The following is a 60,948-nucleotide window of genomic DNA, read 5'->3' on the forward strand; positions in this document are numbered from 1 at the left end:
AGCTTCCCCCTGCCTGAACCTCTTTGGACAGATCTGTGGTCCCCAAAGCCCACACATTCTGCATTTATAAATCCCCTGTGCACTCCCGCATAAATCTTTGGATAAGTATTTGGATATCTTTGGAGAATCTCCTTCTGTTTGTTATTTAGGTTGACACCTTCATCCTCCCTTAACTGGATTTTAGCTGCTGCTCCACCTGCCTCCAGTCTCTTACCTTGGGTCCATCCTCCCTCTGGGGAGATCTTTTTTTTTTCTTTTTTCAAAATATATAATCAATTTTTAACTTATTTACTTTGCTTCAATCTTTCTGGGGCAGGACAGGGAAATCTTCAAGAACACAAATCTCCTATTTCTTCCCTGCTGCAATCTGTCAATGTTTTGCCAATGCTGACAGGTTAAAGCACAAATCCTCAATTTAAGTCTTTAAAAGCCTAGACTCTACCTATTTTTTCAGCTTTATTTTATACTTCTTTCCTCCACACCCATCACCCACAAAATACATATGCATACCTGCTTCCCTCACACCCACATTATCCTACCACCATACTGAATTCCTTGATAATCCGCAAAGACACCTTTCTTTGTCATGTCTCTCCTCCATCCCCCAAACATTCATTTCTGTTAAGAAACATATTTCTCTCAGTTCTAGAGGCTGGGAAGTCAAAGACCAAAGTGCACATCTTGTGTCTGGTGACAGCCCTCTTTCTGCAAAGCAGACAGTCATCTTCTTGTTTTTTACCAGTGTGCTGGGGAGCAGAGAGAGAGGAAGCAAGCTATACATGTCTCTTCTTTTTTTTTTTTTTTTTTTTTTTGAGACAGAGTTTCACTCTTGTTACCCAGGCTGGAGTGCAATGGCGCGATCTCAGCTCACTGCAACCTCTGCCTCCTGGGTTCAGACAATTCTCCTGCCTCAGCCTCCTGAGTAGCTGGGATTACAGGCACGCGCCACCATGCCCAGCTAATTTTTTTGTATTTTTAGTAGAGACAGGGTTTCACCATGTTGACCAGGATGGTCTCGATCTCTTGACCTTGTGATCCACCCACCTCGGCCTCCCAAAGTGCTAGGATTACAGGCTTGAGCCACCGCACCCGGCCTCATGTCTCTTCTTATAATGGCATTAATCCCACTCATATGAGGACTCCACCTTCAATACCTAATTACCTCCCAAAGGCCTCACCTCCTAAAACCATTGTGAACCAATTGCGGATGATGGGCTCAGGTTGCTCCCCAAAAGGATGTGCTCTTCCAGGCCCTTGGTCCCTCACTCCCCCAAGAATGGGGGAGAGGACCCCACCAAGCATGGTGAGCTCATTCTAGTAAATATTGGACCCCAAAGAATTTTGCAGAAAGTGATTTATTTAGGCAGAGAGAGAAAAAGAAATAGAGAGAGCGAGTGAGCTCCCACACTGTTGTCATGGGAGGGGATCCAGAGATGGAGTCTGAACAGACAAGAGAGAAGGGGACTTTTAACCTGGGAATTATTCCTACCTTATCCAAGTTTTCTGTCCTGTGAAAGGAGTTCCTTTAAATGTCCGCTGGAGTGATTGATATTTGATTTCTGGGCAGTCTATCTTCCCAAGGGCATGAAAGTGAAACAAAACCTCTAAGCTCCCAGATGGAGACGTGAAAGAAAGCAAGTCAGGCCTGTCGCTAGGAAGTTCTTGCCTTTGAAACCACGCTCCCTTGTGGGCCCAGGAAGAGAAGTTAATTACATTCCCCCACCATCACATTGGAGGTTATGGTTTCAACATTTTAAACTGGGAAGGGACACAAACATTCAGATTATAACAGCAATCAGGTGGCACAGGAGCCTAGAGAAGTGAGCAGGCCAGATCCTTAAGGGGCTTGATTTGGCATGCCAAGGAATTTGGCCTTTATCCTATAAGCAGCAGAGAAAAGATGTATAGCATGGTATCTCTGAACACAGGCAGAGGTTCCGTTCTCCAGGACACAAAGATATAGAAATGCTCAACAGTTTGTAATTGTTGGGTAGAGATGGTATTTTTCGTAGCAAATAACAAAGCTCAGAACCTGCCACGGCAACGGGAAAACTGGATTACCAGAAAGAGGTTTGGAAAGACCAAGTGGGCCTGGAATCACCCCACGTGTTAAATAAATAGATTCAGTTTACCTCTCCTGAGGACATGCAATCTCCTAGGCCACGGAAGAAAACCTGAGGGCAAGGAGTGACCAGACCACACCTCAACTTACTACCTGAAATGAATTTAGTTGTGAGTTCCAACATCCACCCCGTAAATTTGCACAGCAAAGCCAGGGCTATGCCTGTGCAGCACGCAGAGGTCAAGGAGGGACTCAGGTTTATTCATTTACGCCATCAGTCTTATGACATACATTTATTGAATACCTATGATGTGCAAGAAACTGAGACTCAAAAGTAGAGAGAAAAAAAAACACTTCAGATTTGTTCCCTCCTGTCCAGAAGCTTACTGTCCAGGTGTTCAATAAGGAAAAAATGATTTAAGAGTGAAAACTGTCATGATATAATTACCCAGACTGAAAGTCAGGGTTCCGATAGGCAGTGAATTTTAAGCCGAGACCCAGAGGCTAAGAATGGCCTATTGCCTATCCCATTCCATTTTTTTAACTTTGCTAATTGATTTATAAAATTTTAAGAAACATTTTCTGGATATCAATTGTTTGTTATGGTAACTGGAAACATCTCTCAGACAGACACTTTTACCTTTGTTAATGGTGTCTTTTTCTTTTGACAATAAAAGTTGGAAGATTTTGGTGGTGGTGGTGGTGGTGTCTGAAACAAGGTCTGGCTTTCTCCCCCAGGGTGGACTGCAATGGCACAATCCTGTCTCACTGCAACCTCTGGCTCCTGGGCTCAAGCTGTCCTCTCACCTCAGCCTCCTGAGAAGCTGGGACCACTGGTGCACACCACCATGCACAACTAATTTTTGTATTTTTAGTAGAGACAAGGTTTCGCCATGTTGCCCAGGCTACTCTCAAACTCCTGGGCTCAAGTGATCCACCTGCCTCAGCCTCCCAAAGTGCTGGGATTACAGGCATGAGCCACCAAGCCCAGCCAGGTTTTTTGTTTTTTGGGTTTTTTTTTCTTTTCTTTTCTTTCTTTTTTTTTTTTTTTTTTTTTTTTTTCACTCTTACAAGGAATCGAAAGAAAGGCTGTCCTAGTAGTGTTTCTTGGAACATCTACCTAATGTGCTAGAGTCACAGGAGTCTCCCAGGCATATTCGTTCAAGCCTAAACCTGGGGAAGTATCCTCTTCAAAGAGGACCACTAGCTGCTCTTAGGCTCACGAAGTACTGACAGCCTAAGAAGGTAATCACGGCAGTCAGGATCCCGGAAAGTGAATGCATGCTTTTACCTCTAGCTGGAGCCTCTTTCTACTCCTCAGATGCTTCTGCTCTTGCTTCTCCCTTTTCTATCCCTTCCATTCCACATAGTTATACTGAAGCATAACTTATGCTAACACCTCATCCCCTGGATTACTTTAACAGCGAATAAAACATGAGGTAAGGAAATTAAGCTATTGGAGTAAAATTGCAGGTGTGATCCTGGCCACCAATTCACCATTTTAGTGGGTTCAGACCACTAAAATTAAAACTGATCCACATCAATAACCTAAAAGAAGCCTTAGCAGGTTGAGGGAAACCTAAGTGTGGGAGTGTGAAGATACGCCCAAACAATCATGATTTCTGAAGTTCCTCGAAAATGTGAGTCACCTACGTGGCCATACGTGGCCATTTCTCTGTTTGAAGAGCCTCTGAGGGCTGCGTTAGAATAAGGAAGTGAGCATGTTCTTTTTCTAGAAGTGAGAAAAGAATCAAATTCAAATGGCCTTCCAGTTACCTTCTGAGAAGAACATTAAGGTAACATTTATAAGAACATTATGATATTTTCTAAACTTTGTAATCTCTATATGTTTGCCACTTGTGTTACAGTATTACAATCCCCTGAGTAATCGACAGTAAAATCCCAAAAGTTTTAAAAGCCTGTAGGCTTCTTTTGAGGCCAGGGTAGGAGAGCTTCCCAACACAGCCTTAGAAAATGGGCACAGATGAGGAGATATGCACATTCAATTCTTTAGTGTTGTAAGGGGAAAGGTGTACTATGGGAAATCACTGTCTGTATAGAGAGTGATTTAATCTTCAGGAAGCTAAAACTACATAATGTGTTTTCCAAGATAGCTTTTCTACATACAAACGCTCTCCTTTTTTTTTTTTTTTTTGTTTTTTGTTTTTATTTGACACGAAGGCTCACTCTGTCACCCAGGCTGGAGAGCAGAGGCGCGATGTCAACTCACTGCAACCTCTGTCTCCCCGACTCAAGCAATTCTCCTGCCTCAGCCTCCCAAGTAGCTGGGACTACAGGTGTGTGCCACCAAGGCTGGCTAATTTTTTGTATTTTTAGTAGGGAGGGGGTTTCACTGTGTTAGCCAAGATGGTCTCGATCTCCTGACCTCGTGATCTGTCCACCTTTGCCTCCCAAAGGGCTGGGATTACAGGCGTGAGCCACCATGCCCAGCCACAAACTCTCTCCTTTTGATCCTTGCCATTTTTGTTAGCCAGGAGTCTGTGCTTGGGGCAAACGGAAGTGATGATGATGCTATTATACAACGCTGATGCTTACATAATAACTTAGTTGTGCAAGTTACCACAAAACTAGCAGCTTAAAACAACACAGACTTATTACCTCATAATTCTGTGGAGGCAGAAATCCAGTGAGCTCAACTAGTTCCACACTCAGAGTCTTACAAGTACAAAATCAAGTTGTCCATCTGCCTGGACTCTTCCTCAGGAAGCCTTGCGGGGAAAATCCACTTCCAAGCTTCTTCACGCTCCTGTTACCTCACTGACTGCCAGACAGTGTTGCCTTTAGCTCCTAGGGGACTCTCTAGTTCTCCTCCTCACACACAACAAGTAAGGCTTTTGTCACCATTAAAGGTCTGAATATTAAACAGGTTCTTGAACTGGAGGCTCATATCTCTCTGCTCGTTTAACTTCCCCACCTGTCTTATCCCCAGTAGCTCTTCCAGGACTGTGCCCTTCACCATGAAGCTCCCTGAATTTTCTCAATTCAAACTTGGGCTGCTTTTCTTTAGCATGTTTACTTTTTTTTTTTTTTTGAGATGGAGTCTTGCTCCAGGCTGGAGTGCAGTGATGTGATCACTGCAATCTCCACCTCCTGGGTTAAAGTGATTCTCCTGCCTCAGCCTCCCAAATAGCTGCGACTACAGTCATGTGCCACCACACTCAGCTAACTTTTTGTATTTTTAGTAGAGACAGGGTTTCACCATGTTAGCCAGGATGGTCTTGATTACTTGACCTCATGATCTGCTCCCCTTAGCCTCCCAAAGTGCGGAGGTTACAGGCGTGAGCCACCGCGCCTGGTGCATGTTTACTTTTCTAATGAAGACATCATGGACAGGGTAACTAGACAGGCAAGGCTTTCTATGTCTTTCTGGTGCTGTCTAAAATCAATTAATTGATTGCCCCTTTTAAGACATCTGTCTGCACCTCTGGGATCATGATTTCCATCATCTTCCTCCGGATTTGAAAAACCTGTTGGTGCCTAGCACAAGCGTGATGCAAACTGATTGCTGAGTCAAAACAGAACGAATGAAGCAAATAATTCAGGTAGCCTGAATATCAACATGAGCTTCATTCATGAACTACCATGGAACACATTTTGTCGTGGGTAAGATTCATGCCATGAAAGCTGGGCAGGTGGTTTTTGCCCAGAACATTCTTAGTAATTAGTTTGAATTTTCTAAATGCAGTTTCGTCATTCTCCAACTCAGCAAGGCTTACCTCAATATCACAGCCCTTGAAGCCAACAGATGCAATTTTGGTTCCTTGTGTCCCTGGGACTAGAGTTTTACCAATATTTCTTAGGTTGAACATAGCTGGTGTTTCATATTTTACCAATCTTTTCAGAAAATGTTATCAACTGCTTTCTTCTTGGCTTCCTTTTTGCTGCCTTTTGTAAAGCATATTCTTGCCAACCATCATCGTGCTGCTCAGAGAGCCAAAAGGGGCCAGTCCTTGCACGTGGCTTCCTACATCTCAGGGCTGGCAGTGCTGATGCAAATGCTTCTCATGCTTGGAATCTGACTTCTCTTTCTGCTGCATCAGAGGTCTGGCTGGCAGCAAAAGTCTTCTGCTCTTAAGGGATCATGTGATTAGACTGTGCCACCTGGACAACCTAGAGTAATATTTCCTGTCTTAAGGCCTATGACCTTGATTATAACTGCAAAGTCCCTTTTGCTGTGTAACATATATTCACAGACTCTAAGCTTAGGTTGTGGGTGTCTTTGAGGGAACATCCTGTTCTGGCTACTATGCATAGTGTGTCCTGTGTTTGTGCCACGTAGTCCTGGGTACTGTACATAAGGCAACTGATTTAAACCTCACAAAAACCTTGTGACTGGCACTTTTAATATCGTAACCATCTTACAGATAGGGACCAAGGAAAATGCTTAAATAACTTGCCCAAGGTCATGCAATTTTTAACTATCACTGGTGAGCTTCAAATGTAGGGTGAGAGAGGGAGACCCTGTCTCAAAAGTAAATAAACAAATAAATAATTAGCATACAGGCTTTTCCATCTATGTAGAAACAGGACACAGAACTTCAGTCAACTGTAGTACCTGTGCCCTTAAGAATGACGCATAATGGCTGGGTGTGGTGGCTCACACTTGTAATCCTAGCACTTTGGGAGGCTAAGGTGAGCAGATTGCTCAAGCCCAAGACTTTGAGACTAACCTAGGCAACTTGGCAAAACCCTATCTCTACAAAAAATAAAAAAAATTAGCTAGTCATGGTGGTGCTGGCCTGTAGTGCCAGCTACTCAGGAGGCCGAGGTGGGAGGATCACCTGAGCCTGGGGAGGTCAAGGCTTCAGTAGGCCATGATCAGGCCACTGCCCTACAGCCTAGGCAACAGAATGAGGGCCCTGTGTCTAAATGTTTTTATAAATAGAATGATGCATGATTTTTTAGTAGTCCCAAGTTTAAAGACCAGCCTGGGCAACATAGCAAAAAACTTTTAAAAATTAACTGGGCATGGTGGCACACACCTGCAGTCCTAGCTATTCAGGAGGCTGAGGTAGAAGGATTACTTGAGCCCAGGAGGTTGAGGCTGTGGTGACTCATGATCGCATCATTGCACTTCAGCCCAGGTGACAGAGTGAAACCCCATCTCAAAAAAAAGAAAGAAAAAAGAAAAAGAAAAAAAGGAGGAATCTCGGTTCCTGTGACATCACTGAGTCATTGAATCTGACCAACCCTGAAGCCTGCCCTACTGCTTACATAAGACAATAAATGTCCTTAGTCCATTTTCTGCTGCTATAACAGAATACTACTGACTGGGTAATTTATTTAAAAAAGAACTTGGCCAAGCACAGTTGCTCATGCCTGTAATCTCAGTACTTTGGAAGTCTTGAGGTGGGAGGACTGCTTGAGCCCAGGAGTTTGAGACCAACCCGGGCAATGTGGTAAGACCCCAGTTCTACAAAATATTTTGTAAATAGTTGGGCACTGTGGCACATACATGTGGTCCCAGCTACTCAAGAGACTGAGATGGGAGAATCACTTGAGCCCAGAATGTTGAGGCTGCAGAGAGCCGTGTTCACAGCACTGCACTCTAGCCTGGGTGACAGAGCAATACCCTGTCTAAATAAATAAATAAGAAGTTTATTTAGCTCACAATTCTGGAGACTGAGAAGTCCAAAAGCACAGCACCAGCATCTGGTGAGAGCCTTCTTGATGCATCATAAAATGACAGAAGACATCACATGGCAAGAGGGAAAGTACATGCATGTCAAGCCAGATCTCCCTTCCTCTTATAAAGCCGCCAGTCTCATTATGGGAGTCCTAAGCTAACAGCCTTATCTAATTCTACGCTCCTCCCAAAAGGCCTCACTTTCAATCAACCTATGAATTTTGAGATTAAGTTTCTAACACATGAAATTTGGCAGACACATTCAAATCATACAATTAGTTTAGTCCGTTTGAGTTGGGGTTTGTGTTACTTACATCTGAACACATCCTAATACAAAAAGGAAAGGGTATTTATTCTAGTTTAAAAAGAGCAAAGAGAGTAACGAAACAGCATGACCCCTAGAGGAGCTGTGGATGATGATGATTCATTGTCTAGAGCGGGCATCCCCAAACTATGGCCTGTGGGCCACATGCGGCCCCCTGAGGCCATTTATCCGCCCCCCGCCCCCACCGCACTTCAGGAAGGGGCACCTCTTTCATTGGTGGTCAGTGAGAGGAGCACAGTATGTGGCGGCCCTCCAACAGTCTGAGGGACAGTGAACCGGCCCCCTGTGTAAAAAGTTTGGGGACGTCTGGTCTAGAGCATAGACAAGGAAGAAGGCACTGCAAGGAATGAGGCTGGAGATGCAGGCAGAAGTCAGTAGATGGAGCTACACATGCTAAATCACACTTATTTTATTCTACAGGGAGTTGGGGAAGATGGGAATTTAGAAGGTAGAGCTTCAATGCAATGACTTGCTTCAATTTTTATTTTAGACAGGTCACAAAAGTATTAGAATCGGTGAGAAAAGACTGGGAGATGGGTTAGATCAGCAAAGAAATTGTGAAAACCTAAAAGACATTGAGAGTAGGAATAAAGAAAGGGGACAAATAGAAGAGACAGAGATTTCAGGAGGCTAAATCCACATGGCAAAGTCACATACAGAAAGTGAGGAGTGGCGTAGAGGAGGAGTCAGGGCTCATGCCCACCTTCCTAGCTTGGGTTCCTGGCAGTCTGTGGCACCACTTGCTGAAAAAGGGACTACAGATGGAGTTCCATTTTTGACATGTGGAGTTTCAGGGGCTGTGGGATGTGCAAGGGTTGCTTGGCGGGTACAATAATGTCCCACGTGATGCTGTTAAACTTTTAAAATCAATTGCCAACATTTTATGATTAAGTTTTCACAGAAATCTAATTTACCCCTTCTCTTGAAAAATCTGAAGACCAAACCACGTAGGAACACTGTCAAGTAGATTGTTTCCTTTGCTCACCTCATTCAACTTCCACCACCTTTCAATGGGTTATGAAAGGTATAAAAATGTGTCTTCACACTCATCAGACCATATGAGCGATAATAAAAAATCGGTCAGGAAAACCTCATACACTACTATCAAACAGTCTGGCACTATTTAGTAAAGATGAATATATACATAACTTATGACCCAGCAATTCCACTCCTGGGTATGTAATCCAGAGTAGTGGTTTGGAACCTCCAGTACACAGATCCTGAGTGAATCTATGGATAGAATTCAGAGGGTCTGATAAGTTGGATGGATAATAGTTCCATCCTCATTGGCACCAACTTCTAACTAAATTTAACCATTTCCTTTGTTTATGAAGGTAGTCAACAAACCACAATATTAGCAGGGCCTGTAACTTTGTAAATGTCAAATTCCATTTATAGTTGTTGCAAATACATAAAAATTTCTTCCACACTTATCACTGCTTCAAAAATGGGAGAAGGATATGAACAGATACTTTTCAAAATTACATCTCTTACACCCTCCATTAGATATTGTTACTTAGTGCCCTAATAAAGAAGCATGTCTATTTCTTTTTACAAATGCTTTCTTTTATATTTCATTATTCTAGTTCAATTTTTTCTTTCTTTTTTTTTCCCCAAGACACCAACCAGGGATCTAGTTCAATTTTTTCATATTTGTTTTTTGTATTTTGATGATTCTAGTTAAATTTTTTTCTCTGCATTTGTTTTCTTTGCAACCCTATGTATTTGTCATATGTTTAAAACATTTGGGGCCCATAGGCTCACATGATTTTGAAAGGATTTTAAGATACAAAGAAAGGTTAGTAATTAGAGAAATTCTTCTGGCAGAACCCGGAGATATCTACAAATAAATTCAAACAGCTTTGTCTATAATAGTCAGATGGACAAAAAAAATCAAGGCATTTTCGTGTAATAGAATAGCATACAAAAGGGAAGTGAATTGATTACTGCAAGTGCATTAATGTGGGTGATTTTCAAAAGCCTAAAGTTATAGCTAACAATTATGTAACAAAATAATAAAATTAATTTAAAAAAAAAAAAGAAAGGAAAAGAAAAACCAGAAGATCTGACAGCATTGGTTCAATATTCCCACAGGGTAAATTTAAACTGTGCCTGTGTTCTTCTATTCACGACAGTCATATCCCCCCTTACCTGCTACTCTGTCTGGTCCCTTAGATCTGAATTTGCAGTCCCTCTGATGTATGCAGTTGACAGGTTAGAACTGAGCATCACCCCCTGAATCAAGTTCCCATCACTCACATATACCTTACTTCCTATAGGCATTTCTAGTAGCATGTGGAGCTCCTGCCACCTGCCTACCAACACGAAAATCTCTGGTCACCATGCCACCACCAGGCCACGGTTCCCTTCTTCCATAGTTGGGCTTGCTGCTGCAGCTCTGTCCCAAAAGGAGGCTCCAGTTTCCAGGTCTCATGCCAATAATACCTGAGACTTCATCTAGTATTTTTCTCCTCCTTTGTCTATTTTCCCTCCTCCTACTTCTAATAAGAGTAGGTCTATATTAAGCCTAGACAAGTCCAACCAGGCTAAACCAGGGGAAGCTAAAGGTGACAGCCTTTGTCCAGGTGTCTGTGTGCACACAGGCTTGCGTGGCACCCTAACTGCAACTGTGACGGAGGCAGTTATGTCACACTTCTACTTTCTTTTCTTAGCCCCTGTTGTCTAGCACAGCCACCAGCCCCTGTGGACCTCCCAAGTGCACACTCACGGCACGTGCTCACATGCATAGTCCCCTCCTACTAGCGAAAACCTTCCATCCACCAAAACCTCCTTCCCTTCTCCAAAATAACCTCTTCTCTCCCCAACAACATTGCCAAGTATTTTTCTTTTTCTATTTTTCCTTTCTTTTTTCTTGTTTTGCACCTTCAGCTGCACTAAACATCTATAGGAATATATGTTACTCATATAGGAGTTGAACTTGAAAATTCAGTAATTGAAATTAAGACGTGAGTAAAATTGTCTGGACGCGGTGGTTCACGCCTGTAATCCCAGCAATTTGGGAGGCTGATGTGGGCGGATCACCGGAGACCAAGAGTTGGAGACCAGACTGACCAACATGGAGAAACCCTGTATCTACTAAAAATACAAAATTAGCTGGACATGGTGGTGCGTGCCTATAATCCCAGCTACTGGGGAGGCTAAGGCAGGAGAATCACTTGAACCCGGGAGGCGGAGGTTGCAATGAGCCAAGATCATGCCATTGCACTCCAGCCTGGGCAACAAGAGTGAAACTCCATCTCAAAAAAAAAAAAAAAAAATGTGACTGCAATTAAACCCCACTGTCTTAGTATGTATGGACTAGTATAACAAGATACCATAGACTGGGTGGCTCAAGTAGCAGACATTTATTTCCCACAATTCTGCAGCTAGGAAGTCCAAGATCGAGGCACCAGCAAATACAGTGTCTGTTGAAGGCCGACTGCCTCATTCATAGACAGCCAGCTTCTCACTGCTGTGTCCTCATATGGTGGAAAGGGAAGGGCACTCTCTGAGGTCTCTTTTATAAGGCACTAATCCCATTCATAAAAGCTCCAGCCTTACGACTTCATTACCACTGTCAAGACACCAGCTCCTAATACCATCACAGTGGGGATTAGGATTGCAACATAGGAATTTGGGGGAAGCCACACAAATGAATTTGGGGATACATTCAATCTATGGTACCTGCTAAAAATGTCAGCATCATGACAGAGAAGCATGCTAAACTAGACAATTCCTAAGAAGTATATATGGATTGGAGGACCTACCTATGGTCAAATCCATCTCTGAGCAGCCACTGGGCAATTTAAGAAGCTACTCTCAGTCTTTTATCTCATGCCCAAGTTACACCAAGAGCAAAACGACTGAATTTCTGAGCACTAATCCTTGGTTATCTATACGCCAAAGCCTGATGTGTATTTTTTTGCCTGAAAGCAGGTTGTTCTCATCAGCAGTTATATCCACATCAGGCCAGCTTATGAACACTAAGGAAACAGAAGCTCTTCACTTCCCTTGCCTTGAATTACTGCTTCCTCTCTTGGCTCTGAGAGTTAGAAATGAATCTTATACAGAAAAATGTGTCTTCCACCAATTGGCCATATTTCTGCTTATGTTTAGAGCAATCCCATCTTCTTTCCTCCATTACCAATAGTATCTTACGGGTCTTAGATACTTTTTAACAGAGCATTGCTAACAGGATTCGTGGTGTTAATTATGTTTTGGTGATGGTAAGAGTGCTATAATTTCATTTAATTAGCAACAATATGAATGCATTAAAAAAGAAATGATAAAATGACGATAATAAAATTGAAAGCACATCACCTTCACATATGATTTCCATTTTTAATATGCTTCATTGAGTCCAGATTAAATATATTGTTTTATATTCTTTATATTCTTATTAGTACAATATGATAATGATAAGCAAAACATCCGTACCTGGTGACAGATGGTGGAGTGGGCGGGTGGGTGGCTGTTATTGGTGAGATGGCCATCATTCACACCACGTCTTTTTTTTTTTTTAATATTTTAGTTCATACTTCATTTGTTTTAACTTTTTTTCTTTTTTCCTTTTTTTTTTTTTTTGAGACAGATTCTGGTTCTGTCACGCAGGCTGAAGTGCAGTGGTGTGATCTCAGCTCACTGCAACCTCTGCCTCCCAGATTCAAGCAATCCTCATGCCTCCGCCTCTTGAGTAGCTGGGATTACAGACACCTGCCACCATGCCCAGCTAATTTTTGTATTTTTAGTAGAGACAGGGTTTCACCATGTTGGTCAGGCTGGTCTCGAACTGCTGACCTCAGGTGATCTGCCCACCTCAGCCTCCCAAAGTGCTGGGATTGCAGGCGTGAGCCACCACACCCAGCCGTACCTGATTTATTTAATTGCATTCATTCATTATTAATTTATCAATACAATATTAATCTCTAGTGACTGCTAAAACGCATGGATATTCCATTAAATAGCAACTTAAAATACCATCCCTCTAGATTCTAAACAGAGAATATAACATTTAACTCCTTGCTTCCCAACTCTCATGGAAGGCTGAGGTTTGAGAAACAGCACTCATGTAGAATTGCATGAATGCCCTAATTCAAGTGTCTATTCCACGCCTCAGCAAGCAAGTTCCTGGGTGTGTTAGGCAAGTTTCCGCCTAACTTGGCCCTTTTCATTTGTTTGCTTGTTTTTACTTTTTGCATCTTTTTTCCTTTGGCCCTTATTTTTTGACTGAAATCAGCTGTGTCAAGCTCTTCATGCAGCTCAGGTGATGCTATCAGAAATGGTCATGTCAAATCTCAAAATGAGAAGTGTAAATAAAGACGTGTGAAAATGTTTATCACTTGAAAACTCACCAAAGAAATGTAAGCAACAGTGAGATGACTACTTTTGTTTACCGCATTAGCAGCAATTTCTTTTTAATTGATAATGAATACATTGCTAGGCAATCACAAGTGGTGGGGTCGGGCTGGACTGGAGTGTCAAGCATGACAGGGATAGCAAGAGGTCGGGACCTGATCTGTTCACTCATGAATTCAACAAATATGTATTAAGGTCCTACTGTGTACCAGACACCAAAATAGAGGGTAAAGAAATAATGGTGAGAAAAAAAAAAAAGAAAGAAAGAATGTCGAGCAAAAATATATACGATTCCTGCTCTTATGGAGATACAATCTTGTGAAGTAGATGGCTATTAATCAATAATTACACTAATTAATCTAAGCTGGGTGTTCTGCTCCAGGGACCACTAGGTGTCCTCATATCCATTCACTCTATCTACAATAACAGAGCTCAGGTACACAGCTAGGCAAAGGCAGCCAATATAAAGGCTACTTTTCTGAGCCTCCCTTACAGCTGAGTGTAGCCATGTGACCAAGTTCATTCATTCTTTCATTCTTTCTTTCCTTTTTCTCCCTTTGCTTTCTCTCCTTTCATTCCTTCCTTTCTTTCTCCTTCCTTCCTTCTGTTTCACAAATTTGTATGTCATCCTTGCACTAGGGCCATAGCTAATCTTCTCTGTATGGTTCCAATTTTAGTATATGTGCTACAGAAGCTAGCATGAGACCAAGTTCTGATCAGTAAAAGGTGAGTAAAAGTAATGAGTTCAATTCCTGGGTCATGCTCCTATAAGGAGTGGCTGTTTCCTCCCTTTTCTCTTTCTTCTTTCCACTGGCTGAAATGTGGATGTGGCAGAGCATCCTCCCAAAGCCTGCTAGGGAGCCCAATAAGGCAGAAGGATCCTGGGTTCCCAATATCAGAGCCTCAGACAAGTCCTGGGCTGCTTAGGCCCACAGCGGATTGTGACAAAAACTAAATGTCTGTCATATTAAAGTCATCAGGTGCCTCTGTTTCAGCATCAGACCTATGTCCTAACAGATGTCCTGAAAAGAAGAGAGTTCTAGGAGAAGGCACAGTGAAGGATCAGGGATAGGGTGAGCTTATCTGAAGAGTTGAGGCTAGAGCTCAGATTGATGGGTGGCTGTATTTAACTGGGCTAGAGTTTGCAGTGGGGTGGGGAGGAATGGCTTGGAGGAGGCTTATTTAAAGAACTAAACAAAGAGGCCTGGAAGGGTGGCTCACACCTGTGTTCCCCAGCACTTTGAGAGGCCGAGGTGGGCAAATCATCTGAGGTCAGGAGTTCAAGACCAGCCTGGCCAACATGGTGAAACCCCATCTCTACTAAATATGCAAAAATTATCTGGACATGGTAGCAGGTACCTGTAATCCCAGCTACTTGGAAGGCTGGAGCAGGAGAATCGTTTGAACCCAGGAGGTGAAGGCTATAGTGAGCCAAGATTGCGCTATTGCATTGCAGCCTGGGCGACAGGGCAAGACTCTGAAAAAAAAAATTAGCCGGGCGCGGTGGCTCAAGCCTGTAATCCCAGCACTTTGGGAGGCCGAGGCGGGTGGATCACGAGGTCAAGAGATCGAGACCATCCTGGTCAACATGGTGAAACCCCGTCTCTACTAAAGGTGCAAAAAATTAGTTGGGCATGGTGGCGTGTGCCTGTAATCCCAGCTACTCCGGAGGCTGAGGCAGGAGAATTGCCTGAACCCAGGAGGTGGAGGTTGCGGTGAGCCGAGATCGCGCCATTGCACTCCAGCCTGGGTAACAAGAGCGAAACTCCGTCTCAAAAAAAAAAAAAAAAAAAAAAAAAAATTAGAGGAATTGTAGTCTCAGAAAGGGCTAGCTGACCTGTCTCTTCCTGCATTTAGCAAGCCATAAAGATTCCTCTGGGAGTACACTCTCCATACCAGGGCAAGAAAATAGCCCTTATCACCAGAGACTGAGAATTGGGGGCTGCAATAGACCAAATAAACATACTTACCAAAGTAACCCTGGTCTTCTACATCTCCTTATACCTCCTAATGACTCCTAAAAATTTTACATTTAAAAAATGTAGTACATAGGCCAGGCATGGTGGCTTATGCCTGTAATCCCAGCATTTTGGGAGACCAAGGCAGGTGGATCACCTGAGGTCAGGAGTTCAAGACCAGCCTGGCCAACATGGCAAAACCCCATCTCTCCTAAAAATCAAAAAAATTAGCTGGTTGTGATGGCATGCGCCTACAGTCCCAGCTACTTGGGAGGTTGAAGCAGGAGAATCGCTTGAACCAAGGAGGCAGACGTTACAGTTACCTGAGATCGCACCACTGCACTACAGCCTGGGCAACAGAGCAAGACTCTGTCTCAAAAATAAATAAATAAATAAAAATTAATAAAAATATACTACAAATATAGTATTTTTTAAATATAGTACATTGCAGCAATGTTTGTAGCAGACAGCATGAACAAGCTGTAACTGCTTATCGCAATAAAGAGGATGCATGCCGTAAAGAAGGATATGCCACCCCAAATACGCCAGTTTGGTATATTGATTATTTTCTTTGTCCTGTCATTTCTTCTCAGATTTATTGTCCTTTGTCTAAAAAGTATAAAAGCATCTTGCTTTAGACACCCGTTCAGACTTCAATCTCTTGTGAATGTCTCCATGTACATGTAAAGCTAACAAAATGTGTATGCATTTCTCTTGTTAATCTGCCTCATGTCAGTTTGGTTTCTAGAACCAGCCAAAGAGCCTACATAGAGCTAAAGGGGAATTGGAGGTGATCTGACTCCTCTACAGTCACAAACATGTTGACTAAAAAGAAGACAGACGGAAAAGAACACATACAATGTACCTTTATTTATAAGGTTCAAAAACAAGCAAGAGCAGCCTGTATCAAACATATGTAAAACGTAACCTTCCGGCCAGGAGCAGCAGCTCACACCTATAATCCCAGCACTTTTATCGCAGGATCTCTGGGATGTCGAATTTTCTTGCTGGAAACCTCTGTGCCCAGGGTGCCTTTGCCCAGGTTTTTGCATGACTTCTTGTCCTGCGTTCAGGTATGCAGACAAGTGAAGGCTGAAGAAAAAGAGTTTTGTTTAGTGTTAGAACAGCTCAGAGGAGTGGGTAGCTCCTCTCTGCAGGCAGATCTTCCAGTGGAGTATTCAGCTCTTAGCAGAGAGGAGGCCCTGGAAAGGGTGGCTCCTCTCCACAGCCTAGTCATTCAGACGTCTCTGCAGGTCTCTGAAGCTCTCAGTAGAGAGGGTAGCTCCTCTCTGCCAGTTGGTCCTCTCTGCAGCTCTCAGTGGAGAGGGTACTCCACTCTGCAGCTGGTCTCTGCCTTCTTTGTGCTCTGGCTGTCCTCTGCCCCGCTCTGGCTGAGCCCAAGTCTTTCATGGACTTCAGAGGGGAGGAAGTGTGTGCCAGTTAGTCCATGGGTGGCCACATGCCGGCTGGGAGAGGCACCACAAGTTTCTACTCCAGTCAATGGGACTGGCAGCCCTGCTCCTAGCCTCCAGGCCCTCTCTGGCCTGAGGGCGGGGCCTTACTAGGGACTCCACCCCCTTCCACCCAGGACTCTGCCTCCTGCCGTTATTCATGGCCCTGGGGCTTGGCCCCAACCCTGCTCTGAGCTCTGAGATCAGAACAGATATTGGGAGTAGAGAGAGGCCAGGCAGTGGGAACAGACACCCTTGAGGCTGCAGAGACGAGGGTCCTTCCTGGGGTGCCTGAGGGTGCAGGCTGCAGAGACACCTGGGTCCTGTGCCTGGGAGGGCAGCAGCTGCACCCAGGGGTTCCGAATCCTCCAACTCAGAAGAGGCAGGGCTCCCGCTTGCCCCTGGCTCCTGCCTGCATCATGGAGCAGGAGGCCCAGGTCTGCAGCCTCAGGTCCTGCAGCTGCAGTAGCACCTGGGAGGAAGACCCTGCCTGTTCTCGGCTCCTCCAAGAGCATAGGAAGGCTCAGATCCACAGCTGCAGTCTGGGCCACTGTAGCCTGCTCTGTAGAGCAGGAGGCCTAGGTCTGCAACTGCGATTTGGGTGGCTGCAGTGGCGTAGAGAGCTCCGGTCCCAACTCAGAAAGGGGAGGGCTCCCACTGGCTCCATGGAGTGTGCAGCCCCAGCTGTGCTTTCCTGCTGCAGCAGGAATAACGGAAACAGCCACTGCCATCACTTTGGGAGGCCAAGGCGGGCAGATCCCTTGACATCAGGAGTTTGAGACCAGCCTGGCCAACATGGGGAAACCCTGTCTCTACTAAAAATACAAAAATTAGCTGGGCAAGGCAGTGCATATCTGTAATCCCAGCTACTGAGGAGGCTGTGATAGGAGAGCTTCTTGAACCCAGGAGGCAGAGGATGCAGTAAGCCAAAATCTCACCACTGCACTCCAGCCTGGGCAACCGAGCAAAACTCCATCTCAAAAATAATAATAATAATAATAACAACAACAACAACAACACCATTTTATGGTTTTCAAAGAAAGAAAAAAATGCTGCTAATTAAACCACGGCAAGCCATCAATTATGAGCACATCCCCAACTCAGATATGCTAAAATATGAAAAGAGAACTTCTCAGGCTTAGTAAAATTAGGTATATCATTTGGAGATTCATACACAGGTGGTAAAACTTTTTTTAAAATGCAAAAATATGGCTGGGCCCGGTGGCTTACTCTTGTAATTCCAGCACTTTGGGAAGCCAAGGCAGGCAGATCACGAGGTCAGGAGTTCGAGACCAGCCTGGCCAACACAGTGAAATCCCGTCTCTACTAAAAATACAAAAAAAGAAAAAATTAGCTGGGCGTAGTGACAGGTGCCCATAATCCCCACTACTCAGGAGGCTGAGGCAGGACAATGGCTTGAACCCAGAGGCAAAGATTGCAGTGAGCTGAAATAGCGCTACTGCACTCCAGCTTAGGCAACAGAGTGAGACTCCATCTCAAAAAAAAAAAAAAAAGAAAGAAAGAAAAAGAAAAGAAAAAAATGCAAAAATATTATCCTAGAAATCAGGATGGCCCTTTTCCGGTCATCGTGGTTAAAAAAAAAAAAAAAAGATAAAAAGATAAAAAAAGAAATCAGGATGGGGCGGCTTCTCGAAGCGAGGGCTGTATTGCCGTTGAGGAAGGGCAAACAGGAGGGGTGATGAAGGCCTCTAGAAAGGAACGCTGCATAATTTCTGACCTACAGAATAGCTTATGATGATTCCTTAAGCTGTGTGTACTAGTACTGCACACTTTTCTGCATCCTGCTATCAAAAGAAAAGAAGAGAGGAAGGAAGGAAAGAAGGAAGAAAGGAGAGAGGAAGGGAGGGAGGGGAGAGGAGGAGAGAGAAGGGAAGGGGAGGGAAGAAAGGGAAGATAGGGAGAGGGAGTAAGGAAACTTGACCCAGTGAGAATGGTCAAAATGATCAAATGATCAAAATGGGAAAATGCTTGAGACTGCAGAGGGAAAAACAGGTGCAAGGGAGCAAACCTGGAAGCTGGAAGACCGGTTAAGTGGCTGTGGCTTTAATCTAGGTGAATGGTCTGAACCTGACCTAGGTAGCAACATGAGATAGAAGAAAGGAGCAAATAAGGAAGATACTTGAGATTTGAAATAGCATGAGTTTGGATCTGATTTGATAATATTGATTGGTTGAATTATGGTTGCATTAATGTAAGTTTGATTATCATTACCATCTTCATAGAGTTTGTATATGGAGAGATTGCTATGTTACAGGCACTGGTGATTTACATGTATTGTATTGTTAATCTTCACAGCCACCTGAGATGGTAAGTATTAACTGTAGTTTAGAGATGTGGAAACTCTGAGCCAAGATCGCACCTCTGCACTCCAGCCTGGACAATAGAGCTAGTCACACAATTAGTGGCTGAGCCAGGATGCAAAGCCAGGTCAAAGAGTGTTCTATCAGCATTGCCATACTTTATTTACCAGTCCCCAGATATTGCACTCAGGTAGCAGGATAGCTTTTCTCTGTATCTCGTGCACAAGGATTGTATTACTGGGCATGATGCTTTACCCAACTTCCAAAGTAGGCAAGCAACTTGATCTGCTAAGATATTCTTCCTCCTGTGCCCTCATTCTGGTGGAAAAATGTTCCTGAACCCTCTGCCTCCACGCTCACCATAAGCTGTGGGGACAGGAGCACAGTGTGAGACACAGACTCTATCACACCTTCTTGGCTGTGCAAAGAAGTCAGACAATGTTTGAGTCTGTGCTATTGTGCCAGAAAGCTTATTAAGAAAGAAATGTCCCTCTAGTGCATGAAACTGGTTCCTCCCTGAATTCAGAACCAAATCTCTTCATTTAGAAAATCACTGCAACCTCTGCCTCCCGGGTTTAAGTGATTCTTGTGCATCACCCTCCCAAGTAGCTGGGACTACAAAATTAGCTGGGTATGGACTATGCATGCCACCATATACAGATAATTTTTTTATTTTTAGTAGAGACAGGATTCCACTATGTTGTCCAGGCTAGTCTCAAACCCGTGACCTCAGATGATCTACCCACCTCGACTTCTGAAAGTGCTGGGATTACAGGCGTGAGCTATCATGCCCGCATAGTTCTGGATGTCTTCCATTTACCCCTCCAGATGCTCTCTGCCCTTCTCCACCCTCCTCTGTACTCTGGGAAGCTGACCAGTGTACAATAGGTCAGCTGGCTCCCTTGTCTTCTGGTTCCATTGGGTCCAGCAATGGGGATCCCAGCAGGAGATCTGAGGGTGTAGCAGAGTGCAGTCCTTCCCTGCAGGATTACTTCCAGCTGGTCTGGTTACATAAAGGAGGTGGGGGGTGGTCTTCCCTTCTGTCTGACAGGCCCCCTGTCTCCTGGTCCCCCACTCTTGACCCTTTAGACCTAGAGCAATAATGTAGCCCCTCTGCCACTAGCCCTGAAGGACTACACTATTCTTTATGGTTTCTCTACACCTGCTCCACACCTCTGTAAACACTCCCTTTATTAAACTCTCTTTAAGCAATCCCAATATAAATGTGTCTTCTGTTTTCTTCAAGGACTCTGACTGACACAGTAATAATACCTTACAGCTAAAAGCTTTTACAGTGTCTTGTTAATGTATTCAGACTTGGATAACATTTTTTGGATTTTTTTAACAGTAGACCTAGAACTTTAAAATGTGTCAGGGTTTGATTCCTAAGTCTGTCTGCTGTTGAGTAGAACTGAACAGTGCCTTTGTTTTTGTCATTGGCATTTTTGTAACCTTTGTGCTTTTATTTTCATCTGTTGTTTCCCATATGGTTTTTATATTTATGACATGTTAAGGCATGAAACAGCTTTTTCCCATTGATTATTGCTTGTTCACTTTTTATCCTCTCTAATGTCTGGACTGGCAAGCCTGTGAATGCCCTGAAGACAGGGACCAAGTGTTTTTCTGTTTGTATCCTCTGCATCAAGCACAGGACAGGCATTTTGAATGAATGGAGAATATCATCTATTCTGGATTTCAGTTATTAGGGAGCAAAGATTATCAGGCAGTGCTCTGCCCACCTGGGCACTACCCAGTCATGCTCTGAAGCCCCAGCAGTGACTGACAGGAATTTTATACATTCTCACAGCTTAACCACAGAGCCTGTATAATGTGAGTCAAAACTTAGAGATGAACCAAAACCTACTTTCCATTTTGAAGTAAAGTTTCGTTCATAGAGAATAAGGGATTCATAGGAATGTAAAAGAAATCCTTGAACTTGACAACCCACTGACAAGACAGCTGAAATGTATGAGAAAGAAACCATTTTTCTTCTTTGCATTGAAAGTAGGTTAATGTGGTTAATTCATGAATGTTTAAGTGGGATAATTTGCTCAGGAAAAAAAATTGTTCGTCTTTGAATTTTTGAAGAAAAGAATGAAAAGGTGCCCTGAGTCCATCCTGTCCCTAGGTGGGACTTACTATGGCCAAGGGACTTATAGCCAATTAAACGTCCAGATAGGAATGGACGTGGGCAGGCATTCATTACCCCTTCAAAAAAATGTTATTATGGCCGGGTGCAGTGGCTCACGCCTATAATCCTAGCACTTTGGGAGCTGTGGCAGGTGGATCATCTGAGGTCAGGAGTTTGAGACCAGCCTGGCCAACATGGTGAAACTCTGTCTCTACTAGAAATACAAAAATTAGCTGGGCATGGTGGCCAGCACTTGTAATCCCAGCTACTCAGGAGGCTAAGGCAAGAGAATCACTTGAACCTAGGAGGTGGAGATTGCAGTGAGCCGAGATCATGCCACAGCACTCCAGCCTGGGTGACAGAGCAAGACTCAGTCTAAAAAAAAATGTTTTTACATAAAAAGCCAATAAACAGATAGCCAAAGGGAAGGTTACAAAACTGACTTATCCTTTAACTTCTATGCCTTGAGCTACAGTAATCTAGGGTTTCATTACAGACTTTTAGCAACTAGCTATACAAAATATACACATTGTTCTGAAACAAAAAGTTTTTAAATATATTTCTATCTTCGCAACTCATAACTGGGATTTTTGTGTCCAGGAGGCTTTGTCACCAAGTATCTTTATCCTGTCAGTAATTATCTTCCTTTAACTCTACAGGAATCAGAAAAGGTGCCACATAACAGCTCAGAGGGCAACATCCCTTGTTTTACTGGCTGTTTAGGCATCTTTGTACCCACCCTTGATTTGGAGGGTCTGACCTTGACTTAATTCTGTCCCTCAGAACTGGCCCTTACAATCTCACGTGCTCACCTCTTCCATGACATCCGCAGACCTAGAGGGAAGGTGCTTGTATAGTCTTAGCAGCAGGGCATTTGCAGTGAAAAACAAATTGGACCCAGTGTGATGCCAAATGAGGGAGATTCACATCTCTATTCTTCAGAATACCATGATGCTGGTTTCCTTGGAGGTAAAACAAGGAAAGATAAATAAAAATATTTTTGATAATCAAAAGAGTATTTGTGTGTCAGAATAAAAAATGGAACCTATTCCGTTAGAGCACCAACTAAAAATATGAAGAAAAATGATAATCTGGCACTCTTTACATGATCATATAATTCATGATTCAATCTGCAGTCAAAAACAAAAGTTGGGGCTGAAATCTAATAAAAAGTGTTACACTTCTTCTTTGAAACAATCTCTCTCTCTCTCTAGTTCTCCTTTTCTATTAAAGAAAAAAAGATTTTTTTTAGACACAGTCTCACTTTGTCGCCCAGGCTGGAGTGCGGTGGTGTGATCTTGGCTCACTGCAACCTCCAACTTCCAGGCTCAAATGATTTTCATTCCTCAACCTCCTGAGTAGCTGAGATTACAAGCATGCACCACCACACCTGGCTAATTTTTTATTTTTTAGTAGAGATGAGGTTTCTCTGTCTTGGCCAGGTTGATCAAACTCCTGGCCTCAAGTAATCCAACCATCTTGGCCTCCCAAAGTGCTGGGATTATAGGAATGAGCCACTGCACTCAACCTAAAGAGAAACTATAGTTAAGACCAATTTATGTACAAAATAAGTTTTAGGCTTATTATACTTAGCCTGATTATTCACATAGAGTGCAACAAGAATTAATTGGCCACATAAGCTCCTTTTAAGTTGGCTTTGCTGGAACTTTGCCTAAAAATATGTTATTCTAGTCAAAGTCCTGGTAAAATAACCAGTGTCTCCAATTGTCCTGTTTCAAAAGAAACAAATCTTGAGACATTGATCTCCATCTGTGGAGGTCTGTCCTGCAGACCATGACTCAGGGACCGATGAATGAAATACACTCGCACACCCAATACAGTGATTTGAGTGGGCTAGTGGTGGTCATCAGCTGCTCTCAGAGGGGAATTGCAGCTAATCAACCACTACTCCCTGTTCCTCCTTGCATTTATTCAGTATAGATTTAATAATAGAAGTTCTAAGTCAACACACTTGTGGATAATTAACACGGTTAAAAGAGTGGTTTTACAAATGATAAAAGGTTTTGGTTATCAGGCCCAGAACAAACACACACCATTTACAGGTAATCCCCCTTCAGTCCCTTTTGTCAATTTTTATCTTAATTTGTCCTAGTATTGCCCCAGGCAATGTAGCATTCTCATTGTAACCATTGTCTTTGGATTTTTCTTAAATTTTTCAATCTGGGGCAAATAGTGTTTTAAAGGCATTTGTTCTAGCTCCAATTTTCATTGTATTTATTTCATTTCTTAATAACCACCCAAGGCCGGGCGCGGTGGCTCAAGCCTGTAATCCCAGCACTTTGGGAGGCCGAGGTGGGTGGATCACAAGGTCGAGAGATCGAGACCATCCTGGTCAACATAGTGAAACCCCGTCTCTACTAAAAATACAAAAAACTAGCTGGGCGTGGTGGCGCGTGCCTGTAATCCCAGCTACTTAGGAGGCGGAGGCAGGAGAATTGCCCGAGCCCAGGAGGCGGAGGTTGCAGTGAGCTGAGATCGCGCCATTGCACTCCAGCCTGGGTAACGAGAGCGAAACTCCGTCTCAAAAAAAATAAAAAATAAAAAAATAACCATCCAAAAATTTCTATCACCCTTCTGTGGCAAGCTCTCCCTTTCTCCTTTCCCATTTTTGTTGTTGTTGTTGTTGTTGTTGTTGTTAATTACCCCTAATATTTTACTAAGCATCTATAAGACCCACAAGAGACAGCAAATTTGTTAAGTCTTCTCAAATAGTCATATGATTTTGCAAGAGTAATGTCACCCAGGGTGCCCATGTAAAAAGGGCTCCCTAAACCCCCAAATTTACCATGATGTAGGTAATAGCAATTTTCACTGGAAAATATATGGGTCATTATAAAGCCAGTCCCACATGGCTTGCATATGAAGCATGTCAACTGCTTCCTCTGGGGTGCTCCACTTGGCATTTTATAGGGAGAGTTGGGCAATCTCCGTCTCAGGATAAACATTAACAGTGGCCTTTATCTGGTCAGCTAGGCTGGCTGTTCCCTCAGGAATAACCTCCTGTGTATTTGGATCACATATATTCACCAGCAAGTGTTTAATAGTGAGCTGTGCTTCCTGCATCAACCCAAGCAAGCTCTTTCATTCTGTAGCGTTTAAAATTAAAGATTCCATCCCTAAAGTAGTTATTTTTACAATTTATTGTAGTAAAGGTTTATCAGGGAGATGATGATACCAATCTACAAAATGGAACAATCCCTTTACATAATACCTTGTAGTTTTTTGGGTTTTTTGTTTGCTTGTTTGGTTGGTTGGTTGGTTTTGTTTTTCTGTTGTGTTTTTGGTTTTGAGGCAGAATCTTGCTCTGCCACTCACACTGGAGTGCAGTGGCATAATTTCAGCTCACTGCAACCTCCACCTCCCAGGTGCAAGACATTCTCATGCCTCAGCATCCAGAGAAGCTGGGATTACAGGCACACACCACCACTCCCGGCTAATTTTTGTATTTTTGGTAGAGACGGGTTTCACCATGTTGGCCAGGCTGGTCCGGAACTCCTGATCTCAGGATCTCAGGTGATCCACCCACATTAGCCTCTCAAAGTGATGTGATTACAGACAGAAGCCACTGTGCCCAACTACTCTCTGGTTTTAACAGTTACTTCATTTTGCCCTTCCCCCACATTGACTGTCTTCTTGGTAACCACAAATCTCAGAGGTAACTTTGTTTCTCAGGCTTAGTTTTTCTCTTTATCCATTTAGTTTTATCTGCATAACTTGTCCTTTACTCTAGAGCAGTTCTTAAATAGCCGCTTAACTAAATAAAATAAAATAAAATTACCTTTTCTTTAGCAAAACACACATCCTTGTGTTTTTTTGTTTGTTTGTTTGTTTGGAGCAGAGATTTAAAGAGAAACAGCTCTTCATATAGAGAGAGAGGGGTCTCCAAGCAGAAAGGACCAGCAGACGGCATATACGCCAGATTTTACACAAAGAAGAGGAGAGATATGATGGTCACAGACAGGAAAGGAGGAAATTACAACAGGGAAGGTGAAGATCCTATTACTGACACCCCATCAGGTGATCAGAAACTGGGGGCAGTCCAGAAGCCTTAGGATAACACCACAGGTAGCCCCAGCCAGAAATCCTCAGTTGCTCCCAAACCTCTTCCAGCCCCATGCAACAGCTAAGTCCCCTGTGAAAGGAAGCTAGTTCAAACATGGCCAATATGCCCAGCAACCCATGAGTACTGGGTTGTATTCATGGGTTCTCCATGTTCTCTCCAGAAAGCCTGTCCTTTAGGTCTTATAAGGCTGGCATTCATGCTAATAGTTTTTAAATGGCCGAACGTGGTTTAAATGGAGGCTGAGAGCCTTGAAAAGAAAGGAGTTCATTCCTCTTCTCACCGTTTCAATGAATGTTGTACCTTGGTATCCCAGATGAGCCTCCAATATGAAGTGGCTACATTGTCTGGGGCATAAACCTGGGATTTGTCATCTCATGCCGGAAACTTAGGACATGTGTAAAACATGAGGAGTTTAGGAGTGGAGGTTTAATAGGTAGAAGAGAAGAGAAAGAGAAACAGCTCTCTCTATAGACAGAGAGGAGTCTCCAAACAGAAAAGATCCCCTCCTTTTGTTTTTATAAACTTCACCTAAAACACCTCTGTCACCCAGACTGGAGTGCAGTGGCACAATCTCGGTTCACTGCAACCTCAAGTGATTCTCATGCCTCGGGCCCCCAAGTAGCTGGAATTACAGGTGTGCGCCACCAGGCCCAGTTAATTTTTGTATTTTTAGTAGAGACTGGGTTTCACTATGTTGGCCAGGCTAGCCTTGAACTCTTGGCCTCGAACTCTTGGCCTCTAGTGATCCTCCTGCCTAGGTCTCCAAAAGTGCTAGGATTACAGGTGTGAGCCCCCAGCCTGGCCTATTTTAACTCTAAGTAATCCAAATTCCCAGTTTAAAAAGAAAAACAGGCTGGGTGTGGTGGCTCAGACCTGTAATTTCAGCACTTTGGGAGGCCAAGGCAGGAGGATCACTTGAGGCTGGGAGTTCAAGGCCAGCCTAGCCAACATGCTGAAACCTGTCTTTACTAAAAATACAAAAAAATTATCCAGGCATGGCAGTACATGCCTGTAATCCCAGCTACTCAGGAGGCTGAGACAAGAGAATTGCTTGAACCTGGGAAGCAGAGGTTGCAGTGAACTGAGATCGTGCCATTGCACTCTAGCCTGGGCAACAGAGTGAGACTTCATCTCAAAAAAAAAAAAAAAGCAAGAAAGAAAGAAAAAGAAGAAAAAAAAATTCAAGGTTACTTCATTAATATAATGTGACTTTAAGATTGGGTACTGGAGAGAATTTTGAGATTAAATTTACCAAATTAATTTCACCAAAGATTACCAAGGTCAGGTGAATTAAAAGGCATCTGAGGGCTGGGCGCGGTGGCTCATGCCTGTAATCCCAGCATTTTGGGAGGCCGAGGCAGGTGGATCACGAGGTCAAGAGATTGAGACCATCCTGGCCAACATGGTGAAACCCCGTCTCTACTAAAAATACAAAAAAATTAGCTGGGCATGGTGGCACGTGCCTGTAATCCCTCAGGAGGCTGAGGCAGGAGAATTGCCTGAACCCAGGAGGCGGAGGTTGTGGTGAGCTGAGATCCTGCCATTGCACTCCAGCCTGGGTAACAAGAGCGAAACTCTGTCTCAAAAAAAAAAAAAAAAAAAAAGGCATCTGAGCTAGCTTCTATTGATCTGCTAAGCCCTTACTTTTCTTTAAGCCAATTGCTTAGAGCTCTTTCATACAGTGAAATATATAGTGAAGTATCACTTCCACTTGTAACATATATAAACATATAGATATAACAGATGTTATGATAGAATATATTTGCTGGGAAGAAAAAAAGAAGATAAAACAGATGTGCAGACAAAAGGAGATCCAAAAGGTTTTTCATTTGCCTGTTGCAAAAATTCTTTCCCTTACTTTAGACTATTTTTTTTTTTTTTTAAGTTACAAGAGCCAGCAAAAATTGAAGAAAGGAGTTATCATCCCAGGCCTTCTCAAATGAGAGAATGACCTGAAGCAGCAGGGTACAGCTTCTGAGGTATCAATCTGAATAATTCTAAAAATAAACAGATATTAGAATTTAAAAATTAAAAACTTCTTGCATTAAGAGTAACTCAATATTTTTAACAAAATCTTTTTCTAACCAATGTTTTAGTTTCGTATGTGTGTATTTTTAACATCAAAGTCCAATTTTTAGAAAAACTCTTATAATTTCCTTTAATTACAGACAATTAATCAAATAACATTTTCTTTTTTCTTTCTTTCTCTCTTTTTTTTTTTTTTTTTGAGACAGAATCTCATTGTGTCTCCCAGGCTGAAGTGCAGGGGTGTGATCTCAGCTCACTGCAACTTCCACCTCCCAGTTCAAGCGATTCTCCTGCCTCAGCCTCCTGAGTAGCTGGGACTACAGTCACACACCACCACAGTGGGCTGATTTTTGTATTTTTAGCAGAGACCAGGTTTTACCATGTTGGCCGGGCTGGTCTTGCACTCCCAACCTCAGGTGATCTGCCCACCTTGGCCACCCAAAGTGCTGGGATTACAGGCATGAGCCACCATGGCTGGCTATCACATAATATTTTTAAAAATTCCTTTTTTACTAACCTTATTGCAACCTACATCATTTGTTTACAAGTACTTATTCCATTACATTTACCTAATTATTTTGTTTTAGTAGTTTACCTAGCTTATTTGTGAAAACTGTGATAGTCATCATTTAAAGTTATTTCCCTGTCAATCATTTTTGTAGCCTCTGAATTTCAAGTATTTGCCTAAGTAAAAAACTTAAGATTAAATATATCTCTATATTTAATAGAGAAGGGGAAAGCTCCTTATAAAACCATCAGATCTCATGAGAACTCACTCACTATCACAAAAACAGCGTGCAGGTAACCACCCCCATGATTCAATTACCTCCTTCTGGGCACCCCCACCCCCCCATGACACATGGGGAGTATGGGAACTGCAATTCAAGATAAGATTTGGGTGGGGACACAGCCAAACCATCTCAATTACTTACCCTATCTTGCCCATTGCTTCCTATGGAAAACATAATAAACATGCTTGCCCACATTTTTCCCCTCCCTCCATTTCTTCACAAACCGTGGTGCCTCCCTGGGTGGCTTTGCATGGTGCACTGTGGCTCCTGTTTCTAGAGATCTGTAAGGATAAGCATCCTCCGTCATGACAGTCATTTCTGTGTCTTTCTATCTTACCATATCTGATTAAAACAAATCCTGGGTACCCTTAAAATAATAAAAATATCTTTAAAATTTTTTTAATACTCAATTTATTCTAATTTGAATTAGGGTGGTGTATGATGACAAACTCCAAGCAAAACAGCATTTCTTCAGGACTCCCAGAAATAGCTTCAGCAATACATTTGTATCGTCCCTAAAATGAAGTATAAGAAATACAAGTAATACAAAATATTAGATGCTACTATTTCAGAGGCTTTTGTAAGAACGTTCTCTTACTAGCAGAAAGCAATTTAAATTGGATTGATTTTATTAGTTTTCCAATGAAATAAAATTTTCCAAGTCTGAATTCAATGAGCATAGAGCCCATTTATTTCCCAATTATTTATGTTATTTATGATTTTTAAAAACTAACCTAAGAGGTTTTAAAACATTAGATATTAGTTTGTAACAAAATAATGAAAGAATATGCATTATTAAAGTTTATTTTCAAATGGTCACCAAAAGTAAAATGCATAAAATTTCATTACTAGATATGTCATGCAAATATCTAAAATCACAATGGTAATATTCATTGAGGCAGCAACTATTTTCATGAAGGCATGGATGTCCAGACTAAGTTCCCAAGAAAAATCTTGAATAAAATAAGTCTATAATTTATGTAATTTGTATTCTCCTAAACAAGGCTCACGTTATATTTAGTGTATTTCACGAGCAGTTACAGAGATTTACTGGTTTATACACAGTGGTCATCCAGTGTTTCATCTGAAGACTGTTCAACAGATTAATAATGAGCACTTGCATTCAAATTACTTTTAGAGGGAAAAAAATGAAGGGAAAAAAGTGCTATCATTTGTGCAATTTTTCCATATTCTACAGAAAAAAGAAATGCCAAAAAACTTAATACTAAGGCCAGTCGAGGTGGCTGACACCTATAATCCCAGCACTTTGGGAGGCCTAGGTGTGGTAGGCCAGGTTTCACTAACAACTGTTTCAGTACTAACGGAGTAGTTAAGTTAAATATTAAAAGCCAGTGGCCTCATACAAAGGATGGGATGTAACAAAAGTCCATCAGGAGTTTTTCTCATGCCTTTCCTGGGCCTTAAAGCATGACAAAATAAAGGAATTCTTAATAGGACCCATTTAGAATTAATCAAGTTTTATTGTGGGTCTGAAGAAAGCCCCCAGGCCTTTACAAACAAGTGTATTGAGGGTCTGAAGGAACTCCTCAAATCTCCAGGATTCAGCAGGACACAAGGTAAAGGTAATCACCCCAGCACCCGGATCTATTTAAGTAAATTTACTGTGGCTCCAGAGGAAGGTCTTAGTTAATAGATTAAAATAAGTTAATCACTTATGTCCTTAGAATGTACATAAGCTCTGAAAACTGTCATTTTGAGTTGGTCTGCTGATAATTTCCAGACCTTCACCCTGTAACCGGTTACAGAAATAAAAGCTCTCTTCCTTCCCAGTTCATCTGCATCTCGTTATTGGGCTGCAAGAAATAGCAGTTTGGTCCAGGAACAAAGGTGGGTGGATCACTTGAGGCCAGGAGTTTGAGACCAGCCTGGACAACGGTGAAACCCCATCTCTACTAAAAATTTAAAAAATCAGCCGGGCATGGTGGCATGCGCCAGTAATTCCAGCTACTCAGGTGACTGAGGCACAGAATCAGTGGCATTTGGAAGGCGGAAGTTACAGGGAGCTCAGAACACACTTCACTCTAGCCTGGGCAAGAGAGCAAGATTCTGTCAAAAAAAAAAAAAAAAAAAAAAAAAAAAACAGCAAATCCTAAATAAAAGTGAAGGAAAAAGTCTTGAACATCTGAATCTTGAATTGCTATTCAAAAAATTCTCAGCTGGGCACAGTTGCCCATGCCTGTAATCCCAGCACTTTGGAAGGCTAAGCAGGGTGAATCACTTGAGTTCAGGAGTTCAAGACCAGCCTGGGGAACACGTTGAAACCCCATCTCTTCCAAAAATACAAAAAATTAGCTATCATCATGGCATGCACCTGTAGTCCCAGCTACTTAGGAGGTTGAAGCAGGAAGATTGCTTGGGTGGGGGTTGGGCAGTGGAGGTTGCAGTGAGTGGAGATCATGCCACTGCACTCCAGCCTGAGTGAGAGACTGAGATCCCCATTTCAAAAAAAAAAATAAATAATAAGAAGAAGTTGTGAACTGCTTGTTTCAAATACTTAACATGTCTATTACTGCTAAAGGTTAGGAAATTACAAAATAAATCTGGAACAATACCTTAGAAAATTTTATTCCCTTGAATGAGAATGGTACTGTGATATTCAAAGTCTCTGCAAACAAAATATAAAATACAAGTCATCGTTAGGGGATTTTTTTCTTGGTAGCATAGAGTATACCTTTATGGCATACACTAACTACTGACAGATGCAGTCCCAAGCAAAACTGTAAAAAAATAATAAAACTGGGCCGGGCGCGGTGGCTCAAGCCTGTAATCCCAGCACTTTGGGAGGCCGAGGCGGGTGGATCACAAGGTCAAGACATCGAGACCATCCTGGTCAACATGGTGAAACCCCGTCTCTACTAAAAATACAAAAAAAATTAGCTGGGCATGGTGGCGCGTGCCTGTAATCCCAGCTACTCAGGAGGCTGAGGCAGGAGAATTGCCTGAACCCAGGAGGCGGAGGTTGCGGTGAGCCGAGATCGCGCCATTGCACTCCAGCCTGGGTAACAAGAGCGAAACTCCGTCTCAAATAATAATAATAATAATAATAATAATAATAATAATAATAAACCTTTTATACCCTGGCTACCATTCTCCTGTGGCTTCCTTTCCCCACCTCTAGAACCTCTCTCTATCTCTGCCCCTATCTTATCCCTTAGGGGACACAAACTATTAAGGTCTACTAGTCTTAATGATGAATAAACGATGAAAAGCTAGGGCTAATATGCTTCAGACCAAGTTACACATGTGCATTTTAAACCAGTTTTCAGACCGATCATAGTGGCTCACACTTGTAATCCCAGCACTTTGGGAGGCCGAGGTGGGTGGATCCCGAGGTCAGGAAATCGAGACCATCCTGGCCAACATGGTGAAACCCCGTTTCTACTAAAAATACAAAAATTGGCTGGGTGTGGTGGCGTGCATCTGTGATCCCAGCTACTGAGGAGGCTGAGGCAGGAGAATCGCTTGAACCCAGGAGGCAGAGTTTGCAGTGAGCCGAGATCATGCCACTGCACTTCAGCCTGGCAACAGAGCAAGACTCCACCTCAAAAAAAAAAAAAAACAACTAATTTTCAGAGAGACTGATACACATTAGGCTAGGTATAAAAGAGAAGAATCTTCCCAAAGACAGATGAGATATTTCGGAGGCAGCCAGAATACTGAATCTACTCCCAATTACACCACAGAAGCTCAAGTTAGCTTCTGTTTAAATGCATAGCGATGGACCTGGCCCCACACAAGCCATAGAGTACAGAGTCAAAAGGGCAGGAAAAACCACACCCTACTGTTCTAGTCAGAACAAAAAAGTGAATGTGGTGGGATAAAGATAGAAATACATGTTTTGAATCTCAAACAAGAGAAATAGTGACCAAAAATATTTTTAGTCTAAGTAGTTAAATCTAAAACTTTTTTTTTTTCTTTTTTTTTTTTTGAGACAGTCTCAAGCAATTCTCCTGTCTCAGCCTCCCGAGTAGCTGGGACTACAGGCACCCACCACCACACCCAGCTAATTATTTTTATTTTTAGTAGAGACGGGGTTTCACTATGTTGACCATGATGGTCTCGATCTCTAGACCTTTTGATCCGCCCACCTCGGCCTCCCAAAGTTCTGGGATTACAGGTGTGAGCCACTGTGCCCGGCCAAATCTAAAACTATATTGTTCTTAGAAGTAAATAGATTATGTCTGCATGTATGCTTCTAGTCTCACAAATAAGCATTTATTTATTTACTTCTGGGTGTATCCTTTTCTGTTGTTTTGTTTTTTTCTTTCCTTTTTGCTCTTTCTTTAGAGCAAATCAAGAGTGTATCTTTTTTTTTTTTTTTTCTTTGAGATGGAGGCTCACTCTGTCACCCAGGCTGGAGTGCAATGGCACAATCTTAGCTCACTGCAACCTCTGCCTCCAGGGTTCAAGTGATTCTCCTGCCTCAGCCTTCTCAGTAGCTGGGATTTCAGGTGCCAACCACCACTCCTGGCTGATTTTTGTATTTTTACTAGAGACAGGGTTTACTCCCACCTGGCCGGGTGTATTCTTACTAAAGGAGTTGATAGCCGAGGTGTTTCTTGAGCTCAGTAAAGTGATTAGTCTTCATAATTGTATGATCTTTCATTCAAGGCCAATTCAATTCACAATTTAACAATTCAACAAATACTTTTGAAAGCCTACTACCCACCAGGGACTGGGAAGACAATGGTAGTGCAACTCTGTCCCTTATCTCAAAGAGATAAAGTCTATTGGAGATGCAGATATGCAAAGAAATCATTCCAGTTGTGAGCTGTGGCTCACACCTGTAATCACAACACTTTGGAAGGCCAAGGAGGGCAGATCCCTTGAGCCAAGAAGTTCAAGACCAGCCTGGGCAAAACAGTGGAGCCTTGTCTGTGCAAAATACACATATATATGATGAGTGTGGTGGCATGTTCCTGTAATCCCAGCTACTCGAGAGGCTGAGGTGGGAGAATCACTTGAGTCCAGTAGGTAGAGGCTACAGTGAGCTATGTTTGTACCACTGCACTCCAGCCTGGGCGACAGGAGACTTTGTCTCAAAATTAATTAATTAATTAATTAATTAAATTTAAATTTAAATTTAAATTAAAAATAAAAACAGCCCCCCAAAATAAGAAGAAACCATTCCAAATACAATACGCAATGGGAAAGATATGGTAAGAATAAAGATAACATTTTTAGGCAGGGCACAATAGCTGTAATCCCAGCACTTTAGGAGGCCAAGGCAGATGGATCACCTGAGGTCTAGAGTTTGAGACAGCCTGACCAACACGGAGAAACCCCATCTCTACTAAAAATACAAACTTAGCCAGGCATGGCGGCTCAAGCCTGTAATCCCAGCTACTGGGAAGCTGAGGCAGAGAATCGCTTGAACCCGGCAGGTGGAGGTTGCGGTGAGCCAAGATCGTGCCATTGCACTCCAGCCTAGGCAACAAGAGTGAAACTCTGTCTCAAAAAAACAAAAGAAAACAAAAAGATAACATCTTTGTAAGAGTGATGGTTCTGCGGCCAGAACTGCTTGTGTTAGAATCCCCGCTCCTCTACTTGGTCACTTAATTTTCCTATGCCTCAGTAAAATGGAGATGGATGATAACACCTACTTCATAGGATTATTACAAGGGCTATACCAGTTAATATAAGTTAAGTGCTATGAACAATGCCTGGGACATAGCGCTTATCAAATATTATTACCATTAACTGTTACTTATAACCTTTAATATTATTCCTTCTCCTTTCTAAACCCTCCTTCCAATGGCAACTTGTGAATATTAATGTATGAATATATTAGTCATATATTTATACATTATATAATAATAATAAGCGCTATCTTATTTAGTTGCTGGTTTCTTTGACAGTTTTTATCACAAATTGAATCATACTTCATTTTTCTCCTTGTCCTTATCTTATTACTTCATTAGGATCTTGTTTTCTCTACTAGTCTATAATCTCCATGAGGACAGGGGTTTTGCTTTGGACATTTTTGAATGTGGCTCCTAGTACCTAGTTCTCAGTACCCAGCTGCTTCAGGACCAACTATTAGGTTGGTATAAAAGTAATTGCAGTTTTTGTCATTGAAAGTAATGCAATACATCATTACATCATTAAACATATAATTTGCAAGGCCCAGCACAAAATGAAGATGTGAGGCTCCTTGTTCAAAAGGTGGGGATAATCACTGGAACATAAAACATTTTTCTTTTTCTTTTTTTTTTTTTTGAGATGGAGTTTTGCTCTGGTCGCCCAGGCTGGAGTGCAGTGGCGTGATCTCGGCTCACTGCAACCTCTGCCTCCTGGGTTCATGTGATTCTCCTGCCTCAGCCTCCAGAGTAGCTGGGACTACAGGCATGAGCCACCATATTGGCTAATTTTTTTTTTGCATATTTAGTAGAGACGGGGTTTCACCATGCTGGTCAGGCTGATCTTGAACTCCCAACCTCAGGTGATCCACCTGCCTCGGCCTCCCAAAGTGTTGGGTTTACAGGCATGAGCCACTGCTCCTGGCAAACTTTTTCTTTTCTTCAACGTGTTTCTAACTTGCCATAATGTTTTTGCTGCAATTCAATATCATTTGTAATAAAGAGAACACTTAAAACTATTAGTATGAATTTCACTGTTCATCTTTTTATAATACAATGCCAGTTTTAAATGCCAATATCAACGCATTTAACTTCAAGGTAGAATCACTGAGATTACACAATTTGTATGTCCTCGCTCATCTCCAGAGGGTGCCTTGAGCTGGCCAGAGGAAACTCATATAAGCTAGAGGCAGGAAATTTGAACTGAGAGAGAGAAGGTCCCCAAGGCATGGAACAGCCTGAGGGAACGCTTCCTCAACAAGGAGCACAGGTGAGTCTAGAAACACCCAGGGGCTCCTCCACGACTGCGGGCTCCTGGGTAAGCTTGGGCCTGACAGCTGCCTGTCAGAAACTGCTTCCTTCCACAAACTGCCAGATGCCCCATGCTCCAGTGAGCGGCAGGAAGTCCAAGCAAGTACCTTTCCTTCCCACAAGCCTGATGTTCAACAATGACTTTCAACATACTGCAAGCTCCGTGCAATACCACCACATACTACCTGTTTGGGGGTGGGGCAGGGGATGGTGTGCCCAACTAGTCACCTGCTGAACAGGGCTGTGGTGCTGCCAACTCAGGTAGGGCAGCCACTATCACACTCATCCAAGATACTATAGGTACCCACGCTGGATCCTGACCCTCCCTGTAGCCAGGATTTTACCAGGAGTCGAGGGTAACAGGTGGCACTGGACAGAGGAGGGACGGGGATCCCAGGGTGTCAGCAGGGAAGTGGGCAGTGGGAACCAAGAACCAGTCCAGGGAAGGTGGGTTCATATCCCATCATCTCATTAGATTTCACTTACAAAACATAAACTTGAAGATAAAACCATTAAGAATTTCAAGATTATAATCACAGGACATTAAACTCCAACACAGGGCCCTTCTGTATATGGGGCGCTGGGCCCTGGTCATGAAGCCAACTCTGTCAACTTTGTGGAAGGGAGGAAGGAAGATGGATGAGACTTGAGGGTTTGATAAAGAAATTAAGAACAACTCCTAGATTTCTCCTTAGGAAGACTGTCCTAACACAGCAGGTCAGGTGGGTGGAAGGAGTTCTAACCTCTTCTGTTGGATAGACCTCTTTTTCAATTGCTTTGTCTTTTTTTTTTTTTTTTTTTTTGAGATGTAGTCTCACTCTGATGCCCAGGCTAGAGTGCAGTGGTAGGATCTTGGCTCACTGCAACCTCTGCTTCCGGAGTTCAAGCAATTCTCCTGCCTCAGCCTCCTGGGTAGCTAGGATTGCAAGCATGTGCCACCTCGCCCAGCTACTTTTGTATTTTCAGTAGAGATGGGATTTCACTATGTTGGTCTGGAACTCCTGACCTCAAGTGATCCGCCCACCTCGGCCTCCCAAAGTGCTGAGATTACAGGCGTGAGCCATGGCGCCCAGCCAGAAAGCTCATGTCTTGGTCAGACCTTCCATTCTTTTCTTAGGAAGTTAGCTTAAAGCTTTGTCCACATTGAAGAAGGCGAGAAGGAACTGAGGCAGGGCAAGGGAGAACAGAACCCCTTCTTAGGCCCTCCTTTCCTCTTCCCGGAAGGTATTTATGCAGCTCACTCATGGTCCATTCTGGTGTTCCTGGCAAGTAGGCAGGGGCAGGATCCCAGCCTCAGACGGTGTTGTACGTTGAATTATGTCTCCCCAAAAGATATGTTGAAGCCCTAACCTCCAGTGCCTGTGAACAGGACCTTATTTGGAAACAGGGTCTTTGCAGACAATCAAGTTAAAAGAGGTTGTTAGGGTGGGCCCTAGTCCAATATGAAAGCGTCCTTATTAAGAAAGAGAAACTTGGACACTGAGATAGACACATGTAAGAGGGAAGACCACAGTGAAGGGACCCAGGAAGAAGATGGCCATCTATAAGGCAAAACATGCTTTAGGCCACCAGAAGCTAGGAGGGAGGCCTGGAACAGATCCAGCCCCAGCTCCTGCAGAGGGAGCATGGCTTCATCATCTTGGTTTCAGACCTCTGGACTCCAGAGCTGTTAGATGATAAATTTCTGTTTTTCTAAGGCACCCAGTTTATGGTACTTAGTAACAGCAGTCCCAACAAAATCCCCGTAACAGAACTAATAGGCTTATCACTTTTTTTTTTTTTTTTTGAGACAGAGTCACGCTCTGTTGCCCAGGCTGGAGTGCAGTGACGTGATCTTGGCTCACTGCAACTTCTGCCTCCGGGTTCAAGCGATTCTCCTGCCTGAGCTTCCCAAGTAGCTGACACTACAGGTGCTCACCACCACACCCAGCTAATTTTTTATAATTTTAGTAGAGATGGGGTTTTACCATGTTAGCCAGGATGATCTCGATCTCCTCACCTCGTGATCAGCCCACCTTGGCCTCCCAAAGTGCTCAGATTACAGTCAGGAGCCATCATGAATTTTTTTTTTTTTTTAAAGAGGATCTTGCTGTGTCGCCCAGGCTGGAGTGCAGTGGTGCAATCACAGCTCACTAGAGCCTCCACTTCCCAGGCTCCAGTGATCTTCCCGCCTCAGCCTCTTAAGTAGCAGGGACCCACAAGCATGCACCACCACGCCCAGCTAATTTTTGTATTTTTGGTAGAGACAGCATTTCACCATATTGCTCAGGCTGTTCTCAAACTCCTGAGCTCAAGCAACTCACCTGCCTTGGCCTCGCAAAGTGCTGGGATTGCAGGAGTGAGCCACAGTGCCCAGCTCAGGCTTATTAAATTTAAGATGCTTTGAAATATCCACCTATTGATTCATAAATGCGTTTTTGAAAGAAACAGGTGTGTGTGTGTGTGTGTGTGTGTGTGTGTGCTGCACGCGCATGCGTGTGTGTGTAAAAACTGGTAAGATTAGCCGGGCGCGGTGGCTCAAGCCTGTAATCCCAGCACTTTGGGAGGCCGAGGCGGGTGGATCACGAGGTCAAGAGATCGAGACCATCCAGGTCAACATGGTGAAACCCCGTCTCTACTAAAATACAAAAAATTAGCTGGGCATGGTGGCGCGTGCCTGTAATCCCAGCTACTCAGGAGGCTGAGGCAGGAGAATTGCCTGAACCCAGGAGGCGGAGGTTGCGGTGAGCCGAGATCGCGCCATTGCACTCCAGCCTGGGTAACAAGAGCGAAACTCCGTCTCAAAAAAAAAAAAAAAAAAAAACTGGTAAGATTATGGGTAACTTTTACTTTATAATTGCTTGTTCATATTTTCTAAATATCATATCATAAAGATATATAACTTTCATAACAACAAAAAGGAAAGTTATTTTAAAAATAGATATGTATGGTATTTGCAAATTTGACTCCCAAATTTCAAGGGTCTCTTGATACGTCAATGCTTCTTAAATCAGAAAGTCCCAAGTTCTGGGCCCACATACTCAGCCGCCAGATGGGCATGTTTATTTGAATGTTCCAAAATTACCTTGAGCTTAACATGCCCGAAACAGAACTCATTATGTTTCCCTTTAAAAACCTGCCTGTTCTTTTGTACACATCATCTCAGATAATGCTGCTTCCATACATCCAGTCACTGGCCCTCAAGTGGTGCTGTTTTTCTTTTTCTTTTTCTTTATCTTTTTTTTTTCCAAGACAGGGAGCGCAGTGTGGATCACGGTTCACTGCAGCCTGGACCTCTTAGGCGCAAGTGATCCTCCTGCCTCAGCCTCCCAAGTAGCTGGACTACAGGCTGGTACCACCACACCTAGCTCCTTTTTTTTTTTTTTTTTTTTTTTAAGAGATGGGGTTTCACCTTATTGCCCAAGCTGGCCTCAAACTCCCAGACTCAGCCTCTCAAAGTGCTGGGTTTACAGGCACCCAGCCTACAGGATTCTTAATTTTACCTAATCCTTGCCTGCCATATTAAATCAGTGTATCCTGCCTCTTTTGTCTCCCAAAAAGCTCTTTCATCTCCCCGCTGCCGGCCGCCATCTCATTCAGCCCTCATGGTCTCTCACAGAGCCTCTTGGATGCTCTTCCTTCCACCCAAGTTTCCTGCCTCAGCCTACCCCCGCCTCCTGCCATATGGATGCTAGTTATCTGCAAAAATGGAAATCTCAGTGGGTCATCCCTGCCCACTGACTATAGGATACAGCCAATATTTTGCGCATGACTTACATGCTCACACTGCCCCCTTTTCTAGGCTTATCTCCAGAAATTCCCCACAAGCACATTCTGCTCCAACTACAAAAAAACTACTCTCCAAATAAACCATACTGTTTCATGACTAGATGTGTTTGCATATGTTGTTTCCTCTCCAGGGAATGTTTTCCCCCTCACTCTCTGATGTTCTCAGATTCAAGACTGTAATAAAATACTCCATGAAGGTTTGTCTGATCAGTCTGGGCAACATAGTGAGACCCTACCTCTACAAAAAAATTTAAAATGGCCAGGAGCAATGGTTCACTCCCATGATTCCAGCACTCTGGGAGGCTGAGGTAGGAGGATCGTTTGAGCCCAGGAATTCAAGACCAGCCTGAGAAAGATAGTGAGACCCTATCTCTATTTCTTAATTAAAATAAATTAAAATGAAAAATTAGGGCTGGGTGTGGTGGTTCACACCTGTAATTCCAACACTTTGGGAGACTGAGGCAGGTGGATTGTCTGAGGTCAGGAATTCAAGACCAGCCTAGCTAACATGGTGAAAACCCATCTCCACTAAAAATACAAAAATTAGCTGGGCATGGTGGCTCACACTTGTAGTCCCAGCTATTCGGGAGGCTGAGGCAGGAGAATCATTTGAACCCGGGAGTCAGAGACTGCAGTGAGCTGAGATTGTGCCATTGCACTCTAGCCTGGGCAACAGAGTGAGACTCCAATTCAAAACAAAAAAAAATTAGCTGGGTATGGTGACCTGTGCCTGTAGTCCTTGCTACTCAGGAGACTGTGACCAGAAGATGACTTGAGCCCAGGAGTTTGAGGCTGCAGTGAGCTATGATTGTACCACTGCACTCCAATCTGGGTGACAGAACAAGATCTTGTCGCAAAAATAAAAAAAATCTTGTCCCAGTTTTTCTGTCACAGTTATTTAGTGACTATATAGTTAAAACTAATAACATATTCGATTGGCCATAGAATTATGTTATTGACATATGTTTTTTACAATAAAATTACATATAATTTCATTGTAAATTTGTTCTTATGACTGTCTTTCCCAGAACGAAGTGACTTTTTTTAAATTTATACTGATTTATCAGGTATATGTGCAATGTCATTACACACATAGGTTGTGTAGTGGTTAAGTCAGGGTTTTTAGGGTGTCTATCACCCAGGTAACATATATCCATTAACTGATTTCTCATCTCCACCCCTATCTCACCCCTCACCCTTCCAAGTCTTCACAGTCTATCATGTGTACACATTTTTTAGTACCCACTTATGAGTGAGAACATGCAGTATTTGATTTTCTGTGCCTGTCTTGTTTCACTTAAGATAATGGCCTGCAGTTCCATCCATGTTGCTGAAAAACACACTATTTCATTCTTTTTATGGCTTACTAGTATTCTATTATATAAATAGACCACATTTTCTTTACCCATCCATCTGTTGATGTACACTTAGGTAAATTCCGTATCTTTGCTATTGTGACTAGTGCTGCAATAAACATTAAGTACAGGTATCTTTTTGATATATTGACTTCTTTTCTTTTCTATTTTTTTTTTTTTTGAGACAGAGTTTCGCTCTTGTTACCCAGGCTGGAGTGCAATGGTGCGATCTCAGCTCACCGCAACCTCCGCCTCCTGGGTTCAGGCAATTCTCCTGCCTCAGCCTCCTGAGTAGCTGGGATTACAGGCACGTGCCACCACGCCCAGCTAGTTTTTTGTATTTTTAGTAGAGACGGGGTTTCACCATGTTGACCAGGATGGTCTCGATCTCTTGACCTCGTGATCCACCCGCCTCGGCCTCCCAAAGTGCTGGGATTACAGGCTTGAGCCACCGCGCCCAGCCTTGACTTCTTTTCTTTTGGGTAGATACCTAGCAGTGAAATTGCTAGATGGAATGGTGGTCTATTTTTAGTTCTTTGATAAATCTCCATACTGCTTTCCATAGAGGCTGTACTAATTTACACTCCCATCAACAGTGGATGAGTTCTCTTTTCTCCATATTCTTGCCAACATCTGTTACTTTTTTGTCTTTTTAGTAATAGCCATTCTGGCTGAGGTAAGATGATATCTCATTGCAATTTTAATTTGCATTTCTCTAATAATTAGTGATGTTGAGCATGTTTTAATATACCTGTTGGCCATTTCTATGTCTTCTTTTGAAAAGTGTCTATTCATGTCCTTTTCCCACTTTTTAATGAAGTTACTCTTTTTTGTTGTTGTTGTTGAGTTGTTTGAGCTCCTTGTACATCCTGAATATTAGTCCCCTGATGGATGAATAGTTTGCAAATATTTTCTCATGTACTATAGGTTGTCTGTTCACTCTGTTGATTATTTCTTTTGCTATGCAGAAGCTTTTTGATGTAATTAAATCCCATTTGTCTACTTTTGTCTTTATTGTCTGTGCTTTTGAGATCTTTGTCATAAATTATTTGCCTAGACCAATGTCCAGAAGAATCTCCCCAAGTTTCCTTTTTTTTTTTTTTTAAAGATGAAGTTTTGCTCTTGTTGTCCAGGCTGCAATGCAATGGTGGGATCTCAATTCACTGCAACCTCTGCCTTCCGGGTTCAAGCAATTCTCCTGCCTCCACTTCCCAAGTAGCTGATATTGCAGGGACCTGCCACCATGCCCAGCTAATTTTTTGTATTTTTAGTAGAGATGGGGTTTCACCATGTTGGCCAGGCTGATCTCGAACTCCTGACCTCAGGTGATCCACCCGCCTCGGCCTCCCAAAGTGCTGAGATTACAGACGTGAGCCACCCACCCAGGCCCCTAGGTTTCTTCTAGTACGTTTATCATTGCAGATCTTGTCCTTAAGTTGTTAATCCATCTCTAGTTGATTTTTGAATGTGTGAAAGATAGGGGTCTAGTTTCAATCTTTTGCATATGTCAATCCAGTTTTCCAGAGTGACTTTCTGAAGAAGGAAATCCTACCATTCAACTTCAGATAACCAGAACCTAAATCATGATTTGCTAAAATTAGGTTCAATAGATGTTTATGGAAGAAAGTGGGAGGAGGGAAAGAAAAACCAGGCCAGTTGACTTGAGTCTGGTACCTCTGAGATCTCAAGAAAGAGAAACTTTGAAGATTCAGATAAAATATCAATGTAACCCCACAGAGATTGTGTGAAATAATCATAAAACAGTTGTGCAAAAGAAATGCACAATTAGGTCAGGCATAGTGGCTCATGCCTGTAATTCCAGCACTTTGGGAGGCCAAGGCAGGTGAATCATGAGATCAGAAGTTCGAGACCAGCCTGGCCAATATGACGAAACCCTGTCTCTACTAAAAATACAAAAATTAGCCGGGTGTGGTGGTATGCGCCTGTAGTCCTAGCTACTTGGGAGGGCTGAGGTGGGAGAACCTCATGAACCCGGGAGGCAGAGGCTGCAGTGGGCTTCAAGATTGCACTAACGCACTCTAGCCTGGGTGACACAGCCAGACTCCGTCTAAAAAAGAAAGAAAGAAAAGAAATGCACAATTTTTTAAAAGCCAGTAATCTGCTAAGGGATTTTTTTTTTTTTTTTTTTTCAAAGAGAAAGCATGGCACAGTAGAAGAGTGATGCCTTAGAGTTAGGAGACTGCTCTGTTACTAGTTCTCCAAATGACCACAGACACATGACTGAACCATTGCAGACATCAGTTCCTTCAATTACAAACATGACAGGACTGGAAAAACAACAACAAAAGAAAGATTCTTATTTTGAACACTGTTCTAGGTTTTTTTTAAAATACACATTCTCTAATTCTTAAAACTATGTTATGATGTGTTTTACTTTCCCATTTTACAGCTGAGGAAAATGGGGCCAAGAAAGATTAAATATGAATAACATGCAAAGTCACATTGCTGGTAAATGGGAAAGCTGGAATATAGCTTTAAGGTGACTGATTTCTTTTTTTATTCTCTCTCTCTTTTTTTTTTCAAGATGGAGTCTTGCTCTGTTACCAGGCTGGAGTGCAGTGGCTCATTGTCAGCTCACTGCAACCTCTGACTTCCTGGTTCAAGTGATTCTCCTGCCTCAGCCTCCTGAGTAGCTGGGACTACAGGCATGCACCACCATGCCCAGCTAATTTCTGTATTTTTAGTAGAGACGGGGTTTCACCATGTTGGCTAGGGTGGTCTCGATCTCTTGACCTCATGATCCACCCACCTTGGCCTCCCAAAGTGCTGGGATTACAGATGTGAGCCCCGTGAGCCACCTCACCTGCTCACCTGGCCTCTTTTTCTTTTTTTTCTTTTTTTTTTTTTTTTTTTTGAGACGGAGCCTTGCTCTGTCACCCAGGCTGGAGTGCAGTGGCGCGATCTCGGCTCACTGCAACCTCTGCCTCCGGGTTCAAGCTATTCCCCTGCCGCAGCCTCCTGAGTAGCTGGGACTACAGGCACATGCCACCATGCCCAGCTAATTTTTTGTATTTTTAATAGAGACAGGGTTTCACCATGTTAGCCAGGATGATCTGGATCTCCTGACCTCATGATCTGCCCGCCTCGGCCTCCCAAAGTACTAGGATTACAGGTATGAGCCACCATGCCCAGCTGTTAGTTTTTTGTATTTTAGTAGACACTGGGTTTCACTACATTGGCCAGGATGGTCTCGATCTCCTGATCTCAGGTGATCTGCCTGCCTTGGCCTCCCAAAGTACTGGGATTACAGGTGTGAGCCACGCACCCAGCCTCCTTTTTATTTTTTTTTATCCCTTGGTGCAAGATCTCTGTAAGGGTCCTAATTTTTGAATGTTATGATTCTGTAATTCATTCCAAGGAGGAACATAAAGGGAGAAGTCACTGAAGAAACCAATGACTGCATAGAAAATCTGGTGGGTTACTATGAAAAATATTAATAATACAAATCATGTAAGTGTCATCTTAACAATTCAGGTACATAATTGTAAAATGTTATTTAAGCTGCTAAAAGTAAAAACTTTGGCTGGAAAAAGAATTATTAGCAGAAAAGCGACTTCATATTTTCAATGTATATAATTTTTGTAACTTTTTTATAAAAAATTATTTCCTATTATAAAAGTAATATGAACTGAACACTTACCTCCCTTCAGAGCTCTGCAAAAAGAATAATCATCATCAGATCCTGGGCAAATAACTTCTTTTCGCTTTGGAAGATTCATGGAGTTGACAGTTATATAGAGATTGAAGTATAATTGTTTTAAATCTCTCCCTTAAAAAATAAAAAATCCCATTAGGCCCTCAAATAACAAGATTCTTTTTTTTTTAATTGGGGTGGGAGTTTCACCCTTGTTGTCCAGGCTGTAGTGCAATGACACAATCTCTGCTCACTGCAGCCTCTGCCTCCTGGGTTCAAGTGATTCTCCTGCCTCAGCCTCCTGAGTAGCTGGGACTACAGGTGTGCACCACCATGCCCAGCTAATTTTTGTATTTTTAGTAGAGATGGGGTTTCACCATGTTGGCCAGGATGATCTTGATCTCTTGACTTTTTGATCCACCCGCCTCGGCCTCCCAAAGTGCTGTGATTACAGGCTTGAGCCACCGTGCCCAGCCAACAGGTTATTTTATACATAATAATTAACATTTATTGTATATTTTAAAGGGGCTCTGTGCTTTTCTTACATTATTTCATTTAATCATCACAACTATCTATAAGGTGGGTATTACTACTCTTCTGCAGATGAGAAAACTGAAGTTCTGAGAGGGCAAATACACTTGATCATAATCAAATACAATGTTCCACAGTAAAACTATGCATGCTTTGCCTAAAAATAGAAGAGCCTTCATAACTTCATTGAGAAAACTATCAAATAAAGACACAAAATGTCTAGTTCTAGTCACAGTTCTGCTAGAAAATTCAAAAGAAAGGAACTATAAGACAGTCAACTCACTAGGAGTTGTGATGAAAGATTTTTTGAGAATAACTTTGAATCTCTTGATGAAAAATTAAATATATGGTGATTTTTTTATTTCCTTATGATCTCCTTATTTCTTTTTTTTTTTTTTTTTTTTTTTTTTTTGAGATGGAGTTTTGCTCTTGTTACCCAGGCTGGAGTGCAATGGCGCTATCTCGGCTCACCGCAACCTCCGCCTCCTGGGCTCAGGCAATTCTCCTGTCTCGGCCTCCTGAGTAGCTGGGATTACAGGCACGCACCACCATGCCCAGCTAATTTTTTGTATTTTTAGTAGAGACGGGGTTTCACTATGTTGACCAGGATGGTCTCGATCTCTTGACCTCGTGATCCACCCGCCTCGGCCTCCCAAAGTGCTGGGATTACAGGCTTGAGCCACCGCGCCCGGCCTGATCTCCTTATTTCTAATTAACATGAAAAATTCCAGTAATCAATGCATTTTTCTCAACTCTTCCAACATATTCAGTTGGCCCAAACGAAAAAGATGCACAATCCTTTTTATAATGAAAACAATTTTGCAACCACTACCTCATTGGAAAATATTTTCCTAGTAAGATCACCATGACTCACTGTAGCCATAATCAAAAGAAAACTTTTCTAACTTTAATTTGAAATTGGCTATGTTTAACAGAACTTACTGCTCCTTTCCCTAAACCCTCTTTGGTGCTGGTGCAACCACTCTCTTCCAGGTGTCCTCCGACCTCTGTGATCCTCCTCCTCAGCCTATTGCACTGACTCCTCTTCCTCAGTGTTCTATCCTCAGTTCTCCTCAATTTTCACTCTGCACACTCTCTTGGGCCAAGTACCACATAAGGTGACAATTCTCAAATCAACTTTAGACTCAACCTTTCTCCTGAGCACCTATTCCATGTATTTATTCAATATTTCTATCCAGTTACTTCACCCAACAGATCTAAAAGTGATTTCCTCTTCTTCATCACCAAATTGGCACTAGAATTCCCAGTCCCAGCAAATCTTTCTATTTTCCTTTTCATCCCCATTACCACTACCTTCATGCAGACCCTCATTGCTCTGAGCCTGAAGCACCACCAACCTTCCTAATTTGTCTTCACTTCTGGACTTTCAGAGTAGGGTGTGGAGAAGAATACCATGGGGTCTTTTTCAAACAGTGATCCCATGGCCTGCTCCATGGACTTGGGCTGGAACTTCTCTAAAAGTAAGACTGTGTGTAGAAATTGAAAGACGGTTTTCACAAGGAATTCCTGGAGACACAGAAGCACAAGACAGAGCCACTGTGGTGTGCAGTGACAATGCAGGGCAAAGGACCTTCTTCCATTTCTTCATGAAACACAGCATGATTCCAGGCTTCAATGACTCCAGGGAAGGAAGTCCTGCTTTGACAACTCTATAGTTTACATTGTGAGAGGCTCATTGGCCTTGGACACCACTGTGGTCATGTCATGTTAAGAACATGAACAATGGCAATAATGAGACACCACTTTTGTGGCTCAGCAGGCCGGGGATGTCAATGTGGGTGTTGGAGTGAGAGACCAGAAACGTGGGCTGGGTGCGGTACCTCACTTCTCTAATCCCAGGACTTTGGGAGGCTGAGGCACATCACCTGAAGTCAGAAGTTCGAGACCAGCCTGGCCAACATGGGGAAACCCCGTCTCTACTAAAAATATGAAAATTAGACAGACAGGTGTGGTGTGTGCATGTAATCGCAGCTACTCGGGAGACTGAGGCAAGAGAATTGCTAAAACCTAGGAGGCATAGGCTGCAGTGAGCCAAGGTCACGCCACTGCACTCCAGCCTGGGAGACAGTGAGACTCCATCTCAAAAAAACTAAAAAAACATGGTGGCTGTCATGTGGTATAAAAGAGGATTATTTTTTAGCTCACCTAAGACAATTCCAGGAACTTCCAGAAATAACCTCGAAGGAAGCTTATGCTCCAGTTTTATTTATCTGTCAAGCAGTTAATAATATACAAACAATTAACTAGCAAGGCTATGACATCTGAAAATATATCATTTCCATTCCCAACCTATTTTTGGTTCCAGCTTGTACTTGTATCTTTTCCTGAATTCAAGCAGATATAAGGTCATAAAAATAAGGTTGCTTTTCAGGAATGTGGCCCCACACTTTATACCAACATTATAGTATACTCTATGGCAACTTGGGTCATAATTGCACGATAAATGTATGACTGAATAGTTTGCTAATGAATTAATAAAATTTCTTATATAAATGTCATATTTAGTGAGAAATTATATAACATTTGTAATGGCCGCGGAGGTATGTCCCTCAAAGTTCCCTTCAAAAGCAGCTGCTGTGAGGAGAGTACTGGCAGACAGCCTGCAGCTTTGGCACTTCCCATCTATGTCACTACTCAGCCAGAGGCCACACTCTCATAGGCTGCTCCTATGATTGACCACTGCAAGGACCCTAGAGCCAGGCTATTCCCGCCTATCATGGGACTCTTATGACAGGCATTCTGCTCTAGGGCTCCCCATTCCCCAGGCCAAGAATGTCTCAGGGATGCATTCTGGTCTGAGGATTATCCTACTTAATTCTTTCTCCCTACTCTTTTTTTTTTTTTTTTTTTTTTTGGAGACAGAGTCTCACTCTGTCACTCAGGCTGGAATGCAGTGGTGCAATCTTGGCTCACTGCAACGTCCGCTTCCTGGGTTCAAGTGATTCTCCTGCCTCAGCCTCCCAAGTAGCTGGGACTATAGGTGTGTGCCACCACGCTCAGCTAATTTTTGTATATTTAGTAAAGACAGAGTTTCACCATGTTGGCCAGGTTGGTCTTGATCTCTTGACCTCTTGACCTTGTGATCCACCCGCCTGGGCCTCCCAAAGTGCTGGGATTACAGGTGTGGGCCACTGCGCCCGGCATCCCTCCCTACTCTCTTTTCAAAGGTATCAGATCTGCACCCCAGCCTGAATTTTCTCCCAGCCTCCTCTGGCTTCCTCTCCCCTTTACTGTTCACAAGCATTTCCTCCAAGAAATCTCAAGCCTATCTAATTCCTTCTTAGTGTCTGCTTTTCAGAGAACTCCAAAGGATTTTGTACTCTCTTATTATTTTGGCATGGAAGGATACAACCTGTTTCCTGTGTGTAAGGGGAAGGAATTCACTTGAAAGTGAAATTATTCATTATGTAAACCATCCTTTATGCCAAAGGGGTAAAACCTGCCAACAGACCAGAAAACAGAACCTAGGAAAAAGGAAGAAACTGTAGAGCCTTAGCCAAGCAAAACTTTATTTATTTTATCCTTGGCCAGGAAGGTGGGGGAAATAGAGTTAATCATCCTTTGCTCTGTGCTGTCACTAAACCCCATTGCTGTCACTTCATTTATACTGTACTATCTGCAGATCTGTCTCTCCTATTGCACTGATGGATTCCTGTAGATGAAGAGAATATCTTATTGGCCGGACATGGTGACTCACACCTGTAATCTCAGCACTTTGAGAGGCTGAGGCAGGTGGATCACTTGAGGTCAGGAGTTCGAGGCCAGTCTGGCCAACATGGTGAAGCCCTGTCTCTACTAAAAATACAAAAATTAGCAGGGCATTGTGGTGGGCACCTGTAATCCCAGCTACCCGGGAGGCTGAGGCAAGAGAATGGCTTGAACCCTGGAGGCAGAGGTTGCAGTGAGCCAAGATCTGACCACTGCACTGCAGAGAGAGACTCCATCTCCAGAAAAAAAAGAAAAAAAAAAAGAATATCTTATCAATGAATTCACAGTGCCTAGCACAATATTTACAATATACTATACATTTACTATGCATTTTTTAGTGAATAAATGAATGCAGATACAGAGTGTCAAAAAATAGGTTGAACAACTAGAATTATAAAAGTTAAAACACAAGTTTATTGTCTGTCATTCCTGGGTTCTCAGTTTTGGGAATTTTATTGCTATTTTTCATTTTCTGGTAAGTCATATAACTAAAATCAGGGGGGAAATGTTTAAGCTTATTTATGTAAAACTACTTTGTAAAGTATTAATATAAAACAAGCTCCAAATCTAAACTAGGATGTGAATTATGGTGATAATGATGATGATAAAGGCTAAAACTAAAGATTTCTGGGATTCCAGAGTTTACAGGCAGTAAGCAATGCTGGGTAACTGGTAGGAGAGGCTAAAATTTTGTGTCTCCACAGAGACTCAGTTACAGCCCCATGCATTAGTTTTTAGTAAGCTGATAACAAGCAAAGTCATAGAGAGGAAAACCAAGACACAACACAAAGCAAAACAAAATACATTGCCTTCTGTCATCCCGTTATTACTGTATTTTTCTCTAGAAAGATCAACTTTAATAATCTTTAGGCTGGGCATGGTGGCTCATGCCTGTAATCTCAGCACTTTGGGAGGCTGAGGTAGGCGGATCACAAGGTCAGGAGTTCAAGACCAGCCTGGCCAACATGGTGAAACTCTATCTCTACTAAAAATACAAAAATTAGCCAGGCATAGTGGTGGGTGCCTATAATCCCAGCTACTTGGGAGGCTGACACAGGAGAATCACTTGAACCCAGGAGGCAGAGGCTGCAGTGAGCCGAGACCACGCCACTGCACTCCAGCCTGGGTGACAGAGCAAGACTCTGCCTTAAAAAAGAAAAAAAAGTGAAGTGCCGGCTTGCTCACACACAGATCTTTGACTAATAAAAACCCAATATTACCTATAGCTAATGACTGACAAAGGATATATCTGTAAGATCGTTGGACATCTTGTTATTTCCATTTCTACCCACATGTTCTTGTGTAATCCTCTCCAAGTAGTATGGGCTGGCCTAGTGACTTGCTTCTCACCAATAGAACACAGCAAAGGTGATGGAGTGTTACTTCCATGATTATGCTACACAAGATTTTGACTTTTGTCTATTTAGCTAACGGTCCCCCTTGCTGGCTTTGAAGAAGCAAGCAGCCATGTTGAAAATGCCCATGTGGTAAGGAACTGAGGGGTGGTCAGCAGCTAGCAAGGGACTTAATACTGATAATTGAATACTGACAGCAACCACGTGAGCTTGGAAGTATATATTTCCTGCCAGGCGCAGTACCTTACTCCTATAATCCCAGAACTTTGGAAGGCCGAGATGGGCAAATCACTTGAGGTCAGGAGTTTGAGGCCAGCCTGGCCAACATGGAGAAACCCTATCTTTATGAAAAATACAAAAAATTAGCCGGGCATGGTGGCAGGTGCCCGAGCTACTTGGGAGGCTGGGGCAGGAGAATCACCTGAACCCGGGAGGCGGAGGTTGCAGTGAGCTGAGATCGCTCCACTGCACTCCAGCCTGGGCGACAGAACAAGATTCTGTCTCAAAAAAAAAAAGTATATATTTCCTAGTTGAGCCTCAGAAGGGACTCTAGTCCAGGCAAACACATTGATTGTAACCTTATGAAAGACCTTGAAGCAAACACAGGTAAGCCATGCCCAGAATACTGATCGACAAAGATGATGAGATAATAAATGTGTGCTGTGTTAAGCCACAAAGATTGTGATAATTTGTTACATAGCAATAGATAATGAATACAAGTATATTTGGAACGCAATCATTTATCATTGATTTTTTTTTTTTTTTAAGAGAGGGTTTCTCCATGTTGGTCAGGCTGGTCTTGAACTCCTGAACTCACGTGATCCGCCCGCCTTGGCCTCCAAAGTGCTTGGATTACAGGCGTGACCCACCACCCCTGGCCATCGTTGATATTTCTTAACTCCTTCAATTTGTTTATAAAATCAAAATATGGACTTACTTGGAATGTAGAAAATGTGCAACAATCCTTTGGTTCCCGTCAATTTTATACAAGGATCAATATTAATTGAAATTGGGTATTGCATTTTATCTAAAAGCAATAAAGACAATGTCAATAAATTATTACAAATCCTCTCCAATAAGTATAGTATTCTGGATATCAGCCTTTTAAGTTGAATTTTGCATTAAAACTATAACATTAGAAAAACTGACGGCACTTGAAAATATCTCCCCAGAGGAATGACATCAGCAACGTGGCAGAATCAGAAGGCCTGAACTCTTCTTGTTTCCACTAACACAACAATTTACAGACAAATCCCCTTTGTGAGAAATCAAACTAATCAAAAGACTCCTGCAGCCAAGGAGAACACAAAACCAGATGCAACAAAGCCAGTAGGAGACTTGGGACATTCTCTATCCAGAGATTATTACCCTGGTGTGGTGTCAGATAACCAGGAAGAGACCCTCCCTAGCTCCCAGATTTACCCAGGGGAGGAAAGAGGTTGTTTTACATGTCTGGCACCCCAGCTTTTTCACAAGGGCTCCCCAGAGGACTGGCTTCTGTCTTGCCAGTCTTGGAGCTCTGATTAGTCTGGCACAGTCTACCACCCAGGGAAGAATAAAGACAGTGGCTTGAACAGATAGGCATCCTTGATCCTTCCCTCTGCTTAGCACAGAGTGAGCAGATGAAAAATCCTAGCTCTCAGCTTTCTCCTGGGGCAGGAAAGAGTTAATCCATGCATCCAGCACCCCAACTTCTCTGGGGATCCCCCGCAAATTTACATCTTTCTCATCAGTCCTGGAGTTCTGACAGGTCTGCCATAGTCTAGCTGCCTGGCAGGGGAGATAGCAGCTTGGGCTGGTAGACGCCACAGTTCCCTCCACCACTCCATCTCTGGCTCAGCACAGAATAAGAGAACAAAAAAACACAGCTGCCTCCTTGTCCCTGAAGTGAGAAAGAGTTGGTAGAGGTTCCCAGGATCTCCAACCAGGCTAATAGATGAGGGTGTTTTCCTGTGTGAGGCCAACTTGTGAAGACTGAGAGAGATGTCTGCTTCGTAACGTGCAGATGCCAAACAGACAAGGAAAATGAAAATCAGGCAAAGATGTTTCAAACAAAGAAGCAAGACAAATCTCCCTCGCTGACCCTAGGGAGATGAAGTTATATGATTTACCTGACAGACAATGTAAAATACCTCTTATAAAGATGCTCACTGAGGTCAAGAGAACAATACATGAATGCAGTGAGAATTTCAGCAAGAAGAAAGAAAACATTTTAAAGGACCACACAGAATTCATGGAACTGAAGGCCGGGCACAGTGACTCATGCCTGTAATCTCAGCACTCTGGGAGGCCAAAGGGGGAGGATCACCTGAGGTCAGGAGTTTGAGACAAGCCTGGCCAATGTGGTGAAACCTCGTCTCTCCTAAAAAAAAAACACACAAAAATTAGTTGGGCATGGTGGCATGTGCCTGTAATCCCAGCTACTTGGAAAGCTGAGGCTGGAGAATAGCTTGAACCCGGGAGGTGGAGGTTGCAGTGAGCTGAGATCGTACCACTACACTCCAGCCTGGGTGACAGAGCAAGACTCCATCTCAAAAGGAAAGGAAAGGAAAGAAATCATGGAGCTGAAGAACACAATAACTGAACTAAAAAAGTTCATTAGAAGGGTTCAGCAGCAGACTAGACCAAGTAGATGAAAGGATCAGTGAACTCAGAGACAGGTCACTGGAAAAGAATTCAGAGAATCGAAAAGAAAAAATAATTTAAATGAGTGAAGTAAGCTTAAGGTACTGATGAGACTCCACCAAGCAAAACCGTATATGCATTATGAGAGTTCCAGAAGTGGAAGAAAAAAGAACAGACTACAGAATGTTTATTCAAATAAATAATGGCTACAATCTCTGCTACTCTGGAGGCTGAGGCATGAGAATCACTTGAGCCTGGAAGGCGGAGGTTGCAGTGAGCCAAGATCATGCCACTGCCCTCCAGCCTGGATGAAAGAACAAGAGAAAGAGAGTAAGAAAGAAAAAGGGAGGAAGGAGCCGGGCACGGTGGCTCAAGCCTGTAATCCCAGCACTTTGGGAGGCTGAGGCGGGTGGATCACGAGGTCGAGAGATCGAGACCATCCTGGTCAACATGGTGAAACCCCGTCTCTACTAAAAATACAAAAAAAAATTAGCTGGGCATGGTGGCATGTGCCTGTAATCCCAGCTACTCAGGAGGCTGAGGCAGAAGAATTGCCTGAACCCAGAAGACGGAGGTTGCGGTGAGCCGAGATCGCGCCACTGCACTCCAGCCTGGGTAACAAGAGCGAAACTCCGTCTCAAAAAAAAAAAAAAAAAAGAAAAAAGGAGGAAGGAGGGAGAGAGGGAGAGAAAGAGAGAGAAATAAAGAGAGAGAAAGAAAGAAAAGAAAAAAGAAAGGAAAGAAAGATTGAAAACTTCCCAAATCTAGAGAAGATAATGGAAATACAAACCCAAGAAGCCCAATGAAACAGTTTTGTTGGTTTTTTTTTGTTTTTGTTTTTGTTTTTTTTTGAGACGGAGTTTCGCTCTTGTTACTCAGGCTGGAGTGCAATGGCGCGATCTCGGCTCATCGCAACCTCCGCCTCCTGGGTTCAGGCAATTCTCCTGCCTCAGCCTCCTGAGTAGCTGGGATTACAGGCACGCGCCACCACGCCCAGCTAGTTTTTTGTATTTTTAGTAGAGACGGGGTTTCACCATGTTGACCAAGATGGTCTCGATCTCTTGACCTTGTGATCCACCCGCCTCGGCCTTCCAAAGTGCTGGGATTACAGGCTTGAGCCACCGCGCCCGGCCTGGTTTGTTTTTAAATATAGGGGTCTGCTCTGTCACCTAGGCTGGAATGCAGTGATGCAATGATGTCTCATTGCAGCTTCTAACTCCTGGGCTTAAATGATCTTCTTGCCAATCGCTGAGACTACAGGTGCATACCACCATGCTTATCTATTTGTTTGTTTGTTTTTTATAGAGAAGAGGTCTCACTATGTTGCCCAGGCTGGTCTTGAATTCCTGGACTCAAGTGATCTTCCTGCCTCAGCCTCCCAAACTGCTGGTATTACAGGCATAAGTCACATCACGTGGCCTGTTTTGTTTCGTTTTTAATTAAAAAAATTTTTTTTGGAGAGGCCAGATGACTCATGCCTGTAATTCCAGCATTTTGGGAAGCCAAGGACGACATATGGTTTGGGGTCAGGAGTTCAAGACCAGCCTGGCCAGCACAGCAAAACCCCATCTCTGCAAAAAAGACAAAGATTAGCTGGGCATGTCGGCACAGCATGTGCCTGTTATCCCAGCTGTTTAGGAGGCTGAGGTACGAGAATCGCTTGAACTTGTTGAGCAGAGGTTGCTGTGAGCTGAGATCGCGCCTCTGCACTCCAGCCTAGATGACTGTTACAAAAAAAACAAAACAAAACAAAACAAAAATTATTTTTGTAAAGATAGGGTATTTCTTTTTTTTTTTTTTTTTTTTTTCCTTCCTTTTTGAGGCACTGAGTTTGGTGTTAAATGAAGGATTGGGTCTTTCTTTGTTGCCCAGGCTGGTCTAAAGTGTAGAGTTGTTATGTGATTGAATTTAAGTTATTATCAGCTTAAACCAGACTGTCATAACTATAAGATGTTGCTATGGTTTTAATGTATTCCCTAAAGTTCATGCATTGGAAATTCAATCTCCATTGCAAGAGTACTGAGGGGTGGAACTTCCAAGAGGTCTTCAGTTCATGAGGGCTCTGCCCTTACAAATGAATTAATGCTGTTGTTGCAGGAGCTGCTAAGTTATCGTGGGGGTGGGTTCCTGATGAAAAGATGAGTACAGCCTCTTTCCTCCTTCCTCACACGTGCTCTTTTGGCCTTCTGCCCTTCCGCCATGGATGATGCAGCAAGAAGACCCTTGCTAGATGCAATGCTTCAATGTTGTATTTCTCAACCACCAGAACCACAAGCCACATAAATTCTGTTTATTATAAATTACCCAGTCTTATGTATTCTGCTATAGCAGCACAAAACAGATGAATATAGAAAATTGGTGCCAGAGAAGTGGGATATTGCTATAAGTACCTAAAAATATGGAAGCAGCTTTGAAACTGGGTAACAGGTAGAGACTGGAAGAGTTTGGAGGAACAGGTGAGAAAAAAGTCCATATTGCCATGAACAGAGTATTAAGGGCAATTCTGATGAGTGCTCGGAAGAAGGGAAGAAATGTAGGGAAAATCTGGAAATTCTTCGCGATTACTTCAGTGGTCATAATCAGAATGTTGGTAGAAATATGGAAGGTAAAGGCAATTCTGATGAGGTCTCAGACACAAATGAAAAACAAGGTATTGGAAACTGCAATTAAGATCATCTTGCCGGGCGCGGTGGCTCAAGCCTGTAATCCCAGCACTTTAGGAGGCTGAGGCGGGTGGATCATGAGGTCAAGAGATCAAGACCATCCTGGTCAACATGGTGAAACCCCGTCTCTACTAAAAATACAAAGAAAAAATTAGCTGGGCATGGTGGCGCGTGCCTGTAATCCCAGCTACTCAGGAGGCTGAGGCAGGAGAATTGCCTGAACCCAGGAGGCGGAGGTTGCGGTGAGCCGAGATCGCGCCATTGCACTCCAGCCTGGGTAACAAGAGCAAAACTCCATCTCAAAAAAAAAAAAAAAGATTGTAGGCCGGGTGCGGTGGCTCAAGCCTGTAATCCCAGCACTTTGGGAGGCCGAGGCTGGTGGATCACGAGGTCAAGAGATGGAGACCATCCTGGTCAACACGGTGAAACCCTGTCTCTACTAAAAATACAAAAAATTAGCTGGGCATGGTGGTGTGTGCCTGTAATACCAGCTACTCAGGAGGCTGAGGCAGGAGAATTGCTTGAACCCAGGAGGCGGAGGTTGCAGTGAGCCGAGATCGTGCCATTGCACTCCAGCCTGGGTAACAAGAGCGAAACTCCGTCTAAAAAAAAAAAAAAAAAAAAAAAGATTGTAGATCTATACTCTCTGGTAGAAGAAACAGCGAAGCAGGAAAGTGCTCTTGGTGCTGCATGGCTTCTTTTGGCCATGTGTAGTAAAATGAGAAAAGAGAGAAGTGACTTAAAAACCAAATTTATAATTCAAGGGAAACCAGAGAGAAAAGATGTGGAAAATTCACAGCCTAGCTGTAAATATAGTGAAAAGCCATCATTAGGAGAGCAAACCAAAGGTGTGGCCAAGTGGTCATTCGATAAAGAAAATTAGTATGGATAGAAGGGAGCCAGGTGTTCTCCTACATCAAGACAATGAGAATGACCTGACAGGCATTTCAAAGATCATTGAGATTAAGCTAGGACACACACGGAGGAAAGGCTATGTGAGGACACAGTGAGAAAGCAGCCAGCTGCGAGCGTCTTAGTCCACTTTGTGCTGCTATAACAGAATACTGGTGTCTGGGTACTTCATAAAGAACAGAAATTTATTTCTCACAGTCTGGGGACTGGTTAAGTTCCATATCAAGGTGCTGGCATCTGACAAGGGCCTTCTTGCTGTCTCATCCCATGGTGGAAGAGCAGAAGGGCAAGAGAGGACAAAAGCAAGAGACAGAAGGGGCTAAACTCATCCTTTTATAAGAAACTCACTCCCTTAAAAATGACATTAATTTATTCATGAGGGAAGAGCCTTCAGGGCTTAACCACCTCTTTTTTTTTTTTTTTTTTTTTTTGAGATGGAGTTTAGCTCTTGTTACCCAGGCTGGAGTGCAATGGCGCGGTCTCGGCTCACCGCAACCTCCGCCTCCTGGGTTCAGGCAATTCTCCTGCCTCAGCCTCCTGAGTAGCTGGGACTACAGGCACACGCCACCATGCCCAGCTAATTTTTTGTATTTTTAGTAGAGACGGTGTTTCACCATGTTGACCAGGATGGTCTTGATCTCTTGACCTCATGATCCACTTGTCTCGGCCTCCCAAAGTGCTGGGATTACAGGCTTGAGCCACCGCGCCTGGCCGCTTAACCACCTCTTAAAGGTCCCACCTCTTAACATCATCACAATGGCAATTAAATTTCAACATGAGTTTGCAAGGGCACAAAATTCAAAACATAGCAGCAAACCAAGGAGAGTGGACTCAGAAGAACCCAATTACGCAGACACCTACATCTTGGACTTCTAGCCTCCAGAACTATGAAATAATAAATTTTTGTTGTTTAAGCCATCCAGTCTATTTTGTTACCACACTTGAGCTAATTAAGACACTGTAGCCGGGAATCAGTGGCTAGAGCCTGCAATTCCAGCACTTTCGGAAGCTGAGCCAAGAAGATTGCTTAAGTTCAGGAGTTCAAAGCCAGCATGGACACCATGGCAAAACCCCGTCATTACAAAACATTTAGAAATTAGCTGGACATGGTGATGCACACCGGTAGTCGCAGCTACTTTGGAGGCTGAGATGGGAGAATCACCTGAGCCTCAAAGGTTGAGGCTGTAGTGAGTCATGATTGCACCACTGCACTCCAGCCTCGGTGACAGAGCAAGACCCTCACTTCAAAAAAATAAATAAATAAACTTATGCACCCAGCAGCTTGGCCAAATGGAAATTTATCTATTCTTTTTCATGGAAATCATCCTTACAGTGAATTAGAGTTTGTTGTCACCAACACCCTCACAATAGTACCTAGAAAAGTCAATGCTTCCCACAGGTAATGCATTTTCGGCCATGCAGGATGGATTCTCTCAGTCCAGGAAGGCAGTCACATGGCAGTGGGGATGGCAGCAAGCAGCATCTTGCTGTAGATGTGTACCCCAGTGGCTTGCCACAGTCTTTTTTTTTTTTTTTTTTTTTGGTGACGGAGTTTCGCTCTTGTTACCCAGGCTGGAGTGCAATGGCGCTCTCTCGGCTCACCGCAACCTCCGCCTCCTGGGTTCAAGCAATTCTCCTGCCTCAGCCTCCTGAGTAGCTGGGATTACAGGCATGTGCCACCATGCCCAGCTAATTTTTTGTATCTTTAGTAGAGACGGGGTTTCACCATGTTGACCAGGATGGTCTCGATCTCTTAACCTCGTGATCCACCCGCCTCAGCCTCCCAAAGTGCTGGGATTACAGGCTTGAGCCACCGAGCCCGGCCACAGTCTTTTTGTCAGTGGGCAGCAGGAAAGGACCACAGGGTTTCTCAGAGAGGAAGAGGTAAGATCTTCCTTCAGTAAGTCAAATCAAATTAGCCATGCATGGAGGTGCACACTTGTAATCCCAGCTATTTAGGAGGCTGAGGCACGAGAATTGCTTGAACCCAGGAGGCAGAGGTTGTAGTGAGCTGAGATCATACCACTACATTCCAGCCTAGATGACAGAGTGAGACTCTGTCTCAAAAAAAAAAATAAAATTAGAAAGTCAAATCAAAAGACACACCAATAGTTATGGTTTCACAGCAATCTGAATATACTTAATACAATTGAGCCAAATACTCAAAAATGATTAAAATGTGAAATCTTAGGCCAGGTACAGTGGCTCACATCTGTAATCCCAGCACTTTGGGAGGCCAGTGTGGGATGATCACTTGAGCCCAGGAGTTCCAGACCAGCCTAGGGAATATAGCAAGACTCCATCTCTAAAAAAATTTAATTAGGCCAGGTGTGGTGGCTCATGCCTATAATCCCAGAACTTTGGGAGGCCGAGGTAGGCAGATCACCTGAGGTCAGGAATTTGAGGCCAGCCTGGCCAACATGGCAAAACCCCATCTCTACTAAAAACACAAAAATTAGCCAGATGTGGTGGCAGGCACCTATGATCTCAGCTACTCAGGAGGCTGAGGCAGAAGAATCGCTTGAACCCAGGAGGTGGTTTTTGAGATGAGCCAAGATCACGCCATTGCATTTTAGCCTGGGCAATAAGAGCGAAACTCAAAAAATAACAATAATAACAATAATAATAATAATTAGCCAAGTATGGTGGCACGTGCCTGCAGCCCCAGCTACTTGAAAGGCTGAGCTGGAAGGATGGTTTGAGCCAAGGAGGTGGAGGTTGCAGTGAGTGGAGATCAAGCCACTCGTTACAGCCTGCACGACACAGCAAAACCCTGTCTCAATAACAAATAATAAAATAAGATAAAATGTGAATTTTTTTAAAAAGACAAATTGTTATTGTTAAGAAAGATTAAAAGCTAAATAATAATACAAAATGTTATATCCATAATGACCATATAAAGAATGGCATAATCCAGCCAGGCACAGTGGCTCATGCCTATAATCCCAGCACTTTGGAAGGCCAAGGCGGGCAGATCACAAAGTCAGGAGTTCGAGACCAGCCTGGCCAACATGGTGAAACCCTGACTCAACTAAAAGTACAAAAATTAGCCAGGCACGGTGGCACATGTCTATAGTCCCAGCTACTCAGGAGGCTAAGTCAGGAGAATTCCTTGGACCCTGGAGGCAGAGGTTGCAGTGAGCAGAGATCACGCCACTGCACTCCAGCCTGAGTAATAAATAGGGCGAGATTCCATCTCAAAAAAAAAAAAAAAAAAAAAAGTGGCATAATCCACACATGGTACAAAAGGGCCAAAGGGGGAGAGGAAAGTGGGGGCCGTGTAGAGTAGGAGCCTTGCTTGAAGTGGGAATTGCAAACGGATCTTGTAGCATGGAGAGATTTTAGAGATACATTGAGAGGGAATTCAGTGCAAGCCACCAGGAGGAAAAGGGCCATGCTATGTGACTGGCCACACTCCTAAGTCTCCTCCTTATATGTGGCAATTATCCTAATTCCCCGAAAGTCACTTTACATCAGCACTGACCAGAGCATGTTTCTCAAGACAGTTAGCATACACTCCAGACTGAAAAACAAGAAACAAATGGAATTGAAAATGTTGTGGTTAAACAGGTGCCTTTATTGCAGAACTTCTCAGAACTCACAGTACATCTGTAAATCTCTCGCGGATGATTAGGTCATAGATCCCATTTTCCCAAAAGAGTCTCAAAGAACTGGTATTTTGGGAAGCATCACTTTAAACCTTCTGGATATCGCTAGTGGGTAGAAAAGGGCAGCGGCAGCGGAAAGTACCGAACCAAAACAGCTGTCAGGCCTGACACTGTGCCTTCAGACCCGAGGACGTTTGCTAATGAGCAGCTGGAGCAGGGGACAGTGATACAACCAGTGAATAGCATTAGGGTATGGCTGACTCAAAAAAAAGAAATTAATAGTACTGACTCTATATTGACCCTATGCTAAAAAACTTCACCTCACAACATCCTGATGAAGTAGACTCAAAATCACTTTCGCTTTAGCGCTAAAACAGAGGGTGTACTTTGCTTAAGACCACACAGCTAGGGACAGAACCAGGCTTACATCGTTAGGGAGATGAATCCAAGAGCCCTCAAAAGTCACAACTTGGAGCAGAAATCAACTCCAGGAAGCAGCTGGGATTGCTCTACCATCTCAAGAAGAACTAGTACGGATTGAGGCTGAGGCGAAAGCTCAGAAGCAGACGGTTCTACTGAAACTGGGCAGAACCCGAAACTGGGCTCAGCGTAGAGATAGATGACGCAGGGAGCAGCAGAAACATCTGGAGGTCAACCACAGCACCGTTTAGACACTCACGAGCTCTGGAACGTGTTGAGAAGATTCTCACGGGGCAGCTGCCAGCTATTGCTTTTCCTGCTGGCAGCGTCCGCCACAGCAACTGGAACACACTGACGTTTCCTGTGTTCCAGCCACAACAGTGTAAAGAACTTGTGAAAACTCACTCTCAACATAGTTGATGCTACAATTATTTGCTGTTGCTGTTTTACTTACCACAGTAGGTGTATGAAATGCTTGCATCGGAGGAGTTGCAGATCCAGTGCTGCTTCTGAGCTTCAGTAAACATGCAAGAAAACAGGGTGGAAAAAAATATAAATGGTAGCATGATTCAGTGTCTCTAAAACTTTACAAATGCAAGAGGATCAGTAACTAATCATCAGACTCTTCCTTTTCAGTAAGCAGAAAAGATTTAACTTAGTCATCAGTCACGTGATTTCTGAGTTCCTATCCAACTGTTTCCTCTTTGTGTGTGTGTGTGTGTGTGTGTGTGTGTGTGTGTGTAACATTTGAGCACTTCCTGCAAGGTAAGAGAGGAAAATTATTCGGAATGTACTCTTTTCCAACATTTAATATAAATGAGAGTGATCAAAGCTTTAAAAAGAAAACAAGACACTTCGGACGGACGCAGTGGCCCACACCTATAATCTCAGCGTTTTGGGAAGCTGAGGGGGATGGATCACTTGAGGTCAGGAGTTCAAGACCATCCTGGCTAACCTGGTGAAATTCCATCTCTACTAAAAATAAAAAAAATAGCCAGGTGTGGTGGCGCACGCCTGTATTCCCAGCTACTCGGGAGGCTGAGGTAAGAAAAAATCACATGAACCTGGGAGGCGCAGGTTGCACTGAGTCGAGATGGCGCCACTGCACTCAAGCCTGGGCGACAGAGCAAGACTCCATTTTTAAAAAAATGTTTTAAATTAAAAAAATAATAACAAACAAGACATTTCTCAGTCAACAGTAACAAAAACAGTCCCTAGGTCCCCCTGAAAGTCTCAACAGACAGGCACTCCTTTTCCCTCTGC

At 43.1% G+C, this 60,948-nt stretch overlaps 1 protein-coding gene and 1 non-coding gene across 2 annotated transcripts; both read right to left on the minus strand.

The window, feature by feature from the left end:
- Window positions 1-13,982: 13,982 nt before the first annotated feature.
- LOC120362407 (U6 spliceosomal RNA) lies at window positions 13,983-14,090 on the minus strand. The gene has a single exon (XR_005578319.2). It is a non-coding gene; the product is annotated as a U6 spliceosomal RNA (small nuclear RNA).
- An 8,131-nt stretch (window positions 14,091-22,221) lies between these two features.
- On the minus strand, window positions 22,222-60,649 carry LY96 (lymphocyte antigen 96). Its single transcript, XM_003940692.3, has 5 exons — window positions 60,140-60,649; window positions 50,395-50,484; window positions 43,849-43,977; window positions 30,727-30,779; window positions 22,222-28,668 (listed from the first exon to the last, which is right to left on the minus strand). Exons 1-5 carry the CDS (start codon window positions 60,249-60,251, stop codon window positions 28,570-28,572), a joined length of 483 nt encoding a protein of 160 aa, XP_003940741.1. The 5' UTR covers window positions 60,252-60,649; the 3' UTR covers window positions 22,222-28,569.
- Between the last annotated feature and the right edge of the window lie 299 nt (window positions 60,650-60,948).

This window comes from Saimiri boliviensis, chromosome 15, assembly GCF_048565385.1.
Source record: "Saimiri boliviensis isolate mSaiBol1 chromosome 15, mSaiBol1.pri, whole genome shotgun sequence".
NCBI lineage: Eukaryota > Metazoa > Chordata > Mammalia > Primates > Cebidae > Saimiri > Saimiri boliviensis.

What these genes read in the sequence shown, in the direction of transcription:
- LY96 (XM_003940692.3), bottom strand. Translation starts at nt 60,251, where the DNA reads ATGCTACCATTTATATTTTTTTCCACCCTGTTTTCTTGCATGTTTACT. An exon ending in CATTTCATACACCTACTGTG is followed by an intron (nt 50,485 to 60,139) that starts GTAAGTAAAACA and finishes TATTGCTTTTAG; the next exon opens with ATAAAATGCAATACCCAATT. An exon ending in GCACATTTTCTACATTCCAA is followed by an intron (nt 43,978 to 50,394) that starts GTAAGTCCATAT and finishes TTATTTTTTAAG; the next exon opens with GGAGAGATTTAAAACAATTA.